General features: G+C 41.7%; 2 protein-coding genes across 5 annotated transcripts; one reads left to right on the top strand and one right to left on the bottom strand.

Annotated features, from left to right (window-relative positions):
* Nucleotides 1-2,325: 2,325 nt before the first annotated feature.
* ACTA2 (actin alpha 2, smooth muscle) lies at nt 2,326-14,166 on the top strand (the record flags this gene model as incomplete). 4 transcript variants are annotated; one of them, XM_080694494.1, is made up of 8 exons in its annotated part: nt 2,326-2,454; nt 3,817-3,945; nt 4,649-4,759; nt 7,688-7,772; nt 8,151-8,312; nt 9,425-9,616; nt 10,917-11,098; nt 14,023-14,166. In XM_080694494.1, 8 exons carry the CDS (start codon nt 2,326-2,328, stop codon nt 14,164-14,166), a joined length of 1,134 nt encoding a protein of 377 aa, XP_080550620.1. The 4 variants fall into 4 exon arrangements, with proteins under 4 accessions (XP_080550620.1, XP_080550622.1, XP_080550621.1 ...); XM_080694496.1 differs by lacking the exon at nt 3,817-3,945; XM_080694495.1 differs by lacking the exon at nt 4,649-4,759.
* Nucleotides 14,167-26,711: 12,545 nt separating this feature from the next.
* Nucleotides 26,712-51,942, bottom strand: STAMBPL1 (STAM binding protein like 1; the record flags this gene model as incomplete). The annotated part of the gene is made up of 10 exons (XM_080694369.1): nt 26,712-26,768; nt 27,499-27,598; nt 28,800-28,912; nt 33,663-33,800; nt 36,022-36,146; nt 37,485-37,842; nt 39,167-39,262; nt 42,239-42,314; nt 45,309-45,526; nt 51,913-51,942. The coding sequence occupies 10 exons, from the start codon at nt 51,940-51,942 to the stop codon at nt 26,712-26,714; spliced, it is 1,311 nt and encodes a 436-aa protein (XP_080550495.1).
* Nucleotides 51,943-72,089: the final 20,147 nt, after the last annotated feature.

Raw genomic sequence — 72,089 nt, 5'->3', positions numbered from 1 at the left:
GAGCTTCAGTAACTTGCTAGCTCACACAGCTACTACATGGCAGAGAAGGGACGTGAATCCCCGCAATCTGCATCCAGTCCACACTCATAGCCGCTGTGACTGGTAATCTCCTGGGAATTTTGGACAAGTCATTTCACCTCCTGAGCCTGGGTTTTCTTGTTTGTGAGTTGGAGATGCTGCATGCCCTGATCTTAAAAATATATCCTCTCAATTGAGTCCTGCCTTCTTGCAAAAGGCTATGCAAAGCATAGAGCTTGATCTAGAATAAACCTCTGTTCTGGAAGTTGTAGGCATTTGAGATGATGCAGCCTTGATTTTGTGGAAATAATCTGGCAGAATTCCAACTGTAAGAGTGATTTTATTTATTACTTCTCAGAAATTTCCTTAAAATAATTGACTTTTATACCAAGGCCTGGATGTGCAATGAGTTCACCAGTTTTTTTAAAAAAAATGGGTTGAGGGGTTTAGCTTAGGGGTAGAGAGCTTGCCTAGCATGCATGAGGTCCTGGGTTCCACCTCAGCACTGAAAAAAGATACAAATAAAGAAGAGACTTGCACAACTTGAAATCCTGAGATCTCAATGCCATCAATGCCGGGCAGAGAACTCTGAGCCTCCTTCTCTTTACAGAAGACTTTCATCTAATTCGGGTTGGAAATATGGAAGGAAGCTGGGCATGGTGGCACATGCCTGTAATCCCAGTACTTGGGAGGCTGAGACAGGAGGATCCAAGGTTCAAGACCAGCTTCAGCAACTTAGGCAGACTCTCAGCAACCTCGTGAGACCCTGTTTCAAAACAAACAAGCAAACATTAAAAATGGAGCGTAGCTTAGAGGTATAATAACCATGGTTCAATCCCCAGTATCACAGCAAGGAAGGAAGGAAGGAGGAAGGAAGGAAGGAAGGAAGGAAGGAAGGAAGGAAGGAAGGAAGGAAGGAGGAAGGAAGGAAGGAAGGAAGGAAGGAAGGAAGGGAGGGAGGAAAGAAGGAAGGAAGGGAGGAAAGAAGGAAGGAATTTTGGGTTGGGAGCCAAAGACCATCTGATCTGTGGCCGGTGCTGGGGGCCTCTGCCTCAGTTTCCTGTGTGCCCTTGAACAAATCATTTCCCCTGAGGTTTCTCACTTTTGAAAATGAGAACATTGGGTTGAAAGGTCCTCTAGTAGGCCTTCAATTTTCCAAATTTGTGTTGATATATCTGCCCTGATCTAATGTTGTCATTAGAAATATACTTCAATGGGATCATATATTATTACTTTCTTTAGCCTATTATTCTTATATAAAAACATGCTATTAACCTGTCCTTTCACTTAACTTTCTTAAAAGGCAACAACTATCCTAATACATGATGTGTAATTCAACAGATTCATCCTTGTTTGCTGGACTTTTATCTTAGAGGTGACTTTTATTAATGAAGAATAATTTCAACTCTTAACATTTCAAGCACTTTCTTAGAAAGTGTTGACTCATTTTAATGTTTCTCTGAGGGTAAAAATCCTTAGGATGCCTAAGAGATTTAAAAAAAAAACATTTACATTAAAAACTTAAACATTTTAACACTTCCAAAATTGTATTTGCTGCTCATCTCTCAAAAATCTATCTTTTCAAAAAAAAACTTTAAATATTTATAACATATTTGTAAAAATGTGTTTGGGTTGGTACAGACAGAAAACTCTAGGGACTTCGTTAGCATACGGGAAGCAGCTTGTCCCTGTGATGATCTGGTCTCATAGTCTGCAATTCCCATCTGTGCTCTAAGATCTGCTCATTTATACACATGCACATGCTCAACTTATCTTTAAAGTGCCAGAAAGAACATGGGATGTGCCCTTTATGTGCTGACGGCCAGTGGGATAAACATGGAAGTCAGAGTTCCAGGTTATCAAAAGCTTACCAGCTAGCCCAGCATGGTGATCCCAGTCTCAGAACCCATAATCCCAGTACTTGGGAGGCTGAGACGGGAGGATCACAGGTTGATGGCCAGCCTCAACAATTTAGTGAAAGCCTCAGCCACTTAGTGAGACCCTATTTCCAAAGAATAATAATAATTACTATTAAAAAATAGGGCTGGAGGGTATAGCTTGAGGATGCCCCTGGGTTCAATTCCCAGAACCACTGGGGAAAAAAAATAGCTTACAGCCTAACAGCCTAATAAAATTACTTCAAGAGAAAAGCTAAATGTAATAGGTAAGTCAGGAGACAACCTCCTGCTAGGAACCCAAACCCAATCTGGAGATAGGAGTGGTTAGGTAAGCTCTTGACAAGGCTTTGTTACAGCCAGGGCTGCTTCTTCTCTATCTCCTATAGAACAGTGTGGAACAGCTGCAGCTATGTGTGAAGAGGAGGACAGCACTGCCCTGGTGTGTGACAATGGTTCCGGGCTCTGTAAGGCTGGCTTTGCTGGAGATGATGCTCCCAGGGCTGTTTTTCCATCCATCGTGGGACGTCCCAGACATCAGGTGAGGCAAACTGATTCCAGCAGTGAGAGAAGAAGGCTAGAGCTTAGAGCCCTTAGTGTCCATATGTATCCACAAATTGTTGCTCTCTGTCCAGAAGTTATATACCTTATGGGAAATATGCCTGTGATGGGCTAGGTGTATCTCAGTAGCGGGGTGCTTGCCTAGCATGCATGAGGTCCAGAGTTCAATTTTCAACACCCATCCCACATACATACATAAAGACTGTTTCTTTTTCATATGTCATTTTGTCTAAATATCATCATTATCATCATAATCACTATCATCTCATTATTACCAAAAATACTTGTAAGTTATCCTGATGTATGCTGTAGCTATTCTTTGGGGAAAAAATATTAAAATCAAAGCCCAGGTCACTCAAACTCATAGAGCTTGGTGTTAGATCAAGGCAAAATTGATATCAAATGTAATTTTATATCATGTGAGTGATCAACAAAATATATCTGGAGAGCCATTGAGTAATTCTAGGTAATTTCACACATTATGCATAAAAAGTATTGTTGGGAACTAAATGGTTAAAAAGTGAGTGATTTCATCTCAGAAAATCTCCTTCACATCAGGAATGTATTTTGTGCATTAAGCCTATCTAATTGGTATTTATGGCTCCAAGCTTGGTATATATTTATGAGATTAAGTTATAGAAGCCTCTTCCAATGAATAAAATCAGCCTTTTTGTTGAACTCGGCAACAGAGATATTTTACATAGCCATTTTTTTATGAATTTATAGTAACCGTGATAGTTTTGCAATTCTAAAACAGTCTTTTCAGTTCAATTTTAAAGCCCAATAATAAGATTTTTTTAAGTTACACCTCAATGATTAAAGAAAAAAATTCACTCATATAGTTAAATATATTCATAATTGATTCCTATGGATTTATCCATTAGAAGTCAAACACTGAGTAATCATTTGTAGGTGTAATACTTTTGCTCATAATGATTCATATACATGAAGGTAGAAGAGGGTTAAAAGGACAGTTTAAATGATTTGTAGGAAACCAAATGCTATTTAATGAATATCTGAAATTTCATAGTTCTTTCAACAGCTAAGTTTTAAGTGTCAAACATGTGCCAGGCAGCTTGCTATCATGGCGAACAAGGCAGACACGCTCTCACAGAAACACAGAGGAGAAAAACAATGCAGAGGTGCCTGTACTTGTCTGGAGGCCAGTTCAGGGCTGTTTCCTATCAACTAATGGTCGGGGCTTCCAAGCCAAGGGACAAGGCTCCCATTGCTGGCACTGAAGGAGGAGCCCTCCAGCTCCTTGATGTGACTACATGATTTGATTGCAGTCAACTAACACGTTTTGGGAGAGGGTGACTTGTAATGCGTTAAACGTTTGCAGGGAGTGATGGTGGGAATGGGACAAAAAGACAGCTACGTGGGGGACGAAGCACAGAGCAAAAGAGGCATCCTCACCTTGAAGTACCCGATAGAGCATGGCATCATCACCAACTGGGACGACATGGAAAAGGTACTGGGAGGTGTGCTGCAGGTGGACCGACTGGGCAGAAGGCAAAAAGCAATAACAACAGGGGCCCTGCCTCATAACAACCTGCTGCTGCTGCTGCTGCTGCTGCTGCTGCTGCTGCTGCTGCTGCTTCGGAAATTACTGGCTTATATTGCTCAATTGCACTTTTATTTATTGATGTTTATTCTGCATTTTTTTTTTTTTTTTTTGGTTTTGGGGATGGAAACCAGGAGCATTCTACCTCTAAGCTACAGCCCCAGCCCTATTTTTTTAATTCTTTATTTTTAAACAGGGTCTCACTGAGTTGCAAAGGGCCTCACTAAGTAGCTGAGGCTGTCCGCCAACGGCGATCCTCCTGTCTCAGCCTCCCAAATGCTGGGATTATAAAAATGTACCACCTCTCCCGGCTCCTGGATTCTTACTCACTGAAAAATTCCTGAAATTATTTTTTAAAAGCGCTTGCCTATCAGAGTTTGTGCATGAATTGTGCAGAGGCTCAGACCCTTCCTCGGTGTGAACCCTGGCTCAGGGTACTAATACTTTGTGAGCTTCGGTTTCTGCCACTGTACAAACGTGGCACATGCTGACGATGTCTGACATTTTCTCTGGCCCTAGTTTTGTTGAACCCATCCCCATTTCTTTTTGGCTCTGCAGAGCCCTACAACATCGCATCCTTGCGTTTCTCCCCTGTCTCCCCACTCACTAGATCTGGCACCACTCCTTCTACAATGAGCTCCGTGTGGCCCCTGAAGAGCATCCAACCCTGCTCACTGAGGCGCCCCTGAACCCCAAGGCCAACCGGGAGAAAATGACCCAGGTTAGTATTCACCCCAGCATCTAACACTTTGGGGTTTGGGGAAAGTTCTTTTAGAATGGAACTATGCAGGACAGCAGAGACAAAGGAAATTCCAACCTGCAGTCTACCAAAGACAGACCACTTTCCAGGAACTTGGAAATCTCAAAAAACAGAGACTCACCCTTTCTTTCTTTCTTTCTTTCTTTCTTTCTTTCTTTCTTTCTTTCTTTCTTTCTTTCTTTCTTCCTTCCTTCCTTTCTTCCTTTCTTCCTTTCTCTCTTTATTTCTTTCATACTGGAGCTTGAAGCATTCTGCCTCCAAGCTACATTCTTTTTTTTTTTTTTTTGGTGGTACTGGGGTTCCTGGAAGCCCTTCTACCTCCAGGCTATACTCCCAGCCCTATTTTTACATTTTTATTTGGAAACAGGGTCTCCTAAGCCAGTGCGCGTGGCTGGCTTCAAACCTGCGTGATACTCCTGTCTCTGCCTCCCAAGCGCGGGGATTACAAGCGTGCGCCACCACGCCCGGCTCCAAGCTACATTCTCAGCCCTTTTTTATTTTTTATTTTGAAACAGGGTCTCACTGAGTTGCTGAGGGTCTTGCTAAGTTGCTGAGGCTGGCCTCAAACCTGTGATCCTGCCATCTCAGCTTCCCAAGCACTGGGATTATAGGTGTGCATCATTACACTCAGGAAAGACAGCAATATCTTGATGGTTTTCACATTCTGACTAAACAGTAGCCCTTTAACTCTAGGAGCAATAACAATTTATTAGATTTAAATGAGAAGGGGGTGTCTTTAGGTTTAAAAACCTCTATGGGGAAGTCATTTCAAAATACAGCATATCATAGAGTAGGAATTTTGGTTCTGAAGTCAGGAAGATCTAGGTTTGATTTGTCAGTTATGTAAGAAACCCACTTAATTTCTCAGAGCTTCAGTTCCCTTAGCTATTGGCTGCAAATAATATTAGTACTATTATTTTTCAAAGGATTGATATGAAGACTAGTGATACAAAATTATAAATCTGTCCCATGATGCCTTATATACTAAACATGTAATGAATTGTTATCATAGTCATTATGGTTACCTGTCTGAAGCTCAAGACCTCCCAGCAAGAGACCATCCAATCACAAAACGTCTCTGGTTTGGATGAGTTATTAAGAAGTCATAACATCTAATGTCAACTCCACTTCTCTGGGCTTCCCATTTCACATGCACTATCTCTTTAAACCCCAATTACGTGAAGGAGCAGCTATTATTATCCTGATTATTTAAACAAAGAAATCGAGATTAGGATACATTAAATAATTTTCTCAAGGTCACACAGCTTGGAGAGGCAGCCTGGAGCTGACCCATACTCTTTGGGCCTCGGAGAATCCTGTGTATTTCCTTGGTGCCCACTGCAACCCTGCGTGCTTCTCCACAGGGGAGCCTCGGTGGGTCTGCGGATCACTCTAGCAAGATGATGAGACGGTTATTACTTCTGTGAAAGGAGTAAGGGCAGAGAAATGCTTGAGAATTGTGATCCTCTAGCAAAAGCCAGACATTCTGGGTCACAGACCATGGGGGAGGGTTCTACAGATGGACACAGGAAGTTCCACGAGTAGCCGGAAGGGGCTGTGGCTATTAATTCTGTCCTGAACTGCAGGAGCAGGTGCCCTGCCTTTCACAGGTGGCCCTCTGTTTCAGAATGCAGCTCCTGCCTGCCAGGAGCCAGCGCCCCCACTGCAGCTAAAGTGGCCTGGTTTGGGGGTGGGGGGCACTGACTCAAGTGCTCCATTTAAAAAATGGAAAAAGCCAGGTGTGGTGGCGCACACTTGTAATCCCAGTACTTGGGAGGCTAAGACAGGAGGATAGCAGTTTGTGGACAGCCTCAGCTACTTAGTGAGGCCCTCTGCAACTCAGTGAGACCCTGTTTCAAAATAAAGAATAAAAAAAAATTAGGGCTGGGGCTGAAGAATAAAAAAAATAGAATACATAGAAAATAGAAAAATTAGAATAAAGAATAAAAAAATAGGGCTGAAGCAGAATGCCCCTGGGTTCCATCCCCAGTACTGCAATAAATAAATAAATAATAAAAAATGGAAGAGAAGGAGTAGAACTTCAGACATTTTCATCCAGTCTGAGCATCAAATTTAGCTGGATGTGGTAGAACACACCTGTAATCCCAGTACTTGGGAGGCTAAGACAGGAGGATCACAAGTTTAAAGGCTGGCCTTGGCAACATAGCTAGACTCTCAGAAACTTAACAAGACACTGTTTTCAAAATAAAAAAGGGCTGGAGGTATAGTTCAGTGATAGAATATACTTGGGTTCAATCTCCATTCTCTCTCCTCCTCTTCTCTTCTCTTCTCTTCTCTTCTCTTCTCTTCTCTCTCTCTCTCTCTCTCTCTCTCTCTCTCTCTCTCTCTCTCACACACACACACACACACACACACACACACACACACACACACACAGCATCAGGTTTACAAGATCCCTTTTTTAATACCAGAGGACTCAAACCCTGGATGTCTATTTCCTTTGGCTTTACTGTTGTTAATAATAAATCTTAGACTGTCTACCCTGGGCAAGCCTGAGAGCCCATCTAGTCCAAACTCCTTCTATGTGCACAGGTATGGACTGAAGTGAATCCCACATCCATCCGTCAGCTCTTAGTTTGGTGAATTCCCTCAGGTCACATTCAGACCAGAGCAGGACCAGAGCCAGAGCCTGACCCTGCTTCCGCCTGGCCGGGTCTGTGCATATACACTGCCTCCTTCCCTCCCCAGCTGGTCTCCCCATTCCCACAGTCGTCTCTCCTCTTTTGGCAGCTGGGGCTGCCTGGGCTCTCCTCTACCGTGGTCCCTGCCCAGAACCAGGCAGGCCCACCTGTGTCCATCAGCACAGTGTGCTCTTGAGCCCGCAAGACCGGCCGCATCACTAACTTAGCTCTTGGGATTGCTTTGCAGATCATGTTTGAGACCTTCAATGTCCCAGCCATGTATGTGGCTATCCAGGCAGTGCTGTCCCTCTACGCCTCCGGACGCACAACTGGTAGGTTGGCTGGGAGAAGTAGGGAGTCTTGGTCGAGTGAATGCACCCTCAGCTATGGGATTTGATGGTTATAAACATGTAGTTGGTGACAGACAAGGTGGAGTTAAAAATGAGATGGCTGAGCCTAGCTCTAAAAGTTCTTCCCCTTTCAGGATAAGCCCTGGACCTCTTATTTCCAGCAGGACTTTTTCTATGGTTTCCTTCTTCCTGTCTTTGTCTTTTCATTTTCCCCAAGCCCTGGCCCACCTTCCTTCTCTTTCTTCCTTTCAAGCAAAAGGCTTAGAAGTTCCCCCTCCCCCAAGGCTTCCTTCTACCTCCTTCAGTATATAACCACATACCAGCAGCTGTGGTGACTTGTATCCTGCCCATGGTCCCCAGGCATCGTGCTGGACTCCGGAGATGGCGTCACCCACAATGTGCCCATCTACGAGGGCTACGCCCTGCCCCACGCCATCATGCGTCTGGACCTGGCTGGCCGCGATCTCACCGACTACCTCATGAAGATCCTGACCGAGCGTGGCTATTCCTTCGTGACTACTGGTGAGGCCCGTGGGAGACAATGGGAGGAGGTGGGGCAGCATGTTGCCCGTGCAACCCTGCAAATCCCCAAGGGGATGCTGGGGTGGAGACTGGCCTCTAGCAAGGCCTGATTCGGTACACAGAGCAAAACAGTTTTGTTTTGTTGTTTTGTTTTCTCTATGTGAAATTACAAAATGATTGGACTATTCCCTTGAGGAGAACAGTTATCGTTGTCTAGTGTCATGAGTTAGCCAGCGAACAGTTTTTAACCTCCATTATCAAATCGAAAAGAGGCTAAAGGTAGAAAGGTGTGGGGATTGGCAATCTCTGGAGGTAAACCTAGACAAGACTTAAGTCCCAACATTTTATCCACTTGCTATGTGACCTCGGACAAGTTAACAAATCTTGCTAAGTCACTGTCTCTTTATCTTCCAAATGGAGGTAATCACAAATTCCATCTCTCATGATTGTTACGAGTATGACATAATACCCAGCGCAGATAAAGCATGCGATCATTGCTAGCTCTTATTAATACAAACCCAGCAGGCAGTGATTTCTGTCTGTGGGTAGAGCTGGTGCTTAAGTGGGGCAGCGCCAGCCTTTTCTAGAAACAATAGCCTATCCTCAGTGCCCGTGTCCTCAGGGCAACCCTACCAATTTGGCATCATCCAATTGCATTTGGTGTCTAAGCATGCCTAAGGCTTATTCTAGGTTCCAGGTTTGAGCCCCGATGAGGTTAAATTCTCCTTTTGCAGCATAGAATTGAATTCATTCCATCCCTGCTTCCCACAAAGGATCCCAAGACACCTCCGTAAGGTTCCTGGGGCTCAGATGTCACCACTAGCTTAGAGTGTGAGAGGCATCTGCCTGTCCATTTCTTCCACATCTTTCCCTTGCAGGCTTTGGGACCAGGCTGGTCCTGAGGCGATACCCATCTCTTTCTGGAGAGTGGAAACCATGCTGAGGGTTTGAGCCATGATCTACCTGGACCAGGCACCAAGGATCTCTGAGGCTTTTCAAAACTGTGGGCCCCCTGAGGAGCTGGTTCAGCCAAATACCAAAGCGGGGGTGGATGGATCCCAGGCGCCCGTGCCAGCCTAACACACACCCTAACATCTGTGTCTGCTTGACAGCTGAGCGGGAGATCGTCAGGGACATCAAGGAGAAGCTGTGCTACGTTGCTCTGGACTTTGAAAATGAGATGGCCACTGCCGCATCCTCCTCCTCTCTTGAGAAGAGTTACGAGCTGCCCGATGGGCAGGTGATCACCATTGGCAACGAGCGCTTCCGCTGCCCAGAGACCCTCTTCCAGCCATCCTTCATTGGTAGGCAACAAATGTCCCTACAGGGGGGGTGCCCTGTTCTCCTGTACCCAACCAACCCTTGGCTCTAGTGCCCTCTGGATGCACAGACATGTGCCAGGGGCCCCCAGACCAGAAGCATTTCTAAACCAGGGAAGGGAAAAAGAGTCACATTTTCCAGATGAGAAGACATAAGAAGACCAGGAAAGGAGTTTTCTTTTTCTTTTCCTTTCTTTTTTAATTGGTGCATCATACTATGCAAAATAGTGAGATTCGTTGTGATGTATTTGCACATGCACATAACATAATTTGATCTTCCTAGGAAGACGCTATCAATGCTGCAGTCTAGCCTGAAGCTCCCTCAGTATATGGTGAAAAATTAAATATTGCCTGTGCTCAGAGCCAGTGGAGACACTAAGATGCAGTGGGGGAGGGGGATGCGCTGAGTGCTGAGAGTTTGGGAATGGTAAGGGGTATAAATAAAGACAGATGAGCATGGAGAGGGGGCTTGTCACAGAATTGTCACCAACAGAGGCAGGCTCTGAGAGGGGTGAGCTGCGGTTTAAGACATTGTTCTTCTATGAGCTTGGGAAAGTCACTTGATCTCACAAGCCTTTTTCCTCATGTGTAAGATGAAGACTGCAATAGTAGCCATGAAACAGGGTGGCCATGTAGAGCCCTTAGCCCAGCGCCTGGGAGAAACAAACATTCAATAATTAGATGTTGGTAGTGATTAACAATTCAGAGCTATTATTATTACTATTAGATCACAGTGCTGCAGAAGGGGAAGGGTCATGCCAAGGGTTTTTTTTTTTTTTCCTCCAAAAAGCTCACTTCAAAAATTAACAAGAAATTTAAACAAAAAATATTATCAAGATTTTAAAAAAGAAAGAGTCATTGCTAAATAGGATGGAACACTTTCCTGATGACTCAGCATGATTTAGCCTGGGGAAGGCAAGGCGGCAGCCACAAAGTAAGGGAGAATTCTGAGCCATGGCCATGATGTTGACGAGGTGTGGAACCTTCCGCAGGGAAGGCTTTGCCTCCTGTTTAAACCGTTCATAGCTTGGAGGCCACTTAGAAATCAGTGCTAGCGTGCTTACCTAGAAGTACTACGGCAGGGACAGCTTCCGATTAAACGGGAGGCAGGGGGGCATGGAGCATAACAAGGTCCTTTTGGTCTTTCAGACTGGTGGCTTCTAGATTATTCCACCTGCCTAACCTCATCCAGTGACAGATCATCCAGTTGCTCCAGTCTGGTCTTTCATGTCTCACCTGGGTGTCACCCCTACCCCAAGGACCATGGCCTGTGTCTCCTTTTCAGGGATGGAGTCTGCTGGCATCCACGAGACTACCTACAACAGCATCATGAAGTGTGACATTGACATCAGGAAGGACCTGTACGCCAACAACGTCCTTTCCGGGGGCACCACCATGTACCCCGGCATTGCCGACCGGATGCAGAAGGAGATCACGGCCCTCGCGCCCAGCACCATGAAGATCAAGGTACTGTTCAGTGACAGAGCCCCTGGCTACACTGCCAGTGGTGTCAGCCTTATAACCAGATGTGCAGGGCTCTTCCAGGGCCAAATCTTGGTCGCGTGCGATCATGGCTTCCAGGACTAGGCAGTGGGTAAAAATCTACCGTCGTGTACTTATAAGTCAACCCAGCTCCTAAAAGAAACTGTGTTATTATTTATATATTATTTGTACTAAGGATTGAATCCAGGGACTTTTTACCTCTGAGCTGAAATGCATATATTTTGCATTTTTTAAATTTGGAAACAAGGTCTCTCTCATTTGCTGAGAGCCTCTCTGCATTGCTGAGTCTGGCCTAGAACCCAAGGTCCTCCTGTCTCAGCCTCCCAAATACTGGGATTACAGATGTGTGCCAACACATCTGGCCTGGAACAACATTATTTTTACAAAATTTGGTCTATACTTCTCATCTATACGGTACTTTCAACAGCTGCAGTTGAGGTCAACAGATCCAACTCCCCGTGTGTCCAAAGCTCTGTGTTGTTTCTGTCCGTTGCAAAAAATAGCATATCTCGTGTCAAGAAGGTTTAAAAAAAATACAGAAGAGCCAGACATTTCGGAAGCAGTTTAAACCCTGTAGATTGAGTAGCTCCTCTGATTTCACTGCTACATGTGGCCGCCTCTCGGTGGCCAGTTATTGGAATTCTCCCTTCATCTCTCTGTCTGGCACACCTTTGAAACAGGGGCTCAAAAGCACGGAGCGACTCCAGTGTGACCACGCTCGGTCCCTGAGCCACCCAGGCCCCTGTGCGGTTTGAGTTTCGAGTTCCAAGCAAGGGAACTTGGAGATTAAATGAAGCTAATTCCTTTGGAGGGAAGCATCCCTGTGGCTGGTGACTTCTCAGAGGCTCTCGTCACTCTCTGAAGTCAGAAGACCACGCTGAGACCCTCTGACCCACGTCACAGGAGGCCAGGGAAGGGGCAAGTCTAACACTGTTCACTGGGGAGAGGCAGTCCAACAAGCTGCCTGTAATTTGCACTCCCTCCTCTCTTTTGCACAGCGTCCACAGGTGCCATGAGAGAGCGAATTAGACTTAAACCTACACGTAGGCTCTCTGCGTCTCTCCAAGATGGGCTGTGGGACTTCAGGACGAGAGGAGAGGGACTGGTCTCAAAGGCTTGTGCTTCTTGGATGTCTCTGTGCTCCGCTCTCACCCCCTCCTACTCCCACAGGGGAGGAAGCCATGCAGCCAGCGGCTGGGGCACGCAGCACAGTCACCCACTTGGGGGTTGGACAGAGAGACTGTAGCTGGGCTTGGGCAATTCCTAGTTCTCCAAATCTGACTTCTCATAGAAATAAATGTGGGACTCTGCCCCTATTCCCCCTCCCCAACATGGCGAGGGTGTAGAAAGCCGTCCAAAACGGGGACGCTGAGGTGATACGTTAGGGAAAAAGGACACCGGATGCGGGGACCTATGGGAACTCCCTGTATTATCTGGCAGCTTTTCTGGAAATCTAAAATCATCCTCTTTAAAAACAGTGTATGTCTAGCTGGGCGTGATGGCGCACGCTTGTAATCCCGTGCTTGGGAGGCAGAGACAGGAGGATCGTGCAGGTTCGAAGCCAGCCACTCTGGCTTAAGAGACCCTGTTTCCAAATAAAAAATATAAAAATAGGTCTGGGGTATATCTTAGAGGTAAAAGGGTTCCATCCCCAGACCACCCAAAAAAACAACAACAACAACAACAACAGTTTATGTCTAAAAAACAAAACAAAAACACCTGAGGGAGGCCAGGTTTGAATATTGGGCCTGTTACTGCTACTACAGGTTGGGATAAGTACTCACATCTCTCTGCCTCTAATTCCTCATAGACCATATGGGAGCAATTTAATACTTACTCTTCAAGGTGATTGTGAGAATTTAATGAGATAATACATGTGTAAAGTGCTTAGCACTGTGCCTAGAACACACTGAAAGCTCAGTAATGTCAGCTATTTTTATTAAAAAATAAATGCTCAGCGAGGCGTGGTGGCGCACACCTGTAATCCCAGTACTTGGGAGACTGAGCAGAAGAATTGCAGGTCCAAGGGCAGCCTCAAGCAACTCAGTAAGGCCCTCAGCAACTTAATGAGACCCTGTTTGAAAATGGGAAGTATAAAATAGGGCTGGGATAGAGCTCAGAGGTACAATGCTCATGGAGTCAATCCTCAGTACAAAAAAAAAAAAAAAATTAAAAATGCTCAACCAGATCTTGGTGTTAAACAGGAAATTAACACTGGAACTGTAGTTTCAGAAACAACCTATCTATTGACCAAAGTGTCCTTCTCCACCCAAGACTCCAAGCCCAGAGTAGAATTTGAAATTGCTGAGCTGTAGCTATTTGAGTTACTGAGGGTGAACGAGACCCCTGACTGGACTCGCTCCTCTCTGAGCCCAACCAGTCCCTTTACCTACTGAACGTGACCTTGAGTGCCTGGCCTGTGAGCTGGATAAGGGCAGCTTAACAGGGACTCGTCTCAGGGGCTTGTTCATCCCACCTGGGACCCCGAGCCCCTTGAGGGCAGTCGGAACCTGGGATTCAGTGGAATCTCAGAGCAGACAGACCAACTGGCATAGTGAATCTGGGCACCATAGAAATGTCTTTGAAGGCATTGGTATGTATTGCTACAGAAAGCGTGTGTCACGCTGAGCTCTGAGGCACAGCTATGGGAATCAGAAGCCTCTTATGTTGAGGCCACCAAGGGCTTAGGGGATAACGCTGAGTTTGGGCAATCACGTGGCAGAGTCGTCATGGGTGGCTTGGAATAATCCACCACCTCTTCACAACCCCTGTTCATCGATAGCGAAGAGTGTTCCTGCTGCACAAGAAACGACCACCAGGCTCACCCACTAGGAACACCCAGGCGCGGCGCACCGCGCTGATGCCTTCTTTCTCATCCTCACCCGCAGATCATCGCCCCTCCCGAGCGCAAGTACTCTGTCTGGATCGGCGGCTCCATCCTGGCCTCTCTGTCCACCTTCCAGCAGATGTGGATCAGCAAGCAGGAGTACGACGAGGCGGGGCCCTCTATTGTCCACCGCAAGTGCTTCTAGAACACCTCCCCGCCGGCTGTCTGTCTCCAGCACACAACTGTGAATGTTTGGTGGAATAATGCCTTCAACTTCTTTCCAGATCATTCCTAGCCAGAGCTCCGACTTGTTACCTATGTGTTTTTTAATAAATCTGAAATATGCTACCCATAACTGGTGGCCTTGGCCTCTGAGCAACACCCCCCCCCCCCCCCGTGAGGCTGACCTCACTCCTTGGGGCTTGGCTCCCTCTAGTGGCTCGTCTGGGACATGGCCGGATTAGGATGGCTTGTGACACAGGCGACGGGTGGAAGAATTGGTTAGTAGGGAAACTTCACCTAAATGTTGTAAAAAGGAAGAATTTGAGAATGCCCAGGAGATTAAAAGAATAAAAATCAGATTACAGGGTGTCACTGAAAAAATCCACACTGACATTACAACTTGCTGAATGATTATATCATTTACACTCTTGTAATCCCATGCTAGTAACCTGTTTGACGAAGACAAAAAGTACAATTTCATACGCAAATAAAATTTTATAAACAATGATTATTTACTAAAATTATATTTTATATTAATACACACATATGCATGCATATCCACATGTAACTAATATAAAAGGCATTACTTTTAATATATGTCATATATTAAACTTTTTATGTGCATTTAAGGAAGGCATAACTTTTAAGTTTATTATTTTTAAACAATTTTTTAGAAACACTACTTTAATTTGTACTACACACTTAGATCATCTGTTTTTCTTCTTCTGATTAGTATCTGTCTCTAAAAAGGATACTATGTCACGCCAAAGGATGGGAAATATAATACTTTCCAGAGACCAATACTGTGCATCATCTTTAAAAGGTTCTGCACATATCACCTCTCATTCATTATTCTGAATTATGTGGGAGAAGTATCATCAGCCCATTATGTAGATGAGGAGAGACCAGGGTCCAGCTAGAAATGCAATTATATGGGAGAGCCACCAACTTCAAATGTTCCTGTTCCCATCTGACCCGAGAAACACAGAGATGTTTAAAAAAAACAAAGCCGGGCATGGGGGCGCATGCTTGTAATCCCCTTGCATGGGAGGCGGAGACAGGAGAATCGCGAGGCTGGCTTAAGAGACCCTGTTTCCAAATAAAATATAAAAAATAGGTCTGGGAGTGTGGCCCCGAGGTAGAAGGATTCCATCCCCAGTAGAAGGATTACAACCCCCCCCAAAAACCCCCAAACAAACAAACAAAACAAAACAAAAAAACCCCAGCAAAATAAAGCAAGAAACAGTCACACACACCCTAAAAAGAATTTCACCACCCTTATGGGTCTTAGTCTCAAAGCACTTTGTGCCCAGGCCGTTTAGCATCCTCAGCAGTTCCCCAGCTGGGAGCTGTTTGTCCTTCATCAGTGTCCAGATAGGGACACTTGTCCTGAGGAGTAAGGGCTGCGCTGTTTATGGTAACACCTGACTGCAGGGACTCCGAGGCCCAGGATTTAGTGCATGTTTGATCTAGTAAACTCAAGTTCTTAGGTCTTCTCTGGCCTGTAGCTCATTAGGATGGACACTGCATTCAGTAAGAGCTGCATGTGCTGGGCGTCTGCCGTGCCCAGAAATCTTGTCCTATATTAGTCCTGTGGGCTTGGCGCCACCTTCTTACAGATGGGAGGCCGAGGCCATGAGTATAGTTGAGGAATAGCGCCCACTGTCACGGTCCTGGCAGAGGTGGCACAACTTTCCCTTAACTCGAGCCGGGCTCTAAACCCACATGTTCAGCTATTCTGTCAGCATCTCTCAAAATACAGGCCACATGGGTCAACTGCACAGGCTCAGTTCAAACATGAGTACTCCTTGTCAGATCCAATGCCTGCTGGACTAGAAGCCCTGCAGCTGAAGCTAGGATCTGAGCTTTAATTAGCTTTCACTGGTGATTCTTAAGCACACAGAAATTTGCAAACCATTCCAATATGATTGAATAAGCTTTTCCGTCTGAAAATTCGTGCTTACAGGCAAAGGAATTTCATACACGCTAGACTTAAGCTTAGATATTGGTGTACATTTTCTTGTAACTATTTCATAATTTATTTACAAATTTAGGCAAGAGTCACCAATCATTGATGTTATCACTATAGGGTTTAAGAGGTCTGTGGTCCCTGTTGTACTTCATGTTTGTCAGTAGAGGGCGCACGCTGACCAGTAAAGAAATGATCCCCTAAGAATTGGGAACAGCTGAGCCTTGTGGCAAAACTCAGGAAAACCAAAACCATCCACTGAATGAGCGTCAGGGCAATGTTCATTCGCTGTGGGCCAGCCAGCTGCAGTGCTGAGGCAGCTCCCTCTCAGTCTCAAGACAGAAAGCCCCTCCCTCATGTCCAGTGACCCGAAGGGCTGGGCTTTCTACAGCCCGCGGAGGTCTCAGAGGACCAAGGCAGCAGGTCAGGGCTGGCTGCTTCTCAGTTCTCTTTTCTTTCCCAATATTGCAGGTCAGGCTGTAAAAGGACAGGAGCTCCTTTCTTAGATGACTGCCGATTTCCCACAACAGGCTCTTGGAGCTCCTGGGCACACCATGAGCATCGAATTAACACCAAATTCACAACCTGCTACCTTGGCTGTGAGCAGATGCATGGGAAGAGGCACAGTTTCTTTTTAAAAAAAGTAATAATTTGTGTTGCCAGTGTGGCATCATCGTTTGCGCATCCAGGAAATTCTCCTTACTAGAACTTCTAACACAGAACAGCCTGGAGAAGAATTTTGGATGAAGAGGAAGGAAGCTCTCTGAGCCAACACATGCTCACAGCTGGCCAGAAGCCATTGCTCCCTGTGAACTTATTTTAGAAAGACAAGAAAGAAGGGTGTGGGGCAGCCGTATGGCTCTTGGGCATCAGGGTGTGAGAGCCAGATGTGTAAGTCAGGTCTGTTCCTGGGAGGGCCAGCTCAGTTCAAATGGTGGCTGAAGGGCACTTCCTACGAGCCAGGAGAGAGAGAGATGCATGAAGGAAATAGAACAAGGTGAGGCTCTGCCCGGGTGGACTTAGGTACCAAGGGAGACAGACTTTAAACACGTAGACAGCACACGTTGTAAGAGCGACAACACAGAAACAGAGGTAGGAGCTCCAACCTGAGCCAGGGGCCTTTCTAAGGAGGCACCAGAGTAAGGGCTAAGCAGACCTAAGCAGATAAATAAATGGGGTGAGGTGAGGGGGTTGAGGCTGGGGAAGGGACAGCTGCGCTTACTGGGATGTGTCTGCGCCGGGCCCCAGGCACGGCAGAGTGTGCTGTTTGCATAGGAGGGAAAAGAGAACGCCAATGAATCGGCTCACACATTAGACGTGCCACTGATCTGGCTACAGTTTTCCAAAGTGGGATTCGTATTTTCTCCGTGCAATGTCTGTCTTGAAATCAGATGCTAATTATAAGCCACTGGGGCCAGTCTGAGTGGACTTTGAACTCTCTGATTCATTTTCCCTGCTGAGCCTTTCATATCGCAGGTTGATTGAGTTCTCCCTCTAGTGTGTGGGAAATGAACATCTAAACTTTACACCTCTTTCGTTTGTTCATGGTAGCTAGAGCTATCCCAGAATGTTCTTCTTGTAGCAACTCCATGTCTCTTAAGAGTTGGAGGGACTTCAAACGATTATTTGTCTGGTTGGGTTTGCAATATATGCTGTCTTCAAGGAAAAGCCAAAGACCAAACAGCCTCCTGTGTCGCTTAATAGCATATTCTCAGAGACCAAAGCACCTCGGGTCTCTAAGTAGATTTTCTACCTCTGGAGAAAAATATGTGGTGCTGTACATACTAGATCAAAAGATGTTCGTTTCATCTTCTTAGATCGTGCCTTCTGTTTCTTTCCTTCCAGATCTAGTTTTGAACATTATTCCTCTGTCTTTTTATTGGATTGATGATTTCCTCCCCTGCCCCCTTGATCTCCTTTCATATATTACAACTCAAAACTCCCCATGAAATGGCCTGGAGCATTTTATTTCCTTTACAAAATAGCACCACTCACTCAGGAAAAAAAAAAAAAAATCTCCCAAACTTACCAGTTTTTTGGGGGGATTTTTTTGTGTGTGATAGGGATTGAACTCAAGGCTTTCTACCTCCAAGCTAAACCCTCACCCTTAGTTTATTTGTTGCTTTGAAATAGGGTCTCACTAAGCTGCTGAGGCCCTCACTAAGTTGGTGAAGCTGGCCTTGAACCTGTGATCCTTCTGTCTCAGCCTCCCAAGTACGGGGATTACAGGTGTGCACCACCATGCTTGGCTTTCAGGTGGACCTTCCTCCCTCCTCTTCCTCCCTCCTCCTCCTCCTGCTTCTTCTGGTACTGAAGATTGAACCCAGGGTCATTCTACTTCTGAGCTACACCCCCCAGACCTTTTTCATTTTTTGTTTTGAAACAGAGCATCACTAGGTTGCTAAGAGTCTCCCTACTTAAGGGGGCTATCCTTGAACCTGTGATCTTCCTGTCTCCGCTTCCCAAGTTCATACATTACAGATATATGCCACCACACCTGGCTCCCGGATGGATATTTCAATGCAGTCTTCCTCAAGAATGCAAAAACCATGGAATTTAATAGAAAGTAATATTTTAAAGTGCCATTGCCGGTAGCTCTCCTTGGCTGTCCTCTCTTCTTTCTAACCAGCTGGGAGCTGGCCATCCTTGCCAATTCTCTTTCTAAACCTGGTTCTAGCGGACTTGCTTGGTGACTTACAAGAAAAGAGTGTGTCGAGGCTTCAGTGAACTCTGGAAGCTTCAGGATCATCAACTTTTTTATTACTGAAATTTGGTTTTCAAAGAATTAAACTAATTATGTATTCCTGTGTCGCACAATAGACGCTACTTCATGCCTATTAGAATGGCTATAATGCAAAATTTAAAAATGAAAAAGAAGTGTTGACAAAGATGTGGAGAAATTTGAACACTTGCACACGGCTACTGGGAATGTTAAGTGGTTCTGTTTAACGCCGGGTGTGGTGGCGCACGCTTGTAATCCCTGCGCTTGGGAGGCGGAGACAGGAGGATCGGGCAGGTTCGAAGCCAGCCGCGCTGGCATAAGAGACCCTGTTTCAAAAATGTAAAAAAAAATATAGGTCTGGGAGTGTAGCCCGGAGGTAGAAGGGCTTCCAGGAACCCCAGTACCACACACAAAAAAAATATGGTTCCGTTTGGAGGCCCCTCAAGAAGTTAAACATGGAGAGCTGGTCATGGCAGCACAGGCCTGTATTCCCAGTACTTGGGAGGCTGAGACAGGAGGATCTCAGGTTCAAGGCCAGCCTCAGCAACTTAGCAAGACTGTTTCCAAATAAAAATAAGGCTGGGGGTGTAGCTTTGAGGTAGAATGCCCCTGGGTTCCATCCCAAATACCACAAAAGTTAATACCACAAAATATATATTTATAAATATATGTATATATTTATTTTTTTGTGGTCTAAAGTTAAACTTGGAGTTACCATATGGACCTGAAATTATACCCCTAGGTAAATACCCAGAAGAACCGAGAACAGGTAACCAGATGAGTACATGCACAGAAACATTTACAGCTTTACTTTTCACAATTGACAAAAGGTAGAGTCAGTCCGATTTGCATCAATGGGTGAACAGATGAGCAAAAGGTGAACTACATCTACAGTAGACTGTTAGCTACAAGAGGAAACCACTTGCTGGGCGTGGTGGCGCACACTTGTAATCCCCACGCTTGGGAGGCAGAGACAGGAGCATCGTGCAGGTTCAAAGCCAGCCCCGCTGGTTTGGGAGTATATCCAGGAGGTAGATGGGTTTCCAGGAACCCCAGTACCACCAAAAAAAAAAAAAAAAAGGTAAACACTAACTCATGCTACAGTGTTGGTGAAACTCCAAAATGCTGAGCAAAAGAAGCCGGACAAAATAGTTTCCATGTTATGCTAATTCCATGAAATAACCAGAATACATAAATCTAAGTAAAATGCAGAGTGGCGGGGGCATGGGCGCTGGTGGACTTTGAGCAGAAAGTGCTGATGGTGACGGGATTTTTCTCTGGAGTGAAGCAAATCTTTGGAAACTTGCTAGAAGTCATGTTTACACAACATTGTGAATGTACTCAATGCCACTGAACTGTGCACCTTAGAATGGCTAGTTTCAGGTTGTGTTTCACTTTAATGAGTTATTTTAATTTATTGTAGTGCTGAGAATCAGACTCAGGGCCTCACACATGCTTGATAAGCACTCTACTACTGAGCATTCACCCCGGTTGTAAAACATTATTATTTTTTACAATAATGTATGTCCCGAAGAGAACTTCCTAAGTACAAAATTGCATTGCTGAAAGGAACTCACTAAGTCAGTTAATTAGCTAAAATTTCCCAAAAGAGATGAAGTTTGTTCATGGCCGCCTCTGAAGTAAAGAATAGAGCAAATATCTTCAAGTAGTTGGTTTTGTTTTCCTCGTCAGCTTTTGTTTGAGGAAGCAACATAATGGTACTTGTATTTTTTTTCTTTTTCTTTTTCTTTTTCGGCAGAACTGGGAGTTGAACCCAGGGACACTCTATCTCTGAGCTATACCCCCATCCTTTTATTTTTATTTTGAAACAGGATCTCACTATGTTGCGGTGGGCCTCATTGAGTTGCTGAGGCTGGCTGCAGACCTGCAATCCTCCTGTTTCAGCCTCCCAAGTACTGGGATTACAAGCATGTGCCACCAAGCCCAGTTTAGAGCTTGTATTTGGAACAATCTGTAAATGACTGTTCTATAAAAAGCACAGAGAGGAATTTTTAAACATCCTCTTCAGACTCAAGAAGATGCCTCTGGGACCCACCTGGACAAGGGCAATGCCTAATTCAAGCCAACAATTTTAGATTTTCGCTGACAATTCTTGTTTGCTTGACTCAGATGCACGGGTGATCCTCTTTGATGGGGAAAAAAGGTCTAACAATCTCCATTTGGTATGAGAATGTCTTATGTCTAGATGATGCCAAGGCTTTGTTTCACATAAACAGATTAAATAAATCCCATCTGTAATTCTTCCATTCAACTCCCCCTCTTATTTCTTTGTTTCTTCTCTCACTCTCTGCATCTCTGTGCCCCATCACATGCTTGAATTCTTGCAAGTCACAGTGACAGTTCTTAAGAGTAAAATAAACTTTCATAAATAATGTTCTCTTAGCTGGGTGTAGTGGCACATACTTGTAATTCCAGCATTTAAGAGGCTGAGACAGGAGGATTGCAGTTCCAGGCCAGTCTCAGCTCCTTAGTGAGGCCCTTTGCAACTCAGTGAGACCCTGATTCAAAATAAAGAATAAAAAATAGCGCTGGGGGTGTAGCTTGGTGGTAGAATGCCCCTGGGTTCCATCCCTAGTAGCGCAAAAAATTTTTTTAAATAATAATGTTCTCTTCTCTAGATATTTGCATTTTTCCAGCAACACTGTTTTTGGTTATTCAAACATATATGGATCTCATTAAATTTCTTTAATTATAAGAAAATTACAAAATTTTAAAACATAAAACATTAACATAAAGTATATTGCTTTAATTTAAAAAACTTTTTTGTGAAGTAGTTTATTTTTCCGTAAGTTGGACTCTACTACCTAGTGTGACTTAATCGATTGGTAATTATTTTTGAAAACTATCCTTTAATGAGGAATTTCTTAAGTCTACATGAGGAAACTTTAACACCAAATCAGAACTGTTATAGTTTCAGCTATTTGCATTCTCATTTCAGTGATACTTTTACATATAATAACTGTGGGGTTTGTGGAGAGGCCCCACAGAGCCTCCAGAGAGACACTTAGCTCTTTGGCACTTGCCTTGCTATGGTGTGAACACTTGTGTTCTTCCCCAAATCCATATGTTGAAACCGTAACCTCCAATGTGTACCTGGAGTTGGGGCCTTTAGAAGGTAATTAGATCAGGAGGGAGGATAGTGAGATAGTGCTCGTATGAGGCATCTCAGAGATGATCTCTCTCCTTGCCATGGAGAACAGGGTAAAGATGACCGTGCAAACCAGAAAAGGGCCCTCACCAGGAGCCTGACCTTGCTGCCACCCAGCTGCCAGAACTGTGAAATGACTTTGCTTTGCTGTTTAAGCCACTCAGTTTATATTTTGTTATAGGAACCCAATGAAAGCACACCTTTTGATAATTTCTTTTTAAATGTCTTTTTCTGGACAGCCAAGTGACAACTTTCTAAATGTCATTAAATAATGTTTTCTTTGGCTGTCCCCAAAGAAAATAAATACTTCATGAAGGATCAAGATACCAGGAAAATAAATGTTTCTTAAAGGAAGAGAACTACTTTGCATAGGGGTTGTCTTCACAATAAACAACAAGCTAAATGATCTTAAAAATAACAAAAACAAGCCAGGTGTGGTAGCATATGCCTATAATTCCAGTACTAGTGAACCCAAGACAGGAGGATTGCAGGTTCAAGGCCAGTTCTAGAAACCTAGTAAGATTCTTAATAACTTAGCAATACCCTGCTACAAAATAAAAAATAAAATAGGGCTGGGAATGTAGCTCACAGGTAGAATGCCCAAGTTCCATCCCCAGTACCACCCAACAAACAAACCTGAAGGTTTATCTTTCTTCCTTACCCACTGCCAAAACCATGGTGTTTCCTCAAGCATCTTCTTCAGAGAAGATATTCTCTTGCCAGATAATTCTGCAAGACACGCCACAGAGAGACATCTGCTTTCCACATTTGGGATCACTTCAGCTGGTTTTGCAACCAAAACCACAACTAAGGTTAAACTATTGTAATAACGCTGTCTCCCGCACCATGGATGTGACTTGGACACAGAATGAACCAGGGGTAAATGAACAAACTCTAGGATGTGGCTGCAAATAAAATGCCAATTTCTCACAAGTAAGGGTGCTCCTAAAAAGAAACCAGAAACCATTTCAGTGGCTGAGCAAAACCCACCAGCATTCTGCTTTGCTTTACAATTGATAAAACCTACAGAGAAGAGAAATATCTCTGCCCTATGTGCAAAAGAGAAAGCCACTTCCAATCAGCCTGTGAAGAAAAGAAAGAAAATAAATACTTCCAGTAAATATTTATTAAGTACTGTATGGGTGTGCTAGGGCTGTCATAACAAAATACTGCAGGCTGGCTGGGGGCAGTACTTGGGAGGCTGAGACAGGAGGATTGCAGCCTCAGAAACTTAGCAAGACTCTGAGCAACTTAGTGAGATCTTGCTTCAAAATTTTAAATGGCTGAGAGTGCAGATCATAGGTAGAAAGCCCCTGGCTTCTACCTTCAATCCCTAGTACCAAAAGCAAAACAAAAATACTACAGACTGACTAGTTTAAGCACCAGAACTGTATTTTCTCACAGTTCTAGAAGCAAGGACTTAATGTCTGATATCAAGTTGTCTGACATCCCTAAGTTGGGATGGTTTCTTCAGAAACCAGCATCTCCCTGTGTCTTCACATGACTTTTCCTCTCCGTGGGTCTGTTCTTATCTCTTCTTTTAAGGGACCCACTCATATTTGGCTAGGGCCCCTCAAGAAGATTTACCTTAAATATATATTTTAAGGACCCTCTCCAGATAGTCCTGGAGATTAAAAACCTCAATATTAGATATTAGTTGCCAGGCACTGTGTATATCAAAATGACTAAAATCGAAAGCCAAATAAAATAGAGTGCAGGGTCCACTGGTTCCATTTTCTATAGAAACACAAATCTTAAAAGAAATGAAGATCTGTCTCTGCCTCAGGAGGTAAGAGAGTAGAACGTGGAGCTCTGATGCTGACTCACAGTCCAAAGGGGGTGCAGCTATGCAGAGCGCACCCATAGAACCCCAAGGTCAACCACGCTTAGCACAGGGCATCCTCAGGGATGGCCGCTCCTGCTCCACCCCTGGCCGGCGCGGTCCTCTGTATGGTGTTTCTGTTGGCCATTCTTTCAGAGCCCTGGGGACTCGTTCTACCAGGCAAGGTAAGGTCCTGGTTCAGCCCTGGTTCCTTCCCTTCAAGAGTTCAGCTCTGTGTGACAAGTTTCTAGGAAGGTTTGGTTAATTTGGTCCGAACTTGGCAAAAGAAAGATTATGGCCTCTTCAAAATCAATGTTTTCAACTTCACCTCAGACTTGAAGTTTGTCTCTTTTGGCAAGGATGTGTCATGAATACCTCCCTGGTATAGGGACATGGTATACCTTTTCAAGAGGATTGCTTTAGTAAAGTAGGTTCTTTTCTGATTTGCTATTAAGGGCCTAATTTGTTTTGCATATTCATAGATTATCTTTGAGAATCTAAGAAGCTAAATGCTATTTGCTTTCAACTGAGTCCTTCCTGTCTCCAGGCACCATTTGATATGCATAGTTTTCTCATCAGACATCATTTTACATCTTCTTGATCCATTATGTATTTTTTTTTTTGTGTGTGTGTGTGTGTGTGTGTGTGTGTGTGTGTGTGTGTGTGTGTAGTACTGGGGATGAAATCAGGGGCATTCTACCTCCAGCCCTATTTAAACTTTATTTTGAAATAAGGTCTAGGTTGATGAGTCTCGATACTTGCTGAGGCTGTCTTCAAACCTGCAATCCTCCTATCTCAGCCTCCCAAGTGCTAGGATTACAGGCATGCACCATGTATCTTTGAATTCTAACGTAGATAATAATTTCTCAAGTCTTGCTTATTTTACTGGGATAAACTATATTATCGTTTACTTTGCTCAAGTATATGAGAATATTATGGTGCCCCTAAGTGCTTAGAAATTAAGAACAGCACACTCGGCATAAAGTGGGGATCCAATCTTGCAGAGTAAATTTTCCCTTAGAGAGTGGTGGCCATCAACTCAACCCCATGCAGAAGGCTAAGACCTGAACTTCCCAAGGCCACAGCTGTCTTGGTAGATTCTTCATGAAGGACAACAAGCAAAACTTGTGTGGGATGCTCTGAGTATTGAGGGACAGATGAGGGGAAGATGTGGACTCACCAGAGTACAGAGCACAGGGAGTATCTGTCCTCGGAACACAGAAATCACTGAAATGCAGATGTAGTACTATCCATGAAGACGTACGTCGTTCAGGCAGCTAAGATATAATGCCAGGAGGGAAGCAAAGACTGGGAAAGATTGGTTAGTCTACCAGAAACTGAAAATAGAGGGGGTTAGGTAGGATTAGTGTGACCCTGTCAGGGAAAAAAACTAGAGATGCTTGGGTAAGGACACCTAACAGCAGAGAAGAAAAGAGGAACACTAAACTAGATTCAGGTAAGACCTTAAAAGAAGAGAAAGGACCAAGAGGAGGTCAGAGGACTATTGAGCAAGGCACAGGAAGCTGGCTCAGGATGTCCAGAGGTGCCTTGAGGAGAAACGTCTGTAAAGATTTAGGTTGTGCCTGGAGAACCAGACTTGGGTGTCCTCGGGAACATTTCCATGCTCGCGAAGTACTCAGCAATATCACTTTCACTCTTCCCTTCTTATATTTGTGGCTGGATATTCTATACAGTGCTTCCATCCTCAGGGTTTTCCTACCCATTCAATTTGCCAGGAGAACATAAGTCTCCCATTCTTCCTATATAATCTGTATCTTCTGGTCCAGGGAAGTGCCTTTATTACCTAGGTAATTGTTACAAATGTCATTACAAGCCATAGTAATATTATTACATTTTACTTTTGTCACTCTATTCAATTTCACACTTATTTTATTCACATTTTCTGTGCAGTAATATATATATACATATGAACATATATGTATCATTTAATATATGAATATGAATTAATGCAAAGATAATATGAATTAATGCAGATGACATATGAACAATTACTAATGCACAGAGAATATGAACTTTAATTACAAGTGCTATTTCTGAATTGTTTTTCATTTATTCTTTTTGGCAAAGAATTATCAATTATTCTTATGCCTCATTCGTATCCCTGTTGCCTTGGCCAGATACCACGGTAACAGGCTCTATCATTTAAAAAAAAAACCTCTCTCAAATTCCTCTTCTTCTGGACTTTTAAATCAAGTGGATGAATCATGAATCACCGTGGCCTAGGCCCTCTGACATGGGATCCCTGAGTTGAAGCCCATCCTGCTAGTTCTGATATCCTATGCTGATTCACTGCAGACCCGACTCTGAGCCTGGGATTTGGAGGCACTGAGAACAGAGGACGGGCTCTTCGGAGTACAGCCTTGTTTCTTTCTATGCCTGGAGACTGCTCACCTTCTTCTACCACAGGGAAAGGATCCAGTGATCGATGACTTGTCTCTGAGCCTCCCTTTTCCCAGAATTTACTTGGAATTACATGTTACATGAATTGTTTTTAAAGGCAGTAAAACATCTAAGAGTCTGAAAAACGTATGCAGAGATGTCTATAAATACCAGACATATTGTTGTTTGCAGCACAATTTATTACCTGTTGATAGTATTTGGGTACACTAATAGGTATTGATTTAATACCATGTGAACTCTCTTGAGACAGAGCAACCCAAAAAAGAAAACTTCAAAATGTGCAACAGCAATAAATATCAAACATTCTTGTCGAAAATGTATAAATATAAAATATCAGTCACTTCTGGAAACATCTTAAGAAAATCCAGCGGCCAGATGTCCATGTGCAGGTGTCCGGTGTTGACGTTGCTCATATTCGGAACATATCACCTCAGGTCCAACACACTTATTTTTATGTCTTTTACCAACACATGTTTGCATATCTGGGAGAAAAAGATAGGTTTTACATGATGATGTTCAGTATGATTCTCTTTAGGGAGGGAATACAGACTTCTTAATTGGAAAAGTTTCCTAATTTTAAAAATATTTTCCATTAGAACAAATGCAATCATGTTGATTCATTTCCAACAAGAAAACATTTACAGAAGTTGCCAAGTTATTTCCATTTTAAGTGAATTTTTGTCTTCAAAATAATGTTTCTCTAGTATTATGGCCCATAGAACCTCTAAGTAAATAGTTGGAAAGAAAAGGTGTAGTCAGTTAATGTTTTCTCAAACCATACAAAGCTAATCAAAAAGTATAACTACAGTTTGTGTTGAATTGTTATGAAAAAAAAAAATAAAACAATTTGTACAAATCCAGCGAGAAGAATTCCTAAGATGTTTTATGTCATTTTCTGTAATAATTGTTTGCTCATCTGGATGCTGCAGAGAACCTTGTTAAAGCATCACGCAAATATGCAATGAAAAGTTAATTCTAGGCGTAATCACCTCTACCAGAGAAACCTCAACATTTCCTTACAAATAAAATAACAGAGAGAGGAAATCTGATATTACATACAAAGACTGATACATTTTCTGAGATATAACTCCAACCGGAGCAATAGTGTGTGTTGCCTCATATTATACTACTATTATTTTTCTCTTTTAAAAAAGAACTGGGATGGGCAGGGAGGAATGAATACCACAGAAATAACCAGCACTGTGTACTTACACTGAACAGCTTTGGGTCCTTGGTGTGAGGATGAAAGCCCTTCTTTTTACAAGCAGAAACCTCGAGCATGCCGGCATTGGTGAGCCTGAAGATACCAGTGCTGGAGTTCAGGATGGAAAAGAAGGCATAAAATTAAGGATGGCTTGGGATTCCAGATGCTTTACTTGAATGATACACATATGTATATTCCTCAAAGGGGGCAGAGAGAAGAAAGCTAAGAATTCCACTGTGATTTTTTAAAATCAATCTTTCTGCTGGGCATGGTGGTGCATGCCTGTAATTCCTTGGGAGACAGGAGGATTGTAGGTTCACGGCCGGCCTCAGCAATTTAGTGAGGTCCTCAACAACTTAGTGAGATCCTGTTTCAAAATTTGAAAGAAAATTAAATAAAGTTGGACGGGTAGGCAAGAGATAGAATGTCCCTGGGTTCGATCCCCAGTAACATACACATACACACACACATAACCCCCTCCATTTTCCATGACTGGCCTGAAGGAGAGAACCATCACAAGGACAGGCAGCTGTTGTGTGAGACTACAAAGAAAATCCCTCCCCCACACTACTTCCCAGCAAGGAAATTACCTAAAGCAAGAGAGTTCTAGTTCTTCTTACAATGGTAATGATGTCTGTAACGACAGCAACTATTTACTGAGTGTGTGCCACGGTGCCGAGCACTAGGCTGAGCACTTTACATAAATGATCATCTCATTTCATCTTTCATGTCGGTCCAGCCTGGGCAGGTACAGGGATGAGGCTGAAGTTCCTAGAGCTCAGGCATCTATCCTATGACTTGAGCATCCAGCCAGGACTCCAAAAAAGTTTACCTGATTCATTGGGTTCCTTCGAGCATAATTACCCTACTGTCATCTCTATCTCCCTAGAGAAGTCTGGGAGGTAATGAAGCTAAGTCTGGGGGATCTCTTTTATAACTACTCTACCATAATCTTTGACTTCCCCAAATTAAGAAGGTTTTGGAGGTAATTAAGCTAAGTCTGGGAGATCTCTTGGGATAGATGTAATACACTAGAAATAAAATCTCAAAAATCAAACCGAGGTAATCCCTCTTAAATATTACCAACTTCAAGGCCATAGTAACTAGGAAAAGAAAGACAATGACCTAGAAAATTTACCAATGAAAGGACCTTAAAAAACAAAGGTACAGAACTGTAGCTATGTAAGAGCTGGCTGCCACCTATCTATCTCTTAGTCTCAAAGGGCACAAAGCACGTGCCTGGCAGGTGACACAGGGTCCTGGCAGCTGGGACACAGCCCTCCCGAGCTCCTGGCAGGGCTACACTTACTCCTTATGCTTTGGTGAACAAACAATGGCAACCGCCTCTGGCAACATGAGCTGATAGGAGCAATGGGTGTGCAGGTCAACACTGGACAAGAACGCCGTCTGGGTGGGATGAGTCTATAAAAAGAGAGGAGGACAGTCTTGTTACGGCGGCTAAGGCTCAGCAGAGGCCACAGCCCATCCGCAGAGAAAATTCCACTCATTTGCTCTTTTTCTTTTTACCGTCACTTACCCAGCAAGGATTTTTAAAGGCATTTTGCTGACATAATCTTTCCCTTTCTGCATCGCTACTGTTAGGTTGTTTGGAATAACTATAGCACTGGGAAGTGGCTACTCATGTTACGTACTTCTTGTTGGGAAAGAAAAAGCTAGAAATGGACTTGTAGGATGCTCCATTAGACTCTCATTTGATCATCAAAATGCATCCAGGAGATAGGTATTTTACTATCTCAGTTTTATATGTAGAGATCCTGACGCTCGAGAAGGCGAAATAACCGGTTAAATAGTTGGTAGGGAACAGAGCTATGGTTAGAAAACCTGGGTCGGAGATGGTCCACGGTCATGAGGAGTTTCACTCAATATACCATGTATGTACTGAGGCAGCCTTTTGTGGACAATGTACCATTGTATGTACCTTTATATTTTCCTATAAATAGGAGGATGGGAATCTCTAGGTTGCTGAAGGTGGTTGGGACTCATCATTCTTTCTCATCTTGAATATTCACAAGATGAGAAAGAGAAGAAGATATAAATCAAAAGAACTCCTCCAAGCCTCTGGTTATATAAAAAGTTATGTTTATGAGAGGCAAGTCAGAAGTTCATCTTTGACTATGAAAAGTGGATAAATACATAATGATTTGAAAATTCACAGTAACATCCAATGGCCCATGAAAATGAAATGTGACCATTTTTATTCATGAATCAAAAGTCCTTGATACACACTGTCTGGGGGGGGGGGGGTCCTGGCTCCATGACTCACTATATGGCACAGTGAAGATTACTTAGCCTCCTCTTGTCCATTTCATCATTTGTGAAGTGGAAGACAATGATGTTCTTTGTGGGGTTGGTATGAGGATTAAATAGGACAATCCATGTAACATTCATAAAACAGTTCCTAGCACATAGAAAAGAACTTAAGTCATTAGTTGCTATTATTGCTGTATTGTTGTTATCTTAATGTTATTATTGTTGTTATTACTATTATAATTATTATTATTATCATCTGTGAAAAAAATGATGATGATGATGATGATGATGATGATGATGACGACATCAGCAGAAGATGCCATTCCCTGTTCTGTGTGATGTGCCAGGCACTGACCTAGTCACTTTCATGAGTCACATCACTGACTTCTCACACTGACACGCTGAGATCAACGAGGTCCTTATCCCCATCTGACAGACGAGGGAGTCGAGGTAAGCAGGCATGTGAGTAACTCCTTGAAACTCCTATGACTAGGACTAGTCAAGCCAAGAAATTTACATTCAAATGGAGATCTGTCTGGTTCTAATTCAGACTTTCTTTTCTGTAACTAATTTATTTCTGAAAAAAGTTAGCTCTGGAATTTGTTGCTATTATGTCCTATAAAAACCAGCATGGAAATTCATTACAACCATTGAGATCTAGGAATGTTAACATTTTCCTATTTTCAGTGAACCACAACAAATTAAATACGGTAAGATAAATTCAGTTAAAGTCCTGAATTTCTGGAATTACGCCAAATCCATGATTTAAACAGCTGTATATCTTACAAACACAGAGAATCATAGGAGAAAATGTTTGGTTCTATTTTGGAAACTGTTTTGAAAAATAAGCTAACATTGACTTGTCAACATTAAGAGTGTGTGTGTGTGTGTGTGTGTGTGTGCACGCACATGCACACCTGTGGTACTAGGGATTGAACCCAGGGGTGTTCTGCCTCTGCGATAACCTCCAGCCCTTTTATTTATTATTTTGAAACAGCATCTCACTTAGTTGCTGTGGCTGGCCTGGAGCCTGCAAGTCTCTTTCCTGCCTCAGCCTCCCAACTATTGGGATTGCAGGCATGCATCACCATGCCTGGCAAGTGTGTAATTTAAAGGATTGTCATTTTTTGTATTATGATTTTTTAGCTGTAATTTATTATTTGTATTCTTATTACAGAAATACTATTAAACCAAAACAACTTCTAAGCAAACAGTAAGGCATATTGCTCACTACCGAGTAAAGCAAATGGATACATGGAAAGTTTTACAAACTTTATTATAATAAGTTCTTGCATTGAAGATGCAGTTTACATTCTTCAAAGGGCTTTCCCATTTGCTATCTTGTTTACTGCTGACAGAAATCCAGTGGGGAGAGAAAAGGCATTCATCTGCCACACTCAGCCAATGGGGGATCCTGGACATTATGAGGTCAGGAGTCCTGAATTAGGGTACATGGCAATTTATAGGTTGGTTGGATATAAAATATCCTCTACCCTCCTAAATACATAGTACCAAATACTTGAAGAGTATGTGTGTATGGTGTTCCTGCCCAGTGCTTCTCTGTAAACCTGTAAAATACAAAACGGTCCCTTATCATTCTTCAGGGTCTTTGGAGCTATGCACGGTGTGCTCTAGGGGTCTTCCTGGCCAGCATCCCTTGTCAGGGGACCTGCTGTGATGTAAATAAGGGTATTCCCTCCCAAATCCATGTTACAGCTTCATCTCCAATGCAATAGTATCGAAGGGTGTGGCCTTTGAAAGGTGAATATTAGCATCATTATAAAAATACTCAAGTTCGAAGGGAAACCTCTCTTGCTCTTCAACATCTACATTAGGATATGTAGCAACAAGGTGCCATCTTGGAAGCAGAGAGCAGCCCTCACGAGGCACCAAAGCTTTGATTTTGAACTTTCCAGCCCCTACAGTTGTAAGAAAGAAATTTCTATTCTTTATAAATTAACCAGCTTCAGGTATTTTGTTACAGCAGCACAAATGGACTAAGACAGTATCCCAGGTCCAGCTGTGTGAGCCCTAGTGGAAAAGATGTCCCTTAAATGGACAAATTATGGAAAGGAAAAGTAAGGTATCATCACCAATAACAACAGTTATAATGCTTCTGAGTCCCTAAAAAATTATGCTAAGAAATTCACTGTGTTATGTTTTGGGTTTGGGGCATCCCCCCAAAGGCCCATGTATTGAAAGCGTGTCCCCAGTACGATAATATTTAGTTGGGAAATAACCAAATCAGGGTTCTACTCTCATCAGTGGATAAATCCACTGAAGGGTTAGTAATTTGAATGGAATTACTGGGTGGTAACTTAGGCAGGTGAAATGTGGCTGAAGGAGGTGAGTCACTGAGAGTATGGCCTTGCAGACTATGTCTGCCCCTGGTTGTTGCTTCCTCTGTCTATCTGTTCATCTGTTCATCTCTCTCTCTCTCTCTCTCTCTCTCTCTCTCTCTCTCTCTCTCTCTCTTTCTCTCTCTCTCTCTCTCCTTCCAGCTGCCACTGAATTGAGCTCAGCTTTCTTTTCCTATACCATGCCATCATGACATCTGCCTTGGAGTTGGCTGATCACAGATCATATCTCTAGAACTGTGGGCCAAAAAAGCATGCCCTCTTCCCGGTTGTTTATGTTGGGTATCTTGGTCACAGCAGTGGAAACGCAAATCATGCAGAATAAGACACATTGGCAATACCCAGTATCCAGTATCTCAGTACTCAGTGTCACGTGAAGTCAATTATTATGATCCCTAATTTATGGATGCTAAAGCTGATACTCAGCCTGCTCAATTAACTCACCGGAGTTGCTATGGTGAATTCTTAGAAGAGCTGAGATGAAAACTCCTGTCTACTAGAGTGGGAAGTCAGTTGCTGCTGCTAGGATGGCCTGGTGGATGTTAAAATCTAATGTGCTTGGCTCTATCCATTAGCCCTATTCGATGGTTGTTTATACTGTGATATATACATCCTTAGCCTAAAGGAGCAGGGCAGGAGAGTGGAGGAACCCTAATACACACACACACACACACACACACACACACACACACATACACACACTGTTTAAAGGAAACATTTTCAGAATATTTTAAATTAATCTCATTTAGACTCTCAGCAAAGGGAAAGAGAACATGGGCCAAGGAAGTTTAGCTTATAAATAATATCTTGACATGTGAGATTTACAAAGGAAAAGGGGAAAAAGAACATTACAGCTATCTATCTAGTTGAATCAGTTAAAAATCTGACAAAGGCTTCACCAGATTTATATGAAATTATCAGAAAAAGTTATCTAATAGAGCCGGGTATGGTGATGAATGCTTATAATCTCAGTACTTCAGAGGCTGAGCCAGGAGGATTGCAGGTTCATGGCCAGCCTCAGCTACTGAATGAGGCCCCACAACTTAGTGAGACCCTGTTTCAAAATAAAGAATAGATAATGGGGGCTAGGGGCATAGCTCAAAAGTAGAATGCCCCTGGGTTCTATCCCCAGTACCCCCCCACACACACACAAGAAATGTCATCTAATTTCCAAATATTATGCTTTCCTTCTCAATTGTAGATGGTAGAGAAAAGGCCCAAGATACTCCCTTTTAAGTCCACATTTGACACATTTAGGCTCAGCCTAACATTGAATAAAATGCCTTAATCTGATGATACTTATTATACTTGAAAAGCTACACGAAACTCTTTAAGTTAAACTAAATTTCTTCGAAAAGAAAAATAATATACCAAAACAAATAAACTGAAATACAAAAGGTCAAACGTACGTGGATCCAGCCCAGAGTGAGGAGACCATGTTGATCCTGAAGCTACACGAAACTCTTTAAGTTAAACTAAATTTCTTCGAAAAGAAAAATAATATACCAAAACAAATAAACTGAAATACAAAAGGTCAAACGTACGTGGATCCAGCCCAGAGTGAGGAGACCATGTTGATCCTGAACACTGAATAATTCTTCGACATTCTCCACGTCACAATAGTCGGGTCCCGATGACTGCTTTGGCACAATCACGTGGGTAATGGTAAATTCATTGTGTGTCTAAAACACAATTAACACAAAGAATAACAAACATCTGATGGAAAAAAATCTGAGCAGCACGTGCAATGTTTTGCAACAAGATTAAAGAGAACTCCCCCACCCCCGCTTACATCAGCTCTAGCCCCTACATACAACTCCATCACACTTCAAAAACAAAGACCCAGAGGTAAAACTGAATTCTGGGCCCAAAGTTTGTAGAGTCAGTTCTTTAGAGCTTGAAACCCATTTCAAAGTATAGAAACAGATCATAAATAGGAATTCGCATCCCAGGTGGTAGAGGAGGGGCCAAGGAAGTTTAGCTTGTAAATAATATCTTGACATATTAGATTTACAGAGGAAAAAAATTAAAAAAAAAACAAGGGCAGGTTTATTTGGAGGGAAAGATACTAGTTAAATAATTTTGTGGTGTTAGAGAAAGGCATTTCTAAGTGTAGTGGCGGTTGATGGTCTTGTTCTTATTTTATTTGTTATATTTAATTTCTCTTAAAGACTGATAACTTTCTTCTAATCTTGAAATGACTCACAAGATTTTCTAAAATTAAGATAATACTTTGGCTTTTACATTTGGATAAAGAAAAGATAGATTACCCTCTTCAGGTAAGAGATAATACCTGAAAAGAAGCTCCTCAGGCTGGGATGGGGTCCTCCGATGAGATGCCTGGCCTAAGGCGCTGTCTCCCCCCTCCAGGTTGGCCTCTCCACCCCTCCAGAGCAGGATCCTCTCTAGCCTTGGGACCCCTCCTGCCTAGGTTGCACCTCTCTACTCCATCCTACCTCTCCTTCACAGCTCCTTGATACACTCTTTAATCCTACTTAAACACCACTTCTGGGGGAAGCCCTTCTCCACACCCCACATCCCCGCCCACAAGGCTAGGTTTCCCAATTACACATTCCCAGGACACGCTGCGCTTTCCCCAAGGGCACTCAGCCCCACTTAGATTAGTCTTCTGTCTGGTTCTTCATGAGCATCTTGGGGCAAGAACTGAGGCTGTTGCAGGCCACTGAATGCCAACATGGTACAGGGACCTAGAGCTGCTCGGTATGTGTTTGTTCGATGAGGGACTAGATGAATCATGAATCAATCAATCAAACCCAGAACAGGTGATGCAGGGGAGGAAGCATCATCAGCACCCAGGCCTCCTGGAGGGCACCGAAGGTGACTGCGGGTGGGACATGCTGGGTCACCCATGGCTTTGCCTCTCTTGGAGATGTCTTGATGAAACACTGGAATTCAGTAATGTTGAACGAAACCTATTATTAAAGCTAAATGTTGAGAACTGAAACTGTGCTCGAACTCAGAAATATAAGCTGATACCCAAAAGGACTACAAAAGGATGCTTCTGAAGACACATCATTCATCTTCATTGCAGTAGGAAATTAAGTGCATCCTCTCTCTTTGAGCTTTTATTCTGAAACTCTCATGTCAAAATATTTTATTTGGGGTATTAGGAATTGAATCCACATTAATTCTGCCTCCAGGATATACCCCCAGCACTACTTTATATTTTTATTTTGAAACAGAGTCTCGCTAGGTTACTGAAAGTCTTGCTATGTTGCTGAGACTGTCCTAGAACTTGCAATCCTCCTGTCTCAGACTCCCCAGTACTGGGATTACAGGAGTGTTCTAGCATGCCTGGCTCTGACACTGTCTTTAATAACATACTTCTGGTAACATCCTTCATAATTAAATAGATTGGTACTTATAGATATTGGCTTGTTGAAACTACCTTCTTTTGTATAAACAAAAAAAAGACTACTTTCTTTCATATAAACAAAAGAAAGCAATAAAATTCCAATTGTATCCCACACATAACTGAAATGAAATGGCAAGATACCTGCCATACAAAAGGTAGAAAGTTAATTACATGAATGCATGTGAAACAAACAATTGTGATAGAAATATGAGGTAGTAAACAAAACAAATTTGGAACTTAAAAATTATAATCTGCCATTTTTAAACAGAAATTTAATTTATGGTTTGACTGTTTCTTTAAAAAAGCTTTTATAGTGCCCCTGAAATTTTACAATCAATTTTCTCAAAGGATAATTCCACAAATAATGACAGTAGTTTTAGGATATTGACCTATAAAGGGTTAATTTCATAATATTTACAACTTTTAGCATACTTTTGTTCTGCTTTGTTTATCACAAAGAAAGGTAGTACTTTTAAAACGTATCCTGTGCAGAGAGATATGGGAAATAAAAAAAAAAAACAACATACCAGTTTTCCACACAGTATTCCACAGGTCTCTATGCCTCTTACTGTGTTGGATTCAGCCAGCAGCAGAAATTGGTGGCACAGATCTCTTGATAAAACTACACATCTCAGTCCTTCAACCACTAAATCTAAGACGCAGAAGAAGGAGAAAAATCTAAAATGTAAATTTTATATTCTGTCCATCAAAACTGTTTTTAGTGAGCAATGATAGTTAAAAATAAATCTCCAACATAAAATTAACAGGTGTTTTATTTTCCATTATTTTATTTAAAACTCCTAAAAGTAAGCATTGGTTAGAAGGAAGGCAAACTTTCATTTTATATATAAATCATTTTATAGACATAGTGTTTTATAAGTGCAAGTACTTTTATAAGTTTTCGCCCTGGAACAACTATTTCCTTGTATGTGTATATTTTCTTTTGTCACCTGGCAAAAATCTGCTAAATGTATAGGCTGCATAGATACATCTTGTATCCTATAAGACAGAGGATAAATATTTATTGTCATTACTACATGTTGTTTTTATCCTAATGGAAGTTGGTGATCATTAAGTGTTTTTGGAACTAATTAGCAGAAAAGTAGCTTACAAAATGGTTGCCTATCATCATAACACTCTTAAAACAAATTGGGAATGCAAATTCCATCTGACGAGTGTCTGCCAGGAAGAATTCCCTATTTGGTTTTGGAAAGGTGCCAGCACTGATCTAATACTACTAAGCAGCACTAATTGTTGGCAGAAACTCACGCTCCATTTGGAGGCTACCTACTGATGTGTATGAGACCCTCTTGGTCCACAGATGATGCTATAAACACTGAGCGTAAACACTGTATCACTGAGCAAATGTTTGGACAAAAAATTGTCTTAGCATCTTCCTCTCCAGATAAGCATTTATCTTTGAAATTTATGTGTTTCTTGATTAAAACGCATGGAAGAAAAAAATTGCTTGGGATTCCTCCTATTTAAAAATCTCTGTTCAGTGACAAAATACAGTCCTATCTATGACAGAGTCTGATCTATCACTGGAAAAGTCACGTTCTCTGATCTTTTTTTTTTTTTTTTTTTTTGTGGTACTGGGAATGGAACCCAGGGGCATTCTACCTCCAAGCTACACCCCTAGCCCTATTTTTTATTCTTTATTTTGAAACACGGTCTCTCTGAGTTGCAGAGGGCCTCACCAAGTAGCTGAGGCTGTCCGCGAACCACGATCTTCCTGTTTCAGTCTCCCGAATGCTGGGATTACAAGCGTGGGCCACCATGCCTGGCTACATTTTCTGAATTTTGAAATGGCATGTAGTAAAAGCCAGACAGCCCTGAAAGGCTAGTTCTGTCATGCATGCCATTTACTGCAGGGGTCCTACCACAATTAGTCACGAAATGAAGAGCACACACCCCAGATGCTACAAGAAAAGAAAATGTTTCCATCTGATGAGCACCAGAGTCTGGAAGGGCCCACGTGGTCACTTACTCTGAACAGCACTTAGAGTAGCCGCCGGCTTTAAGGCCCTGTTTACGGGAGGAGAGTGGCTAGCATAGTCGGTTGCATCGCTTTTATTAGGTTGATCTGCAGATACATTCAGCAGGGAGTTGTTCTGGTGCAGGGAGAGGCAGGACAGCGTGCTCCCATCGATCTGCTCGGACAGCGCCGGGGCTTCCTGGCTTCGCAGCTGGCCTCGGGCTAACTCCTGCTTCTTGAGTTGATCCTCAAAAAACAGAAACTGCTCCGACTCTAGCTGCTGCTGGCGCATCTGAGCAATCCGCCTCCGTTCCGCCTCTATCAATCTCTGATGCTCCAGTTTCTTGAGAATTTCAGCTTTGTATTTGTTCTAAGAAAAAAAAGGATGGTTGCCAGAAAAAAAAAAGGTTAGTTTTCTAGGCAAAGTCATGAAACCGGGCTTAGACATTCTCAATCTTCTAACAGACAGAAAGACAGCTAGGTACTACGATATACCCACGGGAACACTCACAAAACAGAAAAATGTACAGTATCACAGCAGAAGTCCTGTAATCTGATTAAGACAGCAGTTCTAAATGCCCTCAGACTTCACCAGAGGCAGAGCATGACAATCAGCTCTCCCCAGTCCCCCGCGCTTCTAGTGGTCAAATCAAGGCCGGGGGTGCCTGCTCAGCCAGATTGACCAGAGACCACATAGAGCAAAGCATCTCACCCCTACACTGCACTGCCCAATTTAGTAACCACTAGCCAGGCATGGCTACTTTAATTTAAATGAATCAAAAGGAAATAAAATTGAGAAATTCAGCAGCTCAATCAAACTAGTCACATGTTAAGTACCAACTGGCCACATGTGGCCCATAGATTGACTGGTCAGTTTCTTCCTCTGGTGCCTTTCCGTCTCTTAAGACATCATAAGCATGTTCACTCTTTGTTTTAATAATAATTCAGGAACCACCACCCTCTAGTGCTATGATTACGTTTTACCCATAGGTTAGCTATACTATCTTTAATTATTGGCTATAAGTGTGTGTGTGTGTGTGTGTGTGTGTGTGTGTGTGTGTGTGTGACTAGAGATTGAACCCAGGGGGATTCTATATAGTTCTCTGAACTGTATCCCCAACCTTATTTTAGTTTTTAGTTTGAAACAGGGTCTCAACTGCTGAAGGCCTCACTAAATAGTTGATGCTGGCTTCAAACCCAGGATCCTCCTGTCTCATCTTCCCAAGTACAGGGGTTACAGGCATGTACCTCTATCTGACTGTAATTCTCAAGAATCAAATTTGGATTTACAAGGCCTACATAATTAGATACATCAGAAATCACACACTGTTCTTCCTACATCCTACAGCCTCTTTTTCATCTGAAAGAAAGAAAAAAAAAAGCAGCCATCTGGCTCAAGGTTACATTGGCAAAAGTTGGTCAAGAGCTATATTTAAATCTCTGTAGGAAATCTATTGTCTAATGCATTGCTTTATAAGATGTAACAAGGAAATAAAAGTACCACATCTTTGGTGCAAGTGCTTATCCTGGACATCAACATGAATTTTTTATTGGTTTCACATCACTGCATCTTTAATTTTTAATTTAAATTTATATGGCATTTAAAAACATATATACATACATATATATATATAAATTCCAAAAACTATTTGCACAGAAAATAGTCATGAAACAAATGTACCCATGGAACTTACTTTGCTTTGTAAATATTCTTGGTATTCTATGTTATATTTCTTTAAAAGGTCCTTTTTCAATTCATCTGTCCTTGGGAATGCAATCTCCTTCAGTTTCTTTTAAAAATACATATGCATATTGATTAGTGGTATTTTCAATGTACTCTTTCAGATCATCAGCTGAGAAAGAAAAGCAGCTGGCATGTGTATTAGAAATCAAGTAGAGTAACCAAAGATGATGGCAGAGAAGGAAATCTCTCTATTGTAGGGTTCCAACATATAATCTTTCAGCAGGGAAATAAAAACAAACAAAATCTGCCCCTTTGTTAGGCCTTTATTGGCCCTGCTAGTTAGGTAAGCATTTTGTTTAGGCAGGTACCCACTTTGAGGTAGTAGGTGTAGAATCAAACATCCCATATGTAAATCATGTAGCATCATAATTACAAGGGATGTTGGAGGGTGGGTAGTAAGTGGCGAATCCTAGACTTTCAGAACGTAAAAAGCAACTTGAGACACTTCATAAAAAATGGCTTAATCCCAAATCTACTTGATTAACATCCCTAGAGAAAGGGTCTGGGAATCCACAACTCAACTTCCAATGACGTGTGTGTGTGTGTGTGTGTGTGTGTGTGTGTGTGTGTGTGTATGTGTGTGTGTGTGTAGCAATGGGGATGGAACCCAGGAACATTCTACCTCTGAGCTATGCCCCAGTCCTATACATTTTGAAATGACGTCTCACTAAGATGCAAAGGGCCTCATGAAGGTGCTGAGGCTGGCCATAAACCTTCGATCCTTCTATCTTAGCCTCTCAAGTACTGGGATTACAGGTGTGTGCCACCACATCTGGCACTCCCAATGAAAACTTGATTTGGTTTAATCACCACCCTCTTTTTTGGAGATGAGAAACGAAGACCTAGAGAGATTATCCAGTATCATACAACTAGCTGGCGTCCCAGCTGGCACTAGAACCTGAGTATCCTGCCTCTATGAAGCTTTTGGCAAAATGTCTCTTCTCGCTCCTTTTCTCTCCCAACATACTCTTCTTGGTGCACTGTAATTCTATGTCATAGTGAGGGTCAGTGTGGTACAAACAAACATCTCCATCATACCTGGTATGATTCCTTCTTGATCCCACCTGTCCTTTCTCACTCATCATGCATAATTTACCCATCCATTTATTTGACAAGCATAAACAAGAGAAATGTATATGCTTTAGGAGACGTTTTTTAAGCCTACCAATAAAAATAAGAACAACCCCAATTATATTAAAAGAGCAACCTAGGACTTTTGGTTTCCATACAGGACTCTCTGAGGGTCAATGAGCAAGAGAATTGAGGGAAGATGTGGAAACATTTAAAAACTATAGACGACCATTTAACAAAAATCTGAGTTCTGTTTCCAGGCAGCCCCAGGCATCACAGGACTTGTTGGAGAGCTTTTACTTCATAATGTGATGAAATGCTTTTCAAAAGTTATCTAAAATTTCATACTGTGATTGGCTGTGTATACATTCCCTTAACTCTATATAAGATTAACAGGAACTAAGACAAATAAGTGGGAAATCTTGCAAATGTTTATCATAGAGGCTATATTTTCAGTAAGATAGTATAGCAAATAAGATAAATAAATACATTGCAACAATTTTTCTTTTTTTTTCTTTTTTTTTTTTTTTTTGGTGGTACTGGGGTTCCTGGAAGCCCTTCTACCTCCGGGCTACACTCCCAGACCTATTTTTACATTTTTATTTGGAAACAGGGTCTCCTAAGCCAGCACACGCGGCTGGCTTCGAACCTGCGCGATCCTCCTGTCTCTGCCTCCCAAGCGTGGGGATTACAAGTGTGTGCCACCACGCCCGGCCTAACAATTTTTCTTTTCTTTGGGACTATTTCAAGCAGGCCACCCCCTTAACACTTTATTTTGTATAAACTCAGTTCTCAAAAATGGTAAACACAGTCTTGTGCCAATTAATGCTGGTGACATATTCTGAGAAATGGGTCGTTCAGGGATTTCATTGTGTGAATGTCACAGTGGGTATTTATGGTACTTACACAAGCTAAGGCAGCGAGGATGGCACTAGGCAATAGAACTTAACAGGACCACTGTCATACCTGCAACCTGTGACCGGCCGAGGCATCACTACGGGATACATGACTGAGGCTATAAGTCTGTGGCTGCCTTAGAAATCAACACTGAATGGATTACAAAATTATGGAATATACATACAATCAAATTCTACTCAGTAATAAAGAAGAATAAAATGATGTCATTTGCAGAAAAATGGATGGACCTGGAGAACATTATGTTAAGTGAGATTAGCCAGCCACAGAACATGAAGGGTCCTATGTTTTCTCTCATATGTAGAAGCTAAGGAGTAATTGGGATAGAAAACGGACTTCAGATAATGGAGGAGAAACCCCAGTGACACCAGGGAAATAGTTTTGGGGAGGAAGATGGGAAAGAAAAAGAATGAATGAAGGAAGCACTTCCACTGACATTACGTGCATGGGTAAGAATACCAGCGCCAATCTCAATATCCTGTATGAGAAAGGAGAGGAGCGGGAAGGGAGCCGGGGGAGTCACTGAGCACTGTGTGCAAATGTATGCCATCATTACTATGAACCACTTTGTCATGTGAGACTACATGATATACATACATACATACATATATATAAAACCACATTATCATAGGACACCAATAAAAGCATAAAATGCTGATTTTCAAATCATAATTTAGCTCACAGCTGTACAGATTAGTCAAACCAGAAATGACTACTGGATTTACAAATCTATTCTCTCAATCTCCAAGAGGTATTGTAAAATAATTCCTTCCACATCAGAAGGCGATTGAGCACTTCCGTTATCTTTCTTTTTTTTCCCCCAACATCAATTAGACACCTCCACACTGGCTCCGTCACCATGATTAAATGTCTAAGAAGAAATCGAAACATTATGGCTAATGGAAGGACTGTCTTGTGCTCCAGTTCTCCAGAGGAAGAGACAGAGGAGGGAAGGCAAGGGAAGGGAGTCAACAGTGGATACTTAGTGAGCCTTAGTGAGCGTCCGATCCCACCAGGGAGAAGAATCCCACAATACCTTCATGATGTCCTGCTTTTCCGGTACCGCGCACTGCTGGTAATCTCGGTGGCTAGGAAGCTTTTCTACAAACAAGCTAGAGAAAGAGAAATGAAAAAAAAAAATTACGATTTGTGGAAAAAGACATTAGCTAAGACTTTATAAACAGAATAAAATCATGAACAATTAGCTTTCTCTCACAAGTCTTTCATTTGTAGATGAGGCATTGAGGCCCATGGGGAATAAATGAAGTATCAATTATCTATCTATCACACTGCTAATCCTACAATAATTCAGGTGTTCCAATGATTAGGTAACACAGAAAGTAAAGCTGGTTTTCGCTTTTACCGTGTGTGTGTGTGTGTGTGTGTGTGTGTGTGTGTGTGTGTGTTCTCCTAGGGATTAAAACCAAGACATTCTATCTCTGAGCTATACCCCCAGCCCTATTTTCTATTTTGAAACTGGGTCTCGATAGGTTGATGAGAGTCTCACTATGTTGAGGTTGTCCTCGCACCTGCAATCCTCCCATCTCAGTCTCCCAAGTACCACCCCTAAGGATTCCATAGGTGTGTGTGTCATACTGGAGCAGAAGGTGAAAAGTAAATATTACCTATTGATAACATAGTTCAGAAATAAAAATTTTTCTGAAAGTTTTGGCTGTCAATGCTGGTCTTAGATGAATTTCAGTTTCGTATTTATTACTTAACTTTCTAAACACAAGTGGTTTTCCCAAATAGGGTGAAGGTGGCCAACTATTCTCTAAATTTCCCAGTTAAGTTTTCAAGTGAACTAACTTGGAAATTTATAGACTATGTACACTTTCTTTCATTTTGCCCTACATAGAATCATGGACCATAGTTTTGAAAATATTTTATCTTTTCAATCTCTTGAATGTTCTTAAGATAAAGTCCCCATGCAAACTAGTGAAATGATAAGTAAAATAAAACAGTTACAAAAATACTACATGATTTCATTTATATATGGAATTTTAAAAAGTCAAACTCAGCCAGGCATGGTGGCACATGCTTGTAATCCTTGTACTGTGGAGGCTGAGATAGGAGGATTGCAGGTTTGTGGCCAGCCTCAGCTACTTAGTGAAGCCCTCTACAATTTAGAGAGTCCCTGTTTCAAAAATAATAAAAAATAAAATAAAAAATAGGGCTGGTGGTGTAGCTCAGAGCCAGAATGCCCTTGGGTTCAATCTTCAGTACTGGGAAAAAACAAAACAAAACAAAAACCCATAGAACCAGAAAGTACCATGATGTTTACTAGAGCTGGGGGATAGGGGTGGGGGTTGGGGATATACTGGTCAAAGGCTATAAAATTTCATCTAGACAGGAAGGAATTTCTTTTTCTTTCTTTCTTTTTTTTTTTTTGCGGGTCTGAGGATGGAACCCAGGGGCATTTGACCTCCAAGCTACACCCCCAGACCTAATTTTTATTCTTTATTTTGATTATAATTAGCTTGATTTAGTCATTTTACAATGCATATATTTCAAAACATTATAAATACACTAAATTTATAATTATGTGCCAATTAAAGTAGTTTATGAATAAACTAGTGAAGTTAACAAACATGTGACTTTTAATTAAAGCCAAAAAAATTAAAAAGTTCAGCTTAGATTAAATAATAATTGACAACAGAATACTCTTCTAACTAGTTAAGTTGCTAACTAGTTAAGTAAAGAAAGTCCAAATCCCATTTCTGCTTTTTCTTTTTTTTTTTTTGGTGGTACTGGGGATGGAACCCTTCTACCTCCGGGCTACACTCCCTGACCTATTTCTATATTTTTTTATTTGGAAACAGGGTCTCTTAAACCAGAGAGGCTGGCTTCGAACCTGCGCAATCCTCCTGTCTCTGCCTCCCAAGCACAAGGATTACAAGCGTGCGCCACCACATCCGGCTTTTCTGCTAACTTTTAAATTAGGATATATTACTAACAAATACCTAACAGGAAGCATGCCAGCATTCCCAGTATTTGAGAGCCTGACATAGGAGGAGTGCAGGTTTGAGGCCAGCCTCAGCAACATTAAATAGGCTAAGATGTTGCTCAGTGGTAGAAATCACCTACGTTCAATTTTTAGCACCAAATTAAAAAAGGGGGGGAAGATGATATTTTTTTAACGTGGCTATTCTGATCATTCAAAAGTTTGAACACCATGTTCCATATAGAATACTTACATAGTCAAATATATTGCCATTTCTTTAAAAAAAAATACCAAGTATTATATGAAACTGACGACTACACCCTGTCCCTGAATTATATTTTTCCCTGTCTTCCCCAACTTGTCCTTTGGTCCCAACCCACCAAATCAAAATTTAAAAATACTGATGGCAGGATCCTGGCCCAGTGGCACACACCTGTTATCCCAGTACTTAGGAAGCTGAGACAGAAGGATTGCAGGTTGGAGGTCAGCTTCAGCAATTCAGTGAGACTCTTCACAACCTAATGAGACCCTCTTCAAATAAACAAACAAACAAACAAACAAACAAAGAAACAAACTCATACAAACATACATAAAGGTCTGGGCATGTCCTCAGAGGTAGAATGTCCCTGGGTCCAATTCCTAGTACCACTCACACACACACAAATGTGTTGATGGCATGTTCCAGGTGCTAGTGGTGGAGCTGCAACACATTCCTTTTCTTAGAAAGCTTACATTCCTTGGAGGACAAAGGGCATAAAACAAGGAATTTAATTCATGAAGAGTGAGATACTCAGATTATCGGGCTGGCCTATAAAACGCCTCACCCTCTCCTGAGCCTGCTTCCCCTCACAAGCCTCAAAGAGTGTGTCCTGGGCCTCTCAAGACATTTCACAGTATAAAAACCTGGACATTGAATGCTTTTGAAATAGTAAAATTCCAGGGGATGGAACCAGACCAAATAGGCTTATATGAATAAACTAGTGAATGTATCACTATGAATCTCGCTAGCATGTAAAACTACAACGTACCAATGAAAACTTAAAATAAAATAAAATTGGCCTATATATGAAAACTTTCCTGGTACTCAGACTTCCGCATCAAAATATCATGTAAATATTTTTTCCAACTTTCTCCTTTCAAAGGCCTCCCACAAAAGACTTACGTGATAAATTTATTATAAAGAACGAAGGCATTTTCCAAGTTTCCTTCTTCCAAATACACAGATGCCATCCTCTCCATTTCTACTCCAGACCTAAAGTATCGGCGCGGCGTGATGTCTTCGTTGATGGTGATATTGCAGCCGAGTTTGCTCAGGGCACGCACTCGTTCCTCGGGGCTCAGGGACACGTCCGTGTGATCAGGCATAGCAGCCAACTTTTTCTACACAGCAAAATGGAAGAAAAGGATATGGCTGACTAGTGGATTTATTTTCTATATGAAAAGCCTGACACCAATACCTAAAGAAATCCTTTCATAAGAGCTAATGACCTGGGTGTGGTGGTGTACGTTTGTAATCCCAGCATTAAGGAGGCTGAGACTGGAGGACTGAGGTTTGGGGACTGCTTCAGCTACCTTAGCTACTTAGTGATAACCTTTGCAACTCAGTGAGACACTGTTTCAAAATAAAGAATAAAAAATATATATATAGGGCTGGGGGTATAGCCCGGAGGTAGAATGCCCCTAGGTTCCATCCCCAGTGTTGCAAATAAAATAAAATAAAATAAAATAAAATAAAATAAAATAGAACTTGGTGCCTTGGCACTCTCCTCTAATCTCAGCTAGTCAGAAGGCTGAGGCAGAGAGATTGCAGGTTCAAGGCCAGCCTGAGCAGCCCAGAGAGACACTATCTCAAAATAAAAACAAAAAATAAACCAAAAGGACTGGGGCTGTCAGGTGCAGGGGACTGAGAACACCCATGGGTGGAATCCCCAGTATCAAACAAAAAAGTGTTACTGATATGACCAAAGCAAAATGTTTTTTTGTTTAGCTAGGTGTGGTGGCACACGCTTGTAATCCCTGCGCTTGGGAGGCGGAGACAGGAGGACCGCGCAGGTCCGAAGCCAGCCCAGCTGGCTTAGGATACCCTGTTACAAAAATATAAAATAGGTATGAGAGTGTAGCTTGGAGGTAGAAGGGCTTCTATGAACCCCAGTACCACCAAAAATAAAAAAAATTAAAAAAGTTTTTTTTTGTTGTTGTTTAAACATACCAGAGAGACACGCACCAGAGTAAATGTCCATTTTTATTGGAGTAAAGCCTCTTTTCAGGTTTCAAGGTACTCTGAACTGTGGCTGTTCACTCACACTTGGGTGTGTGAGTACTACAGGTCATTTTAGGTAAAATGCCACTGACAGCCTGAAGATGTGTACAGCATCCTGAGTCACCTGCAGCAAGACCCAGGAGGGACTCATGCCATTCTACTCTGAAGGGTCTCCAGGATGGCACTTGAATTCAAAGGCACTATAAGATTTGATTCTGCTCCAGAATACATCTAGTTTAATAAGTATTCTCAGGGCATCTTTTCATCTTTGTTGAATATAAAGAAAAAACTCATCAATAAATCCTAGAGAAGCCTTCCCAAGTAAAAGAACCCCCAATCTCTCTCTTTTTGAAATATAAAAACGTTCAAAGCTAGGGATGGTGATGCATGGCTGTAATTCCAGTACTTGGGAGGGTGAGATAGTAGGATCGCAGGTTCGAGGACAACCTTAGCAAGTAGTAAGACTCTCATCAACCTAGAAAGGCCCTGTTTCAAAAATAAAAATAAAACTGGTCTGGTGTATAGCTCAGAGGTAGAATGGCCCTGGGTTCAGAACATCCTCAGTACCACAAAAATGATTTTAAAAAACGTTAATTGGGCATGGTGGCACAAACCTATAATTCCAGTATTCTCAGTACTGGAGACTGAGACAGGAGGATCACTGGTTTAAGACCAGCCTCAGCAATTTAGCAAGATCCTATTTAAAAAATAAAATAAGGAGCCTGGCATGGTGGCACATGCTTGTAATCTTAGTACTGGGGAAGCTGAAACAAGAAGATTACAGATTCAAAGCCAGCCTCAGCAACTTGTGAGTCCCTCTGTAACTCAGTAAGACTCTGTTTCAAAATAAATAATAAAAAATAGAGTAGGGAGTGAATCTCAGAGGTAAAATGCCCCTGAGTTCTATTCACAGTGCCACAATAAATAAATAAATAAATAAAATAGGGCTGGAAGTGTATCTTGGAGATAGAATGACCCTGGGCTCAATCTCTAGTACCAAAAATAAATAAATAAATAAATAACTTCTAGGTCTCCACTTAATAGTAATAGTGCTATTAATCAGTCCTTTACTGAGAAAATATTTAATTGCTAAGTCATGTATATTAGTTATTACATTTAAATTTTATTAATAAAAATAATATCAACACACATTTGGAAAAGCATAAAGCATATATATTTAGAATAATTACTCGAGTATTTAATAATAAATCTGCACTTTTGAAAAGGAAAAAAGTCAGGAGGTCTTTTTCCTATTAAGGGGATGGATAACAAATATTTTATGGCCCCTATTGCACCTTGAATTCAGCTCTCCTGGTGTGAAAGTAGCCATAAACAACATGAAAACAAATTAGCTTGGCTGTGTTTCAAGAAGTGAATTTAACCCTGATACCAGAGTTTCTTTCCTCCTGGTTTAGACCTGTGTATTTCTAGGTGTGATCCAGGCACCAGTAGCATCCACAGCAGCTAGGCCTTTCTAAAAAATGCCTAACTGGCCCCGCCTGGGAGCACCAGAGGTAGACTGAAGAAATGATGTTTTATTTTATTTTTTGATTGATTGATTGATTGATTGTGGTGCTGGGTATTGAACCCTCCAGGGACAGTCTACCTCTGAGCTACACCCCCAGCCCTTTTTATTTTTTATTTTGAAACAGGATCTCATTAAGTTGCTGAGAGCTCAGCTACGTTACTGAAGCTGGCTTCAAACCTGTAATCCTCCTGTCTCAGCCTCCCAAGTTCTGGGATTACAATGCCTGGCTATGAGCATTAAGAGGAACTTAAGTACTCTCCGGTTTTAGGACACTCTACCATTATTTGGTGCTTTTTTTTTTTTTTTTTTTTTTGGTGGTACTGGGGTTCCTGGAAGCCCTTCTACCTCTGGGCAACACTCCCAGACCTATTTTATATTTTTGAAACAGGGTCTCTTACACCAGTGCGGCTGGCTTTGAACCTGCGCGGTCCTCCTGTCTCCGCCTCCCAAGCGCGGGGATTACAAGTGTGCGCCACTACACTCGGCTATTTGGTGCTTTAAAAGCAGGGTTAGCCCAGAGCAAATTTCGCTTCCTGAGGCCTCCTCAGTCAGTTGAACAGGTTGTAAATCCAAGTGTGGGCAGAACATGCACTTCTATGTTTCATAGAAAGCTATGAAAGAAATCAAGGCAGACACAGTTTTAAGCTGGCCATGAATTACTGAACAAACCTGCAGAGCCAGGGTGCAGCGGGTTAGATATAGGGAGTTTTTCCAATGCCATCTGGTCTACTTCAGTGTTAATTTTATAGCAAATAGAACTCCAGAGATCTGAAATGATTAAGGCTCCGAAAGGTTTAATATGTAACCAAAGAGCCATAAACTTGTTTCTCAAGGTTCTAATTAGTCAGAAGCAGGTTGTACCTCTGTGTGTGTGTGTGTGTGTGTGTGTGTGTGTGTGTGTGTGTGTGAGAGAGAGAGAGAGAGAGAGAGAGAGAGAGAGAGGAGAATTTTACCTTCAATCATAGCCCTAGCCCTGTTTTATTTTTTTATTTTGAAACAGGGTCTCACTAGGTTGGTAAGCATCTTGCCACATTGCTGAGGCTGGCCTTGAACCTTCGATGCTCCTGTCTCAGCCTTGGGCCTTGCCTATTGCACCTGCTGTTACTCTTTTGACCAGGCCTGCAATCAAATGGAGCAGGGCCTCCTTCCTGATTTTTCTCTTCCTCTTCAAGGAAGCCATCAGAGCCTGGGCGCCTTTTCCTGAGGGTCTCCAGCTGTCCCTTCCGTGACTGGGCTGGTACACCAGGTTGATGTAGGGTAGAAGAGGTAAGAGGACTCAGTCATTCAAGTTCTCCAGGGGAGAGAAGTTTCTGATCCAAACTACCAGGAAGAAAGGGCACACTCCACATCTATCCTCACCTGGCACCTCTCACCTATTCTCTCTTGGTCAGAAATTCTGGAAGGAGGGAGGTATGATTGGCAGCAAGGTGGGTACTGCGTTCCTTCCTTGATGACTTCATGTCAAAGCAAAGCATGCTCTTTTCACTAGGTAACAGGCACCGAAATGCAGTTAGGTAGGAAGAATTTTTCCTAAAGTCCTAAAACACTGTAGGGTAACCAGAGGATACATTTATTATATATTTCAAAACAATTAGAAAAGAGAATCCAAAAGTTCCCAACATAAGGGAATAATAAATGTTTGAGGAGACGGAAATGCTAACTACCCCGATTTGTTATATATCATATACTTGTACTGAGTTATCAAATTGTACCCTACAACCAGGTAAAAATACTCAGTGTCAGTTAGTCAGGCGTGGTGACGCACACCTGTAATCCTGGCATTTGGGAGGCTGAGACAAGAGGATCATAGGTTCAAGACCATCCTCACCAACTTAGCAAGACTCTTAGAGACCTAATAAGAGCCTGTTTAAAAACAAAACAAAACAAAAGAACTGATGGTATAACTCAGAGGTAGAATGCCTCGGGTTCAATTCCTAGTACCACAAAATAAAACAAGACAAAAATAATTTATTTCAACTAGAAAATAAAGTGTAAGTACTTTTTTAAAAAATGCCTGCTTTGATTTGCATCCTTGTGCTGTTCTTCTGGCTCTCTGAAGGACTTTGTAATTTCAGAGAAGCAGTCGGCGGCTTCCGCACATTGGAGACAGGAATGAGGTACTCGGGCCTGTGTGGTCAGTTTTTGTCTCCAACACTGTAATGATCCACTTTTCTCTAATCACATTCACCTGCCAAACTCTACAGCACTAAATAAAATACTGTTATTCAACTACCAATGCCTGACTCAATTACATCAAGAAATTACTAGGAAAATAAACCTATGGAAATTAGATCATGTCCTAAATGGGGTATCCATCCTCCCATAGGTAGGAGGGTAGTAGTCTGTTCATATTTATTACTATACAGTCTATACTGAATCATAATCTGTACAAGTTTTTCCATTATGAATTCCCTGGAGTTTTAAAAGAAATAATTTTCCATTCATCTGTTTCTTAGGATATAGCATACTCCTTGAAACAGAGTAGCTAAGCCATAAGTGTATCAAATAAAAGAGAAAAAGTAGGGCTGGAGGTATAGACCAGTGGTAGGATATGTGGCTGTGTGCAGAAGGTCCTGGGCTCAATCCCTAGCAACAAAAACAACAAAAATAGAAAGAGAGAAAAGCAAGTAACAAGACTATATTATACTTTGTCCTAAAGAAAAAAAATAAGATTGACTTTTTCTTTACTGAATAATCTGATAAAACTTTGCAAATTTAAAATGGATTTCAGAGAAAAGCTGAAAAGTTACATAAATTTACAATCTTTCATTTTCATATGAACTTCTTAGATGAAAACAGTAAGTTTCCAGTGAAAAAGCCTTAGCATTAATTGTTACAGTCATAAGTACTATATATATATTTTTTTTCTCCATCTTTCAAGTACTGGGATTACAAGTGTGCACCACCATGCCTAAGCTACAATAAATTTTTAATTAGTCTCTATAATCTTTTGGGGAAAAGAAGTAAGATGCCCCGTAAGGATGACTGTTTCTTCTGCAGAAGAAGACAGAAAGGTTTTATTACTCCACAATGGAATGACAATATGGGGTCAGAAAGTGAGTGAGTTCATGCAAGTCCCAACTTCTGAAACATACTCTGGAAATAACAAAGCTCCTCTCAAGGATCTTCTTAGTGGAGAAGACAACAACAACATTCATCGCATCCTACATCTATCCAGATCCTCTTTCTTTATGTTCTGGGTACCCATTGTATTGTTGCCACAGAACTAGTGCAGTGTTAGGAGTTGGTAGCGGGGTATAAAGAAGAGAGGGGTAACACTTTGATTTATCAGGCCACCATGATACCCTGGGAGCATGAGAAATATCACCTGGAATTGTCATAAGGCCCAAAGTACCAAATTAGAGCCCCAGAGACAACATAACGCGTCTATATTCACACTCAGAGACTGATCAGAGACACAGCATAAGCCCATGTGATCTCAAAGCTCTGGTTCCTTTCTCTCCAGCAAACTCTGCTCCTAAGATGTAGCTGGAGAAAGTGTGCACACGGTCGGCTAAGATGTAGTTGGACAAAGAGGAACCGTGAGAAGAGTGTCAGGTATGCAGACACTTACGCAAGGATGATGCACCTAGATGTCTAATCCTGTTGCCCTCGACTCTTACAGCACGAGGTAAGCCTCCGATTTGGGTCTGGAAAGAAGCCAGGGCACAAAGGGGTTTAAGTACCTGCTGTGATGCCGGCTCTGACTTCTCAGCAGTGTGTTTTCAAAGGACTAAGATCCTAGCACCTAGCCAAACAAATTCAAGTTTGGTGCTTCTTGTGGGGGGAAGATTATTTTTAAGTGTGGTGAAGAGGGCTTTATTAGTCACTTCCTCAAAGGAGACGGCCACACAGATGCATGAAGAGCTACAAGCGAGTGCAGAACTTCAGAAAGTGACTCATTTCACATTCTGCCTGTTTCTGTTCTTCTTTCTGGGCTTTTCAACCATATGTAAAACAACAGTTAGTGCGACCTACCAGGGAATTCACGGTAAACGGCTGTTCCATGTCGTCCTGTCTGCAGAAGGAAGGTGCTGTCCCTTCTCGGTCACTTCATCTGTTGCAAAGACAAAAATGAAGCTAAGTTATGTGTTGAGAAGGCAAGTCTCGAATCCCCAAGCCCATATTCCAAAGAACACAAACACATTGGAATTACTTATGTAACCAGGGTGTTTAGAGCCACTTTTGAAAATCTCTTCAGGGAAATACAAAACCATGGGGTGGTTATGGCTTCTTGAAGCTGACCTTTAAAAGTGGAGGTGTGAAGGGAATTAATATTTGATAAAGACCCAGAGTGAAGCTGCCAGATATTACTTTATTTAGAACTTTATACAAGGAGATGAGAGAGGTTGTTTCTTCGAAGGGAGAAAGACCAGCATCGTGGTTATAAAAGGAAGAGTTCTGCAGCCATGGGCTTTGTACCTGGAGCCAGGCTGGGTTTAAACTCAGCCTTAAAGCTGTGGAAGTCAGGATTCTCAGATGGCTCTGTGATTCCTGCTCCTTGGGAATTACGATTTGCATATTTCCCTTCCCTGAGAGTGGATAAGCCCTGTAAGTGGCTTCTAACCAACAGAATAGGGCAAAGGTGATGGGATATCACTCCCACGATTATGTTGCATCATATGGCAAAGGTAGAGAGATCTTGCAGGTACAGTAATGAGCTGACATTAAATTCATCGAGAGAGAGGTTATGCCCGGCAGTCTTGAGCTAATGAGGTGAAACCTTTCAAAGAAGACACTCTTTTGTTGGCACTGATGATCCAAATGCCATGAATTCCACAGACACAAAGAAATTAATTTTGCCAATAACTGCATGAGCTTGAAGAGGGGTTGAGTTTCACATGGATCTCTACCCCTAGTTAACACCTTGACCACTGACCTGGTAATCTGTGCTCAGAAGTCTGACCTACAGAGTTGAGATGGTAAGTGTATCTTGTTTTAGGCCACTGAGTTCATGGAAAAGAGTTGAGTAGCAACAGGCAACCACAGGTAAGTTAGAGATTCTTTCCATGCATCTGAAAAATGGAGAAGTAAGAAGCAAGTAGTACCCAGGCCATATGGCTATGACATGGATTCGATGGAGTTTGCATATAATAAAATCCTTAGAATAATTACTAGCACATAGGCGGTATTTTTACATATGTTTGCTATTATCAAAATCCTTACGTTTCCCTTAAGGAAACTGAGGTCTGAAGATGTTAAGAAAATTTACCCCAATTCAAATATTAGCTCAGCATGCATTGGTTCCCTTTCTTTTTCTGCTAGTGAGTCAAGCTCTGTATCACTGTTTTCCACTTCTTCTAAATTTATTTTGTCCTTTAGGCCTCACTAATCACTGGATGACTGTGAACATGTATCTTCTGCTTGTTCATTTCCTCATGCAGAAAACAAGGGGAAATGATAGTGTCTTAAGTTATAACATTCTGTGACTCTAGAAATCTCAGAAGTAGATCAATCAATAGCCACCACCCCCAACCCATGCTATTCCCTGGCCTGAATCCACAGCTGAAAACTCCTTCAAGGGAAGTCACCCTGCCTCTGGGTGAAGTTCTAGTCATTTCTCTTATTGTCTCCAGGGATCCCTGGAGTCATAGGGAGCTCTAAGCCTGCTGGTCACAGAAATGTCAAGAAAGAAACCACCTGAAAAGAGCCACAGCCACACCCCAAGCTTAACCATCTGGCACCACTGAATGTAGGCAATCCCACCTAAGGAATTACCAATTCTCAGCAAGAAGGAATGAACAAGGAAAATACATGATGAGAGTTAAAGAGATGAAACAAAGGCTTACGGGGAGTGTGGGAAAGGGGCAAAGAGAGCGCAGAAATACCAGTCAGTTATTGGTTCAGGCCTTGCAAAAGAGTAGAATTATCTCTTTTAAATATTACTCAGACCCCTAACAGAGAGGAAACAATTTAAAAAACTGGAAGCATGAGGACAGCTCTTTTTAAATTTTAGTGTATCTAAATTCATATGAACTTGATGCCTGTTTAAAACTGCCAATTTCTGGGGCTCACCCACGAGGATTCTGAACCCATCAGTTCTAACGCTGGAAATAGGCATTGTTAGCATCTGAAGCTTTCAACCAGTATTTGAGAGGCACTGCACTTGAGAATGTATCAATCCGGATGGTTAGTTGAAGGCAAAAGCCCCATCTTTGGAATTCATGGGAGGAAGGAATGGAAAGATCACGTATTTCCAGAAGGGCTGCATTTCCAGAAACACGGCCCCAAATCACACAGAAGCATTGGTTGGGCAAAAACAGACCAGTGTCTCTGTCTCTGTTCCTAACTAGCAGAGGACTCTGCAGCTTCCTCCACCAACACCGGCAATGCTAGCAAGTAACTGCTGCTCTGGAATCTCTGAGCAACTACCTGGTATTTCTACATCTCCCTGGCTCCTGTCTCACAGCCTGAGATGAAGATGTCTGACTGGGAGTGTCTGGGCTGTAGTGTCCAGCTGGCTGCAAAGGCGGCTGAAGGCAAACATTTAGCACTTTGCATTTCTGCTGGAGGCTGTGGGATCTGCCAAGTGAGAAAGGTGGATTCAGGGCACGGTGTCCAAAAACAACGGAAAGTGTGCACATGCAGAGGTGACAGGCAATTTTTTTCCTTGCAATGAGCTTCTAAGTATATATAAAGTGTTTACTTAGTTCAACATATCTCAATTGTTATTGGTGCATTGTAGTCATACATCTCAATGGGATAAAAAGCTTGTAGAGATATACATGCACTCATCACCCAATCAGCCCCTACCCAATCTCTAACCCCTTCCCTGCCCCTCCCTCCTACCCATGCTTGGCTTCCTGATCGACTTTGATATGTTTAAGTGCATCATGTGTTTTAAAGAGTTTCCCTTATCCTCCCTCTTATCCCCTCAGATATGTCACCTTCATTGCTCCTCTATACGGTCCCTTCTTCTTCTATAGAGTTCCTCCTGTTGCCCATTTCTCCCTAATATTTTGCACATTAAGAAAAGCATCTGATTTCTTATTTTTGTGACATCATTATTAAGTCACACATTTAAATTTAGTATTCAATAATAGTCACTAACTCCTCTTAAATATCCATATATAAGATGAAAATTCATAGATTGGTGAATCAACAACTTCAACCACTTCTTCTTTCCCTCCTTCTCCTTCTCGACTTTTTTTTGGGGGGGGGGTACTGGGGTTCCTGGAAGCCCTTCTACCTCCAGGCTACACTCCCAGACCTATTTTATATTTTTATTTGGAAACAGGGTCTCTTAAGCCAGCAATGCTGGCTTCGAACCTGCACGATCCTATCTCCACCTCCCAAGCGCGGGGATTACAAGCGTGCGCCACCACACCCGGCTCAACTTCTTTAGTACAGGGACTAAAACCAGGAAATGCTAGGTACGTGCTCTACCACTGAGTCACACTGTCCATTCCCAATTTGTTTTTGAACCATTATTACTTGATAGCACCAGGGCCGTCTTAATTGCTTTACTTTTTAATCCATAATCCTGGCATTTCCATTTGCAATATAAACAATTACCAAAGTCAAATAAAGATATGTTCTCTATATTGGAGGCTTTCAAAGTATGGTTCAAATTCCCCCAGATCCTTTAGAGAATTCTGAAAGTAATTATTTTCATAATACTACTAAAATGTTATTTGCTTTATAGACATTAACCTCTCACAGTGGTGTAGTGGAGATTTCCAAAGGGAAATGTTTATTTGTATACCCTTGCTAATCAGTTTTTAAATTTTAATACACTAAATCTAAATAGATAGAACCCACAAAAACAAAGTCTTGTAGAGTCTTTAGTAAATTTTAAGAAGGCAAAAGGTTTGAAAACTGCTGCTCTAAAACCCATTACTCAAGCAAATAAAATAAAAACTCATCATGCTATCAGTTGAACCAGAAATAAAGTAGGCCACAGCCTGGGCCTAGTGGTGCATGCCTGCAATACCAGCACTTAGATGAAAAGCAGCTGCAGGATGGAGAAGACCCATGTGTGATTTCTGATGTATCTAATCATGTAGGCCTTTGGATGCTAAGAAAGGAGAGTCACAGGTTCGAAGCCAGCATCAGCAACTTGGCAAGATCTGTGGCAACTCAGTGAGACCCTCTTTCAAAGTAAAATTTTTTAAAAAAGGGCTGGGCATGTAACTCAGAGGTTGAATGCCCCTGGGTTCAGGCCCCAGTACCACAAAATCAATAACTATGGGAACAATAAAGTAGGCCATGAGCATCTAAGATGGGAAAAATTAATAGCAAGTATCATCTACCATTGTGCTACCAAAGTCTTGCTAAAATAATAAGAAAACTTAAAAAGTGGCCCCAGTAAAAGTTACCCTACCTCACAGAACCCAAGACCCAGAAGTACACATCCAGTGCACTGCTGAATATCCCACAACACCCACTCTCTCTTTCTGGTAAAGATGTGCTGTTCTTAGCTGATACATAGTGGCCCAACTAAAACCCACATCTCCCAGCCTTTCTTTGAGTAAGAACTGACCTCATGTCACCCAGGACTGGCCAAAAGGAATGAACAGAAGCGGCTCCATCCAAGTCTGGTCCTGCCCTGTGAAGGATGTGGCTTCTCCATCCCTTCCCTCATCTTTCTTTCCCTTCCCACCAACGCCAATGTTCCCAAGGTACGGCGTGTTGGGCCCTGAGGCTGCACCAAGGCAAAAGGAGAAGGAAAAAAAGGACCATCTCCTTTGCTTACACTCAGGGAAACAAATTTCTATCTTGTTACATACTTTGAGTCATTTAGGTCTTGGACCTGTATCCTGACAAAGGCAGCAAGTTTCATCTAGAAAGGATGATTTGGGAGAGCCCACAGGGGCTGTGATCAGTACTGATAAGAAATACACAGTCCCCACCAGCTGCCCTTCCCCTGCCTCAGCTCGTCCTGCCTCCATACCTATGCCCCAGCTATGGAAATAACAGAAATAACTTCTTCCTCTTTTCCTCCCCTCAGTTCACATAAATTCTGTCCAACCTGTAAGACTCAACTAGAAATTCTAGGCTTCTTCAGAATTATTACCCCCCTCTCAGCCCCAGAGGTTCCATTTGCCTATCTTAAATATTTCATTTGGTTCTTGTAGTAAACTTTAGCTCTTAAGTTAGTTATCAGCCAGTGTCGTGGTGCACGCTTGTAATCCCAGTACTTGGGAGGTTGAGACAGGAGGATCGCAGGTTTGCAGCCGGCCTCGGCGACTTAGTGAGGCCATCTGCAACTTAGTGATACCCTGCTTCAAAAATAAAAGAATAAAAATTAGGGCTGGGGATGTAGCTCAGAGGTAAAATCCCCCTGGGCTCCATCCCCAGTACAGAAAAAAAAAAAGTTATCAATATTTCAAAGTCGGAAGATTCCATATTAAATTTCAGATTTCCAGATTTTCTCAAAAAAAAAAAAAAAAAAAAAAGAGGCTCTAGCACTACTGGGCACCTGAAACATTTCTTTATTCCAGCAGTGGGTCAAGTAAATAGAATGTTCAGCCTCTGATGAGGGCACAGAAGCCTTTTTCGCTAACATTCTCCTTCTCCAGCAGGAAGGAAGGCAAACAGCTTGTGCACCAGGAAGATAAATGAATGGTACTTCAGGGAAGGAGGAGATCCATGCAGCACTAACCGCACGGCAGGGCTGGCGTGAGGCTGCCTTCTCGTTCCTCACACTCACACAGCTACTGTAAGGTAGACGGGTCGAAGATGACTTTGAGTGCTAAAGATGAAACGCTAAAGACAAAGGCAGATGAAAAATACTCAATGGCATGCAAGAATAAAATAGAATTCCCCTCTCAAAGTGGGGGTGTGATAGGCTGTGAAGTGGCCCTGTGAGAGCAGCCTTGCGGTCCAGCGAGCCTGGCTGTGCGCATGGCTCTATCTACCAGATGCTTGCTAGTGATCCTTCCTTCTTAAGCCCCTCCGAGGCTGATGCTCCTCACTCCTGAGTGGCCCTGCCTTATGGCACTCAGGTGGCTTACAATGAATTGAAAACATCCATCAGGAATGTCTGATTTAATCGGTCTGTTCCCTGAACTCCACCCCCAGTAGAACTCAGGTTCTTAATGCTTGTTGGCACCTGAATGACAGCGGGGGAATGCTCAATCTATAAGATACTTCTGGGGGGCTCTTGTGGCTTTGCAGTCCTTGGTTTCTTATTCTTATCCCTGACCCCTTTTCCTCACCATAGCTTTCAAAGACACAACCATTCTCCTCCTTAAGCTTTCGCAGAGGTGTGCAAGGCGCCTGCATACTGCTAATCCTGACATTCAGGGCTTGGAATCTGGCTGTCAGAACCAGGTGCGTTCACAATGAACACCCAGAGATCATCCCCACCTTGCCTCTGAGGGTCAGGGGACAGTCTTCAGGACCAAGAGAACAGCGACATGCCCAGAGATGGGGCAAAGATGTGGCTTCTGTGTCCCGCATCAATCTCCAAGTCTCAAGCCTCCCAAGAGATTGTGGAAGAAACTCTATGATTCTGCCTTTTAAAACAAGCAGCAAAAAATGCTGAGAACAAGTAGATGAAAATATTAGACCTAGCACAGTGCTTATTTTGTGGCCCTTTTCAATCTTAATTTAACTTTTTCTTTTCTTTTTCTTTTTCTTTTTTTTTCTCTCTTTTTGAGGTGCTGGGGATGGAATCAAGAGCTTCATATGGGCTAGACACATCCTCTACAACTGAGCCATACCTCATGCCCAATTTCATGACATTTTGCGACCTTAATTTGTTTAACCTTTCTCTTAAAAAAAAAATGTGTGTGTGAGTGTGTGCATGCATGCATGTGTGTTTAAGCTCAGAATCCTGAACTACTTTCATACATAAAGCAATATTTTTCAGAATACAGAAAGAAAACTACCAGGCAGCGAACAGCGTCCTCAGAGACCACATGCTCAGCCAAGAGTTGGCGGCACCTTCACCAGACCTGTCCTTTCCTCCCCCAGTGCCACGGTGACCTGGATAAGCAGATGTGGCCTGCCCGCCAGCAGATGAGAGGCCAAACACCTCAGGCCACCTCCTGCAGTCTCCTTCCTAACTGGCCAAACCCACAGCCTTTCTTCTTGGCACTGGGTTAGAGGTCACGGTTTCCAGGAAGAGCTCAGTGCAGCTCATTCAGTGGGAGAGTCATAAAGCAAATTACTGTAACACAGGCTGTGGGTTGCAGAGAACTAATCTGATTTAGATAGAGAGGCAAAGGGCCATTCCCAGGCCTTAAATGACAGAGGCACAGAGAAGGCTCCCCGCAGTCACAGTCTTATAAATAGGGACCTGCTTTAGGAAAAAAGGAATCTAGTTTACCCCTTGTGTCCATTTCGAAAGATTCTAAAACTTCAGACATGAAAACATTATTTTTATTTTTTTATACTAATCGGTACCCTCTATGAATTAGAAATGTGCTGTGACTCAGATGGTTTCTTATTTGCACCAAAAATTTTGGTAAGATAAAACTATAACCTGTACAATTAATGCATCCATTTCCAATTAAAAATTAAAACTTTAAAATATCTCTAAGACTTGAAAATTCAATAAAACACTTCTGTGTAACATGTTTTCTGAAGATCAAGAGGAAGTCTCTAGGGAAATTAAAAATGCATTGAACTGAATAAAAATGAAAAGACAACATCAAAATTCACGAGGGAAAATATGAAACATGATCAAATTGTTAGAAATGACTTTTTTGTATATTTTCCTGTACCTGTAGTACAGTATGTGAGTGTATATTAAGCATCAGCTTCTCTCGTATTCCTGGAGATACATTCCAGGGTACTCATTCTATAACAGAGTGGCTTCGATCTGATCAATCAGTAAGAATATAGTTGCCATTGAAAAGTGTATTAAATAATCCCACTCCCAGTGTTTGCATTAGATCAAACTTTGAGGCAGATCTAGGCTACTCTGAGAGTAATCAAGTCATGCTTTTGAACATAAAATATTTATTTAGCATAGTCCAATGCAAACTTTTTATCCTGATACCAGGACAAACTAGCTTGGTGTCCTACCTTTAGAAGAATCCAGTTTCTCCCACTTATGAGTTGGGAGTGCTAGAGCGCCTTATTAAATTCTTGTATGTACCGTATCTTCAACTATTAAAAGGGGACCATAATACTTCACCAGAAGAACTCAAGTGAAGTTTCAACGAGGCATATAAAAATTCTATTATAGTTCCTAGCTTTGCAAGTGCAAAACTTAAAGCAAATCAGTCCTTTCTCAAAGTAAATGGTTACAGAAGTAAGACTAACGACCTCTTCCGAAAGCTGGCTTGTGTTATAGATATCAGAGCTGGTTGATGTGTAACTACTTTCTTCTTTGCAATTCGTTTTGATAAACACTCAGCCATTCATTACCCTCCTACACACACACACACACACACACACACACACCACTGCTTCCTCCTTGCCAGCAGGAACCAGTCCCACCAGGGACAGCCACTTGCTCAATCTCCCTGGCAGTCAGTATTTGGCTGGTTGGCAAGAAACCAAATCTTAGACAATGGAACCTGAGGGGAAATCTGTTGAGAGGATCCTGTGAGAGATTTTATCTCTAATAGAAAGAGACATCTTAGAGAGTATGGAGAATATGTGCTTTTTTGGCAGTTAGACATGTGTCTTCGCGTGAGTCTTGGAATGCAGTAGGCATCATGGAACCCAGGAGGGTCAAGGCCATGAAACCAGCTGTGTGTGTGAACGGTGGGGTGGAACAGCATGGTCCCTTCCTCACACTGTTCAGCTGCCAATCTTTTCTTCTTCTTGAAATTGTTATTATTTAAGCCGGGCATGGTGGCGCACACTTGTAATCCCCGCGCTTGGGAGGCTGAGACAGGAGGATCGCATGGGTTCGAAGCCAGCCTCGGCTACTTAGTGAGGCTTTTGGCAACTTAGTGAGACCCTGTTTACAAATAAAATATTTTTTAAAAAGGTCTGGGAGTATAGCCTGGAGGTAGAAAGCCTCTGGGTTCCACACCTAGTACCACCAAAAAAAAAAAAAAAAAAAAAAAGAAATTGTTATTATTTAAGATAATAAATGCAGCTATTGAAGAACCCTTAGCAATCTGTAATATGCATGCTCACTGATAAAAGGAGACTCTGGCAATATGAAGAAATCCTTAGCTATGTGAATCCGGTTGCTAAAATGGTTTTTAAAATATAACAATAATTCGATTCTGTGAGATTGAACCATTTTCAAAAGACATGATTCCCAGATTTATTACTTCTTCCTTGATGTAAAATACAAACATTAACTATTTCTTGATAATTCAGTCTTATTTCCAAGTACCTGTCAATAGTAATATTTCCCTTCACTTTTTTTTTTCTTTTTTGCGGTACTGGGGATGGAACCCAGGACATTCTATCTTTGAGCTACATCCCCAGACCTATTGTTTATTCTTTATTTTGAAACAGGGTCTCACTGAGTTGCAAAGGGCCTCACTAAGTAGCTGAGGCTGGTGGCGAACCGCGATCCTCCGGTCTCAGCCTCCAAATGCTGGGATTATAATGCGTGTGCCATCATGCCCAGCTATAACGCGTGTGTCATCATGCCCATTTCTAATTTGCTCCTTTTAAACTGTTATGGGTTTAGAAGAGCCATTAAAAAGTAATTTTTAATAAGTTTCTGGACTTCAGTATTTCTCTTTTAATCTATTTTATTTCACTTATCAGTATTTAAGTTTATGTATAAAATGAAAGTATAGCCTGGGTATGGACTTGAAGGGATCTCTGTAAATGAGCTACGCTCGGATTACAGTGAACATGCTACCTAATTTCCAATTCTGCTGCTCAGAAAGCATTTGTATCTTTCTTTCTCTCTACTATCTTCTAGGTAAGATAGAGCTGAGTTCTAGGTAGGGGAAGTATTATTGTAGGACTATAAGCACCTTTAATGTAAAAATAACACCAAAATAGCTACCATAATAATAATAATAGGTACCATTAGCAATCTTCCTTTCCTGTTTAACTGAAATCATGCATGAATACACAGGATCTCAGACACCCTGACAATAGCCTGTTCAAACAGGAGGCGGCTTATCAGGTATGTAACCCAGGGTCAGAAGACCTGGATTCAAATTCTGACTTCACCACCCACTAACTGCAGAACCACAGGTTCCTCAAGTGCAAAGGGATTGATAACAGTAGCTATCAAGTAGGAGTTTGAGAAGGCAGAGTGATATAATAATTGCAAAACATATAGCACATACTTGATGTGAGAGCACTCAACAGCTGACTGCAACCATCATCTCCATTTTCTAGACAAGACAACAAAAGGCCAGAAGAGGCAGGAAGCTTGAGCGACCGATGCACCAGGAACTCAAAACAAGGTCCATGGAAGCCCCAGCTCATGGTCCTAGTCTCATAGTGAAACTGGCGAGTGGCCTTTGAAAGCACTCAGCAAAATTTGGGGTCAAATCCTTGGGCCCTGGACAAGAAGGACAGAATTTACTGCAGAAATGAAGATTTCATTTCAGCATTACAAATACATGATTCATAATCTTCTCTCTGGCAAAGAAAGAAAAGGGCATTCATTCCCTCTGCTTTCTCTTAGGCAGAATGCTCAGTGTCTGTGGGCTGACCACCTGGTATATGTGGTTAACAAATTCACATGCAGTTGTTATTCTACTAAGACATGGTTCAATTTGGGGGGGAAATTGCTCATTTTAGATACAAATTCTAAATTTTGTGGTATTTGAAAGACATTCTATATTCTCATAAATTTGCTAATTTAGGATTCTGTTTTTTAATGTGATGATTTAATTAATAAGACTTAATAAGCAAGCCACTTGGTAAGTGAATTTGGGGTGTCCAAAAGAAATTCACATTTATACACTGATAGTTTTCAAAATTAAAATCTATAGGGGGATATTGATTTTGCTTTCCTGCTATCAAAAATACTAAAAATTTCTAGAAAGTAAACATTCCAAAGCTAAGCCATTCATCAGCCACTAAACTTTAATGTACATTTAATATATTTTCCTTTTGATTCCAATTTGCTATTATGAAAATACTCCAGTCAGGCACAATGGTGTAAACTTGTAATCCCAGTACTTGGGAGGCTGAGATAAGAGGATCACAGGTTTACAGCCAGCCTCAACGACTTAGTGAGGCCCTCTGCAACTTAGTGAGACCCTCCTTGTTTCGAAATAAAAATAGGGATGGGGGTATATATCAGAGATAGAATGCCCTGGGTTCAATTCCAAGTACTACAAAAAACAAGAAAAAGGAAAAAGAAAAAAAGGAAAGAAAAGAAAATACTCCAAAAGAAACTGAATTCAATGAAGTATAATGAGTCACAAATAAATTTCTCAAATGGCATCACTTTTCTGCCGGCAGATGCCTGAAATTCAAAGATGGGGTCAGTCGTTGGGCATGACTAATCAATTTTTATCTAATTTTCATAAATTTCCTAAAGACAGTTCTTCAACAGATGACTTTAGTCCAGCACTACTGTTCAAAAGCAAAGGAAGTTCTCTCTATTATGCAGAAGCCAGGGAGAAAATGGGTCATAGGAGGAACTCTAGACAAAGAAGGCGAAACTATAGATGCGCAAATGAGGTGACCTAGCTGAGAAGGATGGGAGGGGGAGAGGGAAATTCCCTAATGTGCACGATGTACATTCACAAACATCAAAGTCAATCACTAAGCCAAACATGAGAAGGAGGGACAGGGAAGGAATGGGGTGAGAATTGGGGAAGGGTTAAATGAGCGATGTGTGCATGTGTGCCTCTACCATCTTGTACCCCATTAAGATGTGTGACTGTAATGCAGCAATACAAAATAAAACAAAGTAACATCTTCCATAATTAAAAAAAAAAAAAAAAAGCAAAGGCAGCCATCCTGAAATACTGGCCCACTGACTCTCCAAAGTTCTCCAGTCTGGATAATTTTCACCGTTCAACAGGTTCCAGTGGTTCTCTACTAGACAAGCTCTTCCATGCAGTGGACAAAAGCTGAGACAAGGCAGTGTCCTCCCACAGCATTCTCTAGCAATCCATTTTAAAACTCTCAGAGTTCCTCACACCCGGGAAGTCATTAAGAAAGCTGCCCTCCACTGCTCCTGTCTACCACTCCCTCCCTGCCTGCCTTCGGGCTCCATAGTTGCTGCCCACCCTCACTTTGACACCATGTCTTCTGAGTATGTTTCCCGGGCCATAGGGACCATAATAACTTGGTGGAGGAAAGGGGCGCTGACAACAATAAATAGATTTTTAGATGCCACTGAGTCAGGGCATCCTATGGAGATCTCTCTCTCTCTCTCTCTCTCTCTCTCTCTCTCTCTCATCAAGCAGCCTAGGATATTTTTATGCACATTAAAACTTGAATATATGGAAGAAAACAGAACAAATGTGTATATAAATGTGTCATTATGAATCTCATTATCATGTATAATTACAATGCACCAGTTAAAAATTAAATAAATAAAACACATTGGAAAAAATAAACCTGGAATACTGTATCCAATGAAACTGCTCTATGACAGTCAGAAATAACCTAAATGCCTGAACTTCATCAGCTAAATTTCTTTTTCTACTGTTCTTATTCATGTACTTATACTCCTCCTCCTCCTCCTCCTCCTCCTCCTCCTCCTCCTCCTCCTCCTCCTCCTTCTTCTTCTTCTTCTTCTTTCTCTCTCTCTCTCTCTCTCTCGATTGAACCCAGGGACATTCTACCACCAAGCTACACCTTTTTTATTTTGAAACAGGGTCTTGATAAGTTGCTGAGGCCTCGAACTGTGATCCTTCTATCTCAGCCTTCCAAGTACTAGGATTACAGGCATGCATTTACACCCTGCTGAGCAGTGTCCTTTCAAATATCTTTCATTCATTTCCATCAGCATACCCAACTGTGACTCTTACTCAATATGTTCCAAGGATACATACATCTTTCCCACATTGCTAACTCCAAATAAATTTATTTATTCATTCACCTATTCAACATTACTTATTAAGTTTCTCCTATGTGTTAGAAGCTGGTGATGCAATGGTAAGCCAAAAGAGAGCTATCTGAACGTATAGGCTTTACATTCTGCTAAAGGCATGCGTTGGTAAATATATAAAACAATTATCTATCAATTTTTTATTATACAGTTGTATAATAATAATTGTGGCAACTGCTACAAAGATAAGCTACAGGAAACTGTGAGAGCTATCTATTTCCTGGCAAAAAACACCTCAGAAGTGATAATGTATCTTCCTTGATTTATCAAAAGACACATGACATTGATTAGACTGATTACTGGTGATGTTAACTTTGACTATGTTTATGTCTGTCAGTTTTGTCTCTTATAAATAGATACTATTTTTCCTATTGTAATCAAACTATCTTGTATGGCTGGAGATGCAGTTCAATGGTAGATTGCTTAGCATATTGGAGACCTGGGTTTGATCCCAATCCTAAAAAAAAAAAAAAAAAAAAAAAAAATGTAGATATTTATTTTGGGACCATGAAAATCTTTTGTGGCCTGCTAATTTTTTCAACTAAAGATGGTTTTTGCCCCCAGCAGCAACTGTTATTGTGATGTTTGAAAATAGTACTTTTCTATTATTCCTGTACATTTATTAAATTAGTAGCAGTTCTTGGTTGAAAGTTGTTTTATTTTAATATAAAATTTGAAAACTTTACGCTGTCAAATTAATCTTTTTTTTCTCTCCTTATAGGGCTGAGGATCCATCCCAGGGCCTTCTGCACGCTTTGCTCTTCCACTGAGCTATTCTCTCAGCCCAAATTTATCATTCCTATGGTACCTAAGTCCCTCAACATTCACTTAAAAAGCCTTCAAACTCTAAACAAATAAATAAAATATGTCCACTTTTGTTTTCTTCTGATACTTTTATTATTAGACATTTGTTAAATAGCTTTCATCTATGTGTAATTTATTTTATATAAGGAATGAGATGAGGACAGTTCTTTTCCCACTACTCAAAATAATCTTTTCTTTTGCCTCAAATTATGAATGGAAATTGATCCCTGAGTCTCCTTACATATATATTTAACTTCTTATTTAATTTTCAAGTCTGGCCATGAAGGTGATGTGCCCAAACTAGACCCTCAGTGCCCGTTTGTAAACTGAAATGGTCCAGCAGTGATGGATACACTCACAGAGAGAAGAGGAAGCAGCGGCCCAGAGAGGAGGGACTAGAGAACTGTGGAATGAGGCTGCCCAGGTCTGCACCAAGAGCACTAACAGGAACTGGGCAGGATAAGCAGCTACTGGAGGAGATTTTGAAGAAGAATCACAGGAACTGGAAGCTAAATGGATATAAGGGCTGTAGGGGCATGAACAAGCAAAGATTTGGTAAACGTCAAGCGCTTAAGGGAACTGGAGCTGGTGGTGCCTCTGACTCCACCGTCTAAAGGCGAAGACATGTCCCTCCCATCTTTCTGAACACCCAGTCAAGTCCACAAAACAGCAAAACCTTGGAAACGGCCTGCCTGCCTGACTCTGCTCCTTCCTCAGTCACAAGTCCCATCTACCATCTACATCTGACCATTCACTTGCCAAAATATCTCTCAAACCTGCATCTTCTTACCATGTTTTGAGAATCTTTTCACCCTAGGTTGTGCTTCCCCTTCCTCCATCTGCATTGCTAGAGCAGGAACAGCCTTCTCCCGAGTCCATTTATTTCTACCTTGTTCCCCTTTGAGTAATTATGCATATGACATGTGACCTTTTATTTTTTTATTTTTTATTTTTGTGGTACTGGGGATGGAGCCTAGGGGCATTCTACCTCTGAACTACACCCCCAGCCCTATTTATTTTTATTCTTTATATTAAAAGCGTCTCACTGAGTTATAGAGGGCCTCACTAAGTAGCTGAGGCTGGCTGTGAACCACGATCCTCCTATCTCAGCCTCCCAAGTGCTGGGATTACAGGCGTGCGCCACCACGCTGGGCTACATGTAACCTTTTAAAAACCTGATTCATATGTTGTAATTTCTTGTCTGAAAGTCCTTTAGTGGCTTCCCATTGTTATCGATATTATATATTTTCCCCTTATCTAAGGGGAATGTGTCACAAGACCCCCAGTGGATACCTGAAATCCTGGACAGCACCACTCTACACATATTGGGGTTTTTTTCATAAACATACATATATATGAAAAAGTTTAACTTGTAAACTAAGTGCAGGCAGTAAGAAATCAACAACAATAACTAATAATGAAGTATAACAACAGAATACAATAAAGTTATTGGAAAGTAGTTTTTTTTTCTCTCTCTCTCTCAACATTTCTTATTGTAATCACCCTTCTTGTGGCTGCAGGTAACTGTAACTGCAGAACTCAAAGGCGCAGGTAAAGGGGAGTTCTGTACACTTCAGCAAGTCTTGTGCAGTTGGGTCAGAACCACTGACCTCGCCAGCCTTGTCTCACTCTCCTTACTCCACACACGGGCACCTTCCCCGCCTGACACATGGGGAGTCCATGCAGCGCCTGTGCTACCGTCACACTTTTACTTCCTACTCATCTTTTCAGGGTCAGCGTAAACAAATCATCTTCAGGAAAGCTATTTTTGACGACCAACAGATTAGCTCATACCCTTGATGCTATCCTACTGAAGAAATATCAGATAAGCCCAAATCAAAGACTTTCCTACAAAACAACCAGCCAGTATTCTGAAGATCATGAAAGACAGAAAGACGGAGGAAGCCTTCAAGATTCAAAAAGACTAAAGAGATAATAATAACTAAATGTAATGTGTGATGCTGGGTTGAATCTCTGACAGAGAGAAGGGCTTTTGAGGTTGGAGAATCTATGTGAAGGGTATACAGAAATTAAGTGCACTATTTCTGCAATCTTTTGGAAGTCTGAGATTTTTTTTTAAATAAAATATTTTAAAATGTTAAAATGATACATTTAAAAACAATAAAAAAGAACAACAAAGGCAAACATCTTTGCATCACTTGCAACAGCTCTATTACTTCTAAATTGTAAGACGCATTTGTAGAGTAGTATAGAAAGAGGCAAACGTTAAATTAAAATGGGCAAACAACATGAAGAAGTTAGGAGGGATATAAACAATGTTGTAACACGTGAAAAAAAGAGTTTAAATCCACTATTTTAGAAATGTTTATTTCAGGCTGGCAGTGTAGCTCAGTGGCAGAGCACCTGTGTAGTACATCAAGATCCTAGGTTTGATTCCCAACTCAACACACACACACACACACACACACACACACACACACACACACACACTGAGTTTGAATTTCAACAAGGTAATTTTATTTAGTTGGCTGATAAAATTTGCATGATTGATCAAAGCCAATATTGATGAGGACTGAAAGAAAAATTGGCAATTTTATTTGTACAATATTACATTCCTGCTGACCAAGCAATTCCAATTCTGAGATTTCCCCATAGATTGTACTGCCCAAATACTACATGTGTGCATACACATACATGCACATACATGTGTATGTGTATGTGCACGTGTGCACTTAAAAATAATCTCTGTGTTAGATGAAGCCATTAGAAAGAACCTACCTACTTGTGCACTAACCACAAACCTGTCCAAATTTGAGCACCGAGTGAAAAGAACAAATCATGGAATAACATATACAATATGACTCCATCACTGTACAATGAATGAATATATATTAGATTTCTATGGCATTTGGAAGAAAAAAAGTCTGCAGTGACATATGCTGCATTTCAGCTATTCCCAAGAGTGAGATTATAAGAGACTTTCACTTTCAATTCATTCATTTGTATAACTTGTCATAAGTATGCATCACTCTAAAATCAAATTATATCCTTTTTGGGGCTTTGAAGCTTTGAGTAAATTGCCCCAGATTTGAATTCCAGCCTTGCCAAATTCTACATGTGTGGGAGAATTCGGTGGCAAGCTGCGTGGTGTTGGTATTCCACATCCTTCACATGCAATTGCTGAAAAGAGCAGTTTACTGGCTATGTTCAGGAGCACAGGGTTGGAGAACCCTCCTGTAAAACTCTTCAAAGCTGGTCCCACCAGAATCTGTGCCCGAGTCCTCTCCGTTGCCCCGTTCTGCCTTTAGGGTGACACACCAGCCTGCTTCACTTGCCTGTTCCTTAATCTTCTGTTTCTGGACCAGGTACTGTGTGGCCCTAGCAGAGGGGCACATTTAAAAACATCAGGCGAGCCCCCCTGACCCCTTTTCCGTCAGGATTATTGACTGTTTTCTACTACTTCCTATGCCTTCCCCAACTTCCTTCTCAACAAACCCATCTCTACCTTAGCCAGACATCTGCCATTCACAAGGACATATGACATTATCTCTAAAACTTCCTGCCAACCTGTTTTTGTTTTTTTTTTAATTCTGTCCATCAAAAAACAGGTATGCTTGCCGGGCGTGGTGGCGCACGCTTGTAATCCCCGCGCTTGGGAGGTGGAGACAGGAGGATCACGCAGGTTGGAAGCCAGCCGCGCTGGCTTAGGAGACCCTGTTTCCAAAAATAAAATAGGTCTAGGAGTGTAGACCAGGAGGTAGAAGGGCTTCCAGGAACCCCAGTACCACAAAAAAAAAAAAACAGGTATGCTTAAGAACATGAAGACAGAAGTGAGAAGTGGAATTTGCATTGCAATATGTTATTACATAAAAATAATGTTATTTTGAACGTTGTTTCTGAACATCTATGAAAATGAGGAAGAATAAATGCTCAAAGCATAAAAATAGAACCAAGAATTTGAATATAAAATTTAGATTTTTCTCAAAGTATAGTTTACTGACCACTTGCATGGGAATCTTCTGAGAAGATCACTGAAAGTTAAGGCTGCCAGGCTCCACCTGACCCTTTGGAACAACAGTCAGTGGGTGGGATAGAGGACATTTTATTTTTTATGACTAATTTGGAAATCACTGCCCTAGTTCCCTTTCTAAGTCTTTCAATAATACTACAGTTGACAAAAGAAAGATGATTATATATGCCATAAGAATGGAAGATAACATATCTCTCTCAAGATCCATTTTGATTTCTTAGATTTTTCATTAATTGGAAAAATAAAGTTCTGCGCTCATACCCACCAATATTTCCAAACAGTTTAAATCTTATTTATGTACTTAAGTGCTATATGGATTCAGTAGGCAGTTACGCTGTCCTGATGAACAGAAACATTAACATACAAAGGGCTTTCCTGGCTTTTCTTTTCTAATCTCACTCCAGACACCATGGCCATATTGTTAAAGAGAATTTATCTTCTGGAATAAATTTATCATTTGGATTTAATTTATAAACCAACCTTATAAGGAGAAACTGGAAAAAGAGCTACGTTCAGTCCACCACAAGCCTGAAGCATGGACCACCGGCCCAAAAGAACTCTGTTTCTTCTCAATTATTGAAATGTACATTTCTAGTGTTAAAGAGTCTGAGCCTAGTGATAGAATGACAGAATGTAATCCTGTCTAACAACAGGATAAAAGCAATCAGCGTCTTTATGGGAGACCAATTTAACCATGATCCCATTGCTGATTGTAGTTTTGCTTCTGCTTCTAATTGAAGGTGTAGGGATGGTTGCTGCAGCCACCGGGAGGTTCAACCGCAGTGCTCTCAAAAGGAACCCACCCTGGGGCTTCTCTATGAACACAGGTGAATGCAAAACAGGAAGGCAGTGTTCACAGAGCCAGGAAGAGTTAAAAAATGAGTTATCCTGGCCTCATGTTTCCAAATTAACTCAGGGAAGCAACAAGTAAAACCACCAAAATGGATAATCTGCAATGGTTGCCTAGCAGGGTACTCTTACATGAGCCTTTGCAAAATCTTGGTTCAGTTCCCCAGATGCCATTGAAACGTTAAGGTTTTACTTACATATGTATTTATTTATCTGTTTTGTGGTACTCGGGATTGAATTCAGAGGTATTCTACTTCTGAGCTACTCCACCCCAGTCCTATTTTATTTTTCGTTTTGATAGGTTGATGAGAGTCTCACTACTTGCTGAGGCTATTCTCAAATCTGCGATCCTCCTGTGTCAGCCAGGTGCGGAGATTACAGGTCTGCACCACTACGCTAGGTTCAAAGATTTTAAAAGCAAAACGCCAAACCTCAAATTCTGTTACCTTAATCAAGTCTGAACATGTGAAATTTAAAAACAAATTTTTCTTTAGAAGAAATGGATCTTCAAATAATGAATGGGGAATTTATATAAAAAGACAAATCAAAGGATGCAGAGTATATTTTTAAAGATGAGGTTTAAAAATGTTTTGCTCAACTGAATCATGTTTTATCTATGAACTTTATACAAGACACAGGACTGAGGCTGAAAATGTAGCTCAGTGGTAGAGCATGTGCTTAGCAAGGGGAAGGTCCCTGGGTTTAATTCCCAGGACAAAAAGAGAAAGAAAAGGAAAGGAAAGGAAAGGAAAGGAAAGGAAAGGAAAGGAAAGGAAAGGAAAGGAAAGGAAAGGAAAGGAGGGAAGGAAGGAAGGAAGGAAGGGGAAAACAGAATACCAGTTATAGACTTAGGAAAATTATTTATGAAAAGAAAAATTCATAATGACTAATGCAACAGTGTCAACCCTTGAAGTCGCTGATAGCAGATTCTATCTTAGAGAAGCTCTGGAGGAATTAACGGTTTTATTCTTTACTGCCATGGCAGTCTTCCCACCTATAATTAAAATCTGACCTCTTATAATCAGACATAATTACTTCAATAAGTCAAACAACAGCTAAAATTTACTTTGCTGCTGCTCTATAGAATATTCTGATAGCTGAGTTTTAAAAAATGGTTGGGAAAGCTGTCATCACTTCCCACACTTGGGAGACAGATAAGGCTCTGGGGCCACAGACGGAGTGGAAAGTCTCTGGGATTTCTCAGAATGCTGGTACCTGTCCTATAATCCCAGACACTATTTTAGGAGGTCTAGGCTTCCTTCTTTTACGAAGACCTAGCTTTCCTGCCTTCAGCAAAAAATCATTGAGTGGAAAGACAGATGTATGCATTGTATATGTCAACAATGTTGGGGGGGGGCTCAAATAACAGATTTTTAAAGTATATGCAAAAACACAAATTTGAGTTTGAGTTCTTTTTTTTATGGTACTGGAGACTGAATCCAGGGACATTCTACTTCCAAACTACACCCCCAGCCCTATTTTTTATTCTTTATTTTGAAACAAGCTCTCACTAAGTTGCAGAGGGCCTTATTAAATAGCTCAGGCTGGCTGCAAACCTGTGATCCTCCTGACTCAGCTACCCAAGTACCAGGATTACAAGCATGCACCACC

This window comes from Muscardinus avellanarius (assembly GCF_963383645.1).
Source record: "Muscardinus avellanarius genome assembly, chromosome: 4".
Lineage (NCBI taxonomy): Eukaryota > Metazoa > Chordata > Mammalia > Rodentia > Gliridae > Muscardinus > Muscardinus avellanarius.
Note: the sequence above shows the minus strand (reverse complement) of the source record. Positions and strands in the feature narration are given on the sequence as shown.